Raw genomic sequence first — 67,500 nt, 5'->3', positions numbered from 1 at the left:
TAGTGGCAAACAGAGAATGAGCAACAACGAACACCTGTCACTCCTCCTCTGTCGAGGTTGTTGATGCGAGGATGAAAGGCCCAGTGTCCTCCCAGGAAGGAAGGAGACAGAATGGCAGGAAAGATAAGCTGGAGAAGCAAGACAGACTGACAGACAGTCGGGGAGGCCGAGGGAGGAGCCCGAGAATATGCATTAACAGACCCTCCCTCCTGGTCCATCCTGGTGCCTACTTCTCTATTCTCTCCATCGCAAAACGTAGTGAACTAACTTTGGGAGTATTTTTTTTAAAATGCGCGTAGCATTGTGATTTGATCACTTCCCCCCAAGGTATGTTCGGTGTGTGTGATTAATGATCATGCTCGATGCAGGCAGTAAAACACTTAGGGGATTCCTGCTCATAAGGAAATTGATTACCTTTAACAAGAGGAGAATGGGGAGTAAGAAGAGTGTTATTATTGAGCACCTGTTTTGTTCCACAACCATTATCAGGTCCAGGGAAGTAATCATTCTGTTTTTCTATCTCTAAAAATTCTGGTATTAATGGCTTTTATAAGTGAAAGTGAAACATCATAGAAAAACACTCTTCTGATCATTAGGGGACTCGTCTAAAGGAGGACGCACTGATTGCTTGCATCATCCCGCCAAATTAAGCCTAAATATAGCATCCACTCCTCTTCTTCCTCCAAAACAGCCTTAATTCTAACAGAGCCCCAGTGTTAGAATTCAGAGTGCATCACCTATGTCTCACTTCTATAGTTCCATAATATTGCAATGTCATCTGACGAAATATTCCTATATTCATGGGATGAAAAAAAATAACAGGATTGGAAAAATATGAAATTGGTTGAAATAACTGTGTTGTTGTTTGTATTAGGGGTCGAAGCCCATGGGGCGTAAACCCTATTGTTTTCCTGCTGGTTTAGGATTGTTTAAGGTTCTCCAACCGCATTTCAATTCCTGTGAGACGGGAAAGCCTAAAGCAATTATAATGTTTACAAGCATAGATATTCACTGTGAAACACTTCTCAAACATCACATAATTCTGGCTGGCCAGACCGTAAAACTATATAACTTTCTGCTGTGACACCAGAATCTCCTGGGTTTTTTTTGTGTGTGTTTTCCCTATATTAACAAAGTGGTCCCTTCCGGTTCAACTGGTAGTGCATGGCATTGATAATACCAAGGTCAGTGGTTTGGTTACTACTGCCTTCAGGACCAAATCTCATGTGTTACATTAATACTAAAGTAGGTTCGAAACCAAAACATGTACAAATAACAATACTACCATATACTGTATTTTTTTCCCCAGAAATCCTAAGCCTAGCAGAGGATACGTGAGTGGCTGATCAGTAAAATCCCCTGTATTAAGTCCCAATTGTACGCATACTGTGTGCAACAATCCGTACTTTGTAAGGGTAGCTGCAGTAAAACAAGTAAAAAGAAAAGGTATGCGATTTGGAACGCAGCCTTGGTCTCCAGGGTTGATAAACAAAAGATCGACCACGCTGTGCCCTGAGACGCCATCTTGGGCTTAAATAACAATACAAAATCACGTAACAATGTTTGTGACTTTTCAAAATGACAATGTTAAAGTTCCAGCAAAATAATTAAAATTTAACCTGTACGACCTTCTCTCGTTGACAAACAAGGCGGAACATGCTTTTGCCATAAAGGATTACACTGCCCCGTGCTGCATCCCCCACACTATTAAAGCCATGGCCCGTGTTAATGAGGCTTGTGATGAGCTATTGATCTGTCACAAAGCATCTTAAGAGCGGATCTACATCCAAAACCACAGCAACAACAACACAGAAGAAACACACACAAACATGTGCGACTGTAATATATGACCAAGGTTACCGAAGTCTAAAGAATTTATCTAGAGGGTGTTGACTACTTTCAACGACTTGTGAGAGCTGGCATGGGGAAATGTCTTCAATGGAGTTGTAATCGTGCTGACTAATCTTACTGCTGGAGATTAATTTGATGGCTTAGGTTTAAAGGGCATACGTCCATGAGTCTAAGCTGTGATTCAAGTTGAACTCATGGACTCACGAGGGGAAAAAGTGTCGGACTGCTCCAAAAATGGCTCAAGATGACTTTGGCCAAAAAAGTGCACAGCAGTGAGTAAGCAAGAACCGAAAAGGCTGTATATGCAAAAACCCCAAAGTGAACAATGTGATATGTTACTGCTGATAAAGTGATTCATTTTTCATATGATCTGAGAGTGTGAGCGAGGAGAATGAACGATTGGGGTAATTAGTGCAGAGGTGGGCTTATCTCAACCTTCTTTTTCTTCAATGTCCCTTCTCCGGACCTTTCCGGTCCGAGCGTAGTCGTCAAATGAAAGATTAATAACGGCCATTGATCGGTTCTCCTGTCCTTAATAATGAAGCAGCCACAAGGTCGGGTCTTCGTGAATTGAGTCGCTGTCCAAACGCGGGGCAAAAGCACAGAGCGGGAACATTGGCACACACGCACTGATGTAATTACTGAGGTGATTCCATACGCAGCTAAATGACCGATAGGGTAACATTTAAAAAAAATATTAAAATAACACGACGGTCGTTAGCATCGGGGGGGGGGGGGTCTGCATCAGACACCCCTTGTGTTTACGTTTATTATGAAGTACCCTCATAGTGCGATTTGCACCCTGTTTAGTAAGATTTGCAAGGTGGGTAGAATGTGATCCCCATCCGAACAAATGGAGATGTACTGTGTACACGCAGCGCACAGCAGTGGGGCCTACCCAGCAGTTTGGTAAAGCACTGGCATGCTGACTCGACATGACAACGCAACTGCAACACACCTACACAATGGGGTGTTGTGTGTCTTTTGTGTGGGTGTGTCCTTGCGTACAAGAGTGTGTGTGTGTGTGTGTGTGTCAATCCGTGTGTGTGTGTGTGTGTGTGTGTGTGTCCATCCGTGTGTGCGTCATCGTGTGTGCGTGAGTATGTGTGTGGGTGTGTTTTTGCATGCATTAACACAGTGTGACGCAACTTTAAAATGGCCTTGCATAGTAAGCCTGTGTTTACATTAGTGCTATTATTTGCTGCTGAAACCGTTTAATTTCCCTCAGGGGATCATTACGGCTTCAGCCAATCTATTTAATCTAATTTGCCCGTCCCTCCATACATCATAAGCAACATCCAGGGCCTCATTTAGCTATGTGGAGCATTATGAGATAAAATATGATGGTACACAACACAGCAGGTACTATTCTCTCTCTCTCTCTCTCTCTCTCTCTCTCTCTCTCTCTCTCTCTCTCTCTCTCTCTCTCTCTCTCTCTATATATACATATATATATATATATATATATATATATATATATATATATATATATATATATATATATATATATATATATATCGCTCGCTGTCAGTCAGTCATCCAGTCTATCTGTCTATTGCTCTATTTGCATGTCCTTCTGTCTGTCTCTTCATATCTACGTATCTCGCTCTGTATCTATCTATCTGCCTGCCGGCAGTATATCCCCACTACCACCACACACCCTCCCACTGTATAAGCATGGGCCCATAATCTGTCTCTGATCTGCCTTCCTCTCCTTCACTCTGCGGCGCACTCTCACTCACCTCCTCCCATGATTCGATTGAACGGCTTTGTGTTGGGCCTGCCAGTCTAGGACCAGCGGATCACTATAAGGCGAGCGGGAGGGGAATTGCCTGTAGCTCAAATGAAGTTTGTCTCAGTTGGCTGCCGGCTACTGTTTGAGGCAGGCTGTCTGGCATGAATTCAGTGTGTGGGCGCATTTGTGTGTATGTGTGTGTGTGCGTGTGTGTGCGTGGTGCAATGTCTTCTTCAGTTCAACAGAGACTGGCCCCTGGCCAAGACAATCAAATAGCTCCAATAAAGTTGACTGTTCGTGTTTTCCGTTTTCTTTTTTTTTAACCATCTTTCTTATAAATCGTCCTTTAAGGAAAACAAATCAAAAGACTTGAGCGGCGGCCCCTCAGAGGGGCCGATACCTCAAGCTCAACATGATATAATGACCGCATAACGTGACATCCTGCATTTACTTTAAACCGCCATTAAAATGAGCTGTGGTGTAAAGTTGCGCTGGTCATTAGCGAGCAGGATATATATTAGGCGGTTAGCGGTAGGGAATTTAAGAGCGTAGCTGAATCCATCGCTGGCGTTGGCGGTCTAGTTGTCCTCTAGAAGTTCTCCCTGTGTGACTGTTATGGGCATCATGATGAGGAATGGTTGCACTTATGGAAGCAACGCCACAGCTGTACATCACAGAATTTATGCTTACTCTCTCTCTCCTGCGAGGGGCGGCTGCCTCTCCCCCCGTCTTTCACCTTCCCTCTCCTCCTCCTCCTCGTCCTCCTCCTCCCCCTCCTCCCCCACCTCCTCCTCTCCTCCTTTCCTTGGGTTTCATTTCAATTTGTCCTCATTTTGCTCCCATCCGGTGTGAAAGCTGAGATGCAGACAAAGTGCGTGTGTACGAGTGCGTGTGTACGTGTCTGTGCGTACGTGTGTGTGTGTGCGTACTCGTGTGTGTGTGTGTGCATGCGTAGCCAACTTGTGTGTGCGTAGGTGTGTGCGTGTGTACGCGTGTGTGTGTATGTGCGTGCGTATGTGTACCTGTGTGTGTGCGTGCTTGCCTACATGGGTGTCTATATGTAGGGGGGTGGGATGAGTGTGTTGAGGGGTGTAGTCTGGCTTTCTATCCTGTCCGTGTGTCAGGACAGGGACAGTGGCTCGCCCGTAAACCAAAAAAGGCCCGGCAAATGAGGACGGATCTGGGGGGCCCGACGGAGCACAACTGAGGCCCCATTAGCGGGGAAAGGAAGACGAATGGGGATGATCTTCAGGAGAGGACGGAGGACACACACACACAGACTCACATGTATGTATACTAAGGCATACTATCTCATCATGAAGACACATGCACATACACAAACTGTACTCTCCCCCTCTCTTTTTGTCGCACACGTACACACAGACACATACACACACATACACACACAACCACACACACACACACACACACACACACACACAAACAAAGAGAAATACACACACACACCCACACACATTACACATTACGTCAGGTGTATTTTGTGAAACTCCACGCATAGAGACATTAAATACATGGTGACAAATTACACCCTTTTGGGGATCTCAAGGACACGATAACTAACCACAAACAATAGAAAACAGATGAGGTGGCACTCCACACACACATGATTTACTACAAGTACACAGCTTTGAAAGGATTATGATAGTAAGAATGATAATCATAATAATATATATAATCATAATCATAATAACTACAAATATTTTTGATGTTGTCTTTCCAAAAAGATAACTTTTATCTAAAATATCATTATTTTACATGATTATTACTTTCTAACTAACATTTCCACTCTGCACCAGTAACCCTCAAAATCCCATGTTAGTAAAAGTTCCAATTACAGTCGTAAAGACAATTTGACTCAAATAGGGGAAGTCATAATACTCCCTCTGTGTCCCTTAATGGCTGTGAAGTGTAACTTCATGAAGCAGGGCTAAAGCACTTCTCATTAATGTCTCTGGTCAATCGCCTCCATCAGCAGCCTCAGAAGCAGAGAGGATTAGTTGAAGAGAATCAGACGAATGAAAGAGATTTATGGCTGGATGAGACCCATATCAAGAGGCGCCGTGGCAATCTCTTTTTACAATTGCCAGAGTATAAGCAGTATGTCCCAGTGTGCTGCAGTGGTAATATGACCCCCGCACACGGAGAGAAGTGGGCTGAAGTGGCTCAGAGATGTTCAGCCGCTTATTCCCACGGCTGGAAACTGCTGCATCAATGTTTATTTTTCATAGATAGGCGAAGTGAAAAAATAATAAAAAGTAATTTCATAAGAAGAAAAATAACTGGTTCGGCACACAAGAAAATTTTAAGTTTGAGTTGGGTTTGAGGTGCCTTCAGTTGGTCAGGAGGAGTATTCGACTGCTGAATAAAAAAAGGATTGGTGTCCTTTTGTACAGAACCTAGTAGGGGTCCAGAGGAGCAGGGTTGTTTAAGAATAAGGACTGAGGGTGTTCTGTTGGTTGATTAGTTTACCTGAAATGGGGTAAACATGCCCAGCTCATGTTTACTAATGGGCTGGCTAGGTGGAGTTATGTAGATGTAAACAAATGGGGGCCAATAAATGACCCTTGAGGAATGCCACAGGTGTCTTGTGCTTGTTTTTTTTGCGGTTTTTTTCAGCTGGGTGCAATCACTCGGCTGCAGCACATCCATAACACTACTATATTGCAGACCCAAGTGCTGAAAAACGTCACGATGTAATACCGAAACCCCTCGTTTAATGAGAGCAATTATAGCCAGGGGATGAGTCCAGATTAGAGGCTGAGTTGTAGTAATTGTTATTAACTACCTGAGGGTTTAATTGAGTCATTGCATCTTTAATGCACTTTGAATTGGCCGTTTGATGTTTACAGTCTGACAGATTATGCACCATTAGAACCAAGGGTCTCAGGCTCTGCTCCAAGACCACCATATAACTGTCTTCGATCTCCACAGAAAACCATGGAGTTCACTGGAAAAAGCTGCGCCTCCTGGGTCTTGACAAGGACACACAGAAGAGTGGTACTGTTACCATAGACCTGTTTCTCAACCTTTCCATCCACCTGCCAGAGAGGTGCCATGTTGAAGGTTGATGATGTTTAGCCCCGACGCCCGAGGATAGGAACGTCAATGCCGTTAAGACAACAACATTCTTAACATTTGTAATGAGATATAGAAGGTGTCTTGCTCCACAGATGAAGGATGTAGCTGGGGTCGGTCGGGAGATATGGATGATAAACACGCTGATGGAGTCTGGTCAAAGGAGTCCAGGTGGAGGCACTTTACACCATTTGTCTTCAGCCTGAAGCTAAACCTCAATGCACAGGACCAGAATATATGTAGGTTCTGGTTTACTGAACCATACATGCCTGCTTCATTTCATTCCATTTGAAACATATCATTCCCAAATGGTTTTTCACCCCATGAATTTGCTAAATCGATCTCGACTGTCTGTATCCCCTGTCAAATTACCACCATATAAATCTCCAACACAACCGGTCTCTTCAGGTTTTGTTCATTCCCATTGTATATTGTGGAGTTTAATGTATAATTTTAAATGTCTAAGATTATCAGTCAGAAAACTGTAACACACCAGTGGCAGTGGTTAGCGCTAAAACTGGGGACGTTTCAAATGATGTGTGAGGTAATTCTCATAATAAATTTATAAAGGTTTAGGTTTCAACAAAGTGGTCCGTTATGCCCGGTAAGCGCTGGGAGCTAGATTGCAGCTCATCTGCGAGTGCATGTCGAAATATGTAAATGTAATAAAGGAGAAGGGAGAGTATGCGAGACACCCTGAAAGGGACGTGAAACTCAAGTAACCCCAAAGTCCTTCGTAATCTCGACCCAGTGGTCCGCTGTGGCCGGGGCCCTCGCTGGGTTTATGCTATAGATATGTTTCAATTAGTCCTCTAATCAAGCTCAGGAAAACAAACATGATGTGATTTGGGCCGCTCACACAGGGGCACAATCAAATCAGTTTTCCCCTTTCCAGGGAGGAGTTGGAGCAACGCCAGAGGACACACACATCACACACACACACACACATCACACACAAACATCACACACACACACACACATATCACACACACACACAAACACACCACACACACAAAAACACACACACACACATCACACACACAAAAACACACACACACACACACACACACACACACAGACCACCCGTCTCGCTCTCTCTCTAGTGGTCTTATCCTTCGAGACCTCCCACTGCGGTGTGACTTTTCCAGCGGGACTCCAGCTGTGTTGTGTACAGCCACTTCGTCACGGCTGTCGTCACGCACACAGGCACGCCTCTGTCAGCCCAGATGCAAGGGGAAGCGGCGCAGCGTTGTTATTCGACTTCGCAGCTTTTATTCACAGGTTTGGACCGACGGCACGTGGTGAGGACGGATGTGAAGAGAAGAAGGCTGTGTAATATCATAGGAGAGAGAGAGGGAGAGAGAGAGAGAGAGAGAGAGAGAGAGAGAGGAAGAGGGAGCGAGAGAGAGAGAGAGGGATTGGGAGAGGGAGAGACAGAGAGAGAGAGAGAGAGAGAGAGAGAGAGGGAGGGGGAGACAGAGAGCGAGAGAGAGAGAGAGAGAGAGAGGAAGAGGGAGAGAGAGAGAGAGGTATTGGGAGAGAGAGAGAGAGAGAGAGAGAGAGAGAGAGAGCGAGAGAGAGAGAGAGAGAGAGAGAGAGAGAGAGAGAGAGAGAGAGAGAGGCAGACGAGAGAGGCAAAAATCTGCCCTGTAACTGGCGCCCACGTGAGAGGTGTCCGCTGTCGGCTGATACCGTGATATGGCGTGACACCTCACATCTGCTCGGCTAATGAGCCCGGATGCAGCGTCTTAACCGGGGGCATTCGCTGCCACCGCTTCCCGCTGGGGGACAACAGACGATGCCCCCGTAGCCTCAAGGCCAGGCTTCTGTTGCAATAAAGAATAACAAGCCACCAGCGCCGCGGCAAGGCACCCGGGCAACACTCAGATCAATCTATTAAGGGTGTACGTGAGGCACGGCTCGCAGCCAAAATAAAGGAAAGTGTAGCCGCTGGAGTGGGTTCGAAAAAAGGCAAACGAAAGCGAGGAGCACGTTTCTTGCAGTGGAGGAGGTCGAGTTCATGGGTCGTAGTCCTTGGATGGCATTTCTATCCCCGCATTTCTAGGACCCGTGTTTTTTGCGACACTGCCTTTAGGAGACATTGACGAGATGGATGACATGGTCAGAGTCTGAGTCGTAGGGATTTGGAGTCAGGCTTCGTTATTTATTTGTGCAATGTTTATTTAAGTGAGTGAGAAGTCTTAAAGGCATTGAAATCAATCATCTGATAACTGCTGGCTATTAACCTATTTGTTCATTTGTTTTACGAAACAGAAGTGTGGTTTTGGCAGTTCCAACTAGGTGTCTTATATTTATTGTTGACTTAACGACCAGGATAATTTATACTGTCCAGCAGATTAATTAAACTTCAAAAGATGACAAAAGCCTGCCGATATGTCTGTCAGCCACATTAAATCAGTAGTAGCTTACTGTCTTCAGTCTGAATGCTTGTTTAATACTTAAAACTAATATTGTTTTACCATATTAATTAAGTTTAAATAATCGTTGTGCTTACTGCCTGTTTACGCCAAGTGTTATCAGCCAGTCCCTCATTTTTTTTATTTGTTTTGTAATGTTTATTGAGACTGTTGTCATTTTAATTATTATGTTGGCCTACACTGCAGACCTACACCACGTATTGCCACATGCTCGATCCTGTCATGTAATGCATAGCCTATAGGAAGTGATGTCATGGACACAGATTAAGTTTAAATACGAATGAAGTATTACCACTAAGGGGTGGGTTGAAGGGATAGAGCTGCAGATATGGTGGAGGACTGGGGGATGGAGAGCTGGATGTCGTGGTGTGGTCGGATGAAAGGATGGATGTGGTGGTGAGGTTGGATGATGGGATGGATTAAGTGTTGAGGTGGGATGAAGGGGTGAAACCGCTATGTATCAAGCTGATGGGCAAAGGTGAGGTCATTCACTTTATTTATGTTTTATAAGATCATTATGCTAATAACACAAATTGCCAAACATGAAACTCCAAGCAACAAAGTTGAGTTGGATAGAAAGGAGGAATAAACCTTGAAAACTGCTTCATTATCATTTATTATTTTGATAGAAAGTAGTATTTTAATCCATAGAAAAAACACTAGGGGCCTATGACTGGACCTTAAACTGCAGCCTTCTCTATTGCAGGAACATGATGTTGGATTATGGGTTCCCCGATTTGCAAACTGATTCACAGATTTCCACAAATTAGGAAAACCAACCAAGTTCACGATATTTTGAAAATAACTAGAAATACTTTTTTACAGCTTCAAAAACCCATACCTAAAGTGAAATTTAACTCCACAACCGGCCACCAAAAACGACGATTGTCCCATGGCAGTCAGCTTTGCAAAATGAACCTTTAATTCTTTAATGTACCGCTTTGAGTATTTATAACTTTTGAAGAAATATTGAGGTGCAATGCACTATAGTGTACGAGTTAAAGAAGTCCTGCATAACATTGTTTTCACCTTACGTCTCCAGACACTCCCTATGCTACTCTATAACCACAGGTAAATCAAAAGTCTACCTTCACTTTCAGATTAAACTGATAAATGTTTCACTCCTGATATGACTTCAGTGGTGTGTCTCTTCAGAGCTCATTAATCACACATATACCCTTCTACTGTTGGTATCCCAAATACAAAAACGCTTCCAGACCTCTAGTACTCTATAGAAGAATAGTTCTGCCTTCACTGAAATGTTCCTCTATTTGTATGCACCTCAGTCCACACCCAGCTTGAGTGTTTCAATGCAGGGGTTTCTCTCCTTCCGTTTGACTCTTTTCTGAACGGGTCTGCATGGGTTTGAAAGGAACTGTCTTTGATCTCCTTATTTTTATCCTTCTTAGCTGAGAATTAAACTCTGCCCAGCGTTTAGACAACTTGGCCATTCCAAATGCTGAATCTATATTTGGGACTGCCAATCCTCCCCTTTCCCCAGCGGTGCACATTTCTTAAAAGTTTATCCTCTGCCTCTTTTTCAGTCCATAAGTAATCCTAAACTGTTTGATTATATTGTTTTAATATCTTATCTATTCAAATCAGTGGTAACATCATCAAGATATAGTTAAACTGTGGGATTACCATCACTTTAACAGTTTTTATCTCGCCCCAACATGTAATTGCTTTCCACTTCTCCAGATCGTTTTTTTGTTTTTTTTGTTTTAAGAAATGGTGTAAAATAACAATATGTTGGGAACATCGGTAGTGTTATCCTTTGTGAATCCTCCTCCGCATGGTGCTGTTCTCCTTCGTGGGCCTCCATGAGTTCCTGCATGATCTTCCAGCACTTGTCCATGCTCTGCTTCACCTCCGTCAGGTCCCTCTGGATGTCCTCCAGCATGTCCATCCTGGAGAGCTTCTTCTCCTCCGTGGCTCCGTGACATAATCAGCCGCTGTCGAGCCCACGGCCTGCTCCCACGGCCTGCTCCCACGCTCCCAAAGTGTATCCTGGAGGTGGCCTCCAGCCACCTCCAGGATACTGCTCCGCCGTTGGTCGATCATAGCATGCCGGTCTCCCGCCCGGAAGAGATTCTTCAGAAGGTTGTCTCTCGTGTTGCGACGGACGGCAGGGAGTCGTGAAATCAAGTATTATTATTTATAATGGGGGGGGCACTACAAAGCCGCGGGGTCTTTGTAGTGTGGAGGGATTTGTAGTGTTTGTATTTATAAATTTATAATCCATTGTTAAAGTCAGAGTGTTTGATTTGTGAATTCACAGTCTAACACAAGGTCCTTCTGAAGAATATGATTCTTAGTGCAAGGCAGTAACAATAGTAGGCATAGAAAACGATAACTTTTACAAAGAGTCATAAATAAGGGCCAAAATAGAAAAGGAAAATGCAAGATATAACAGAAATATTCATAACAATAAAAAGCCTTAACACTGACTGAAAGGATGGGGAAATATGGACATGGGAGTAAGAGTATAACATTTTATAAATATAAATGGTATGAGTGCCGAGGAATATGAACATTGCAATGTGGGGATGTACATCCAATGGGGTTGGTTGGTAAACCACTGTTTGTAAGTCTGGTATTCCATGCCCAGATGTTCTGGTAACGTCTGACCCACAGCAGCAATCGTGAATAGTCCATAGCTTGGGTGGCTGTCGTATTTCGTGATCTTTTCCTCTGATTTCCTGGCATCGCGTGTGGTAGATGCAGGGAGGGGGTGGGGGGGGGGGAGGGGGGGATTCGGCCATCTTCATCACCCTCTGGAGGGCCTTGGGATCAGCGAGGAGCAGCTGCCGGACCAGGCGGTAACGCATCTAGAGAGGAGGGTCTGAGTCTGGATAGTGCACCAATAAGAGCCAGGGATGGATTTGACAGACATGCTGAAGTTCTTGCGTCTCCTCAGGCAGAATAGGTGCTTTTGGGGCGGATTTTACTCCTGAGTCTGCTAGCCTGGACCAAGGTCATCGTTGATGAACACAGCAAGGAACTCGAATCAGGAGACACTCTCCACACTCCTGCAGAATCGATTTATATGGGGCGATCGGTGCAACTATAGATTTGACACTGTGAGGTATATCAGGTGTTTCAGTGCAATGTGCAACAGCGTAGCCCAGACTTCTCCATAATTGTCAAGCGACGAGGTGGCAAATGTGTTCATTCGAAATGCGATATTGCAAATCGTTTCTTCTTTTTACGAGCTAGTGAACAAACATGGGAACTTGACTAATAATCCTATATTAGCCTTCTGGATAATATTACCTATTAGGAATGGACAAAATGGCTTCTATATTGAACATGACACTAAATACTACATTGCCTGATATTACAAATATGTTAATATATGTAAATAATAAGGTAGCTGTAAGTTAATATTCTAATTATGTATTTGTCATACTGTTCCTTTGTATGTCAAAGTATCCTATTGTAATCAACGTTAACTGTCAATCATTTTATAATCATTACAATTTCATTATGAGATTCATTATAACATATGTTTAAATATGAATAAATCAGTAAGGCAAAGAACGTTTCTTTGTTAATTTGTATTGCAAAGCTACACTCAGGAGAGATTTTGAGCAGCCATGATGTCTTCCTCCATCTGTAGGCCTACTACAGATGGATGTGCATGGATTGGAGAGTACCTGTGGCATTATACTCCATATGCGTCATTGTGGATGAACATAGAAGTGCCATTGCCATACTTTCTGAATGCTTATCAGCAAGTAGTTGAAGTTCTGCAACGTTTTGCTCTGTTCATTTCTAATAGCAATTTACAATGATGACAATTTTAAATTAAGTCAATGAGAAAGTAAACAATAAACCAATAGATGAATTGGCGATGAAATAATTAGCACCTTCAAGACAATAACAGCAGGAGACAGAGGCAGAAGAAGCAATCAGTTTGATTAAATGGAATCAAATCAAATGGCAATAAGTGTGTTGCCCTCCATCTATTTTCAATGGCACCTAAAAATATAGACATAATGGTTAGGCGACGTAAGAAACATTTAAAACTAGAAGTTGTGAGACAGGAAATTGTATTTGGGTGGAATACACCCTTACCAATATTAGTATTAAAAATAAAGTAGTATTTGGGTGGAATACAATTACCTGAAGTACCTGAAAAACTATGAGTCCTTCGACAGAAAGTAGCCTAACATTTAAATAAAGAAAAGAATCCTAAAAAATGCTGTCCTGTACCTTCGGCCTTCCCTATCACGGGAAAATACTATTGACGAAAGCAGCAGATAATTGAGGCAAGGGGGTGAACATTGAAGTGTCATCCACCACAAGTGAAACGAGGTGAAAGTAAACCTGCGGTAAAACACACAGAGAAAGCAAGAGAAAGTAAAAGTTAAGGCTGTATTAGTTATGCATGCACGCAGCGTTGGCCTACTCTCCTGCTTGTGTCCTAGTTCATACGTGTGAATGAAAGGTTTGTCACTGAAGATTCTCCTTCGGTGAGCAAGGACAAGGAAAGGACAAAAGGAGGTGGTTTTAGCGTATAGCAATGGCAGAACTCAAAACAGACAATGTCTGTGTATGGTGTGTACGTGTGTGTATGTGTATGTGTGTGTGAGGGGAGGGGGGGGGGGGGGTCGTTGCCATGAAGAGCTGTGTGGTGAATGATGACGAGAAAGCTGGCGAGAGCCTGTGTCTCCTGTCTCGTAAATTATAATGACCCAGGGTTAATTTGGCAGCAGAGGGCCCCCTAGAGGTCAGTGCCGTATTTCAGCTGTATAATAACCCTGGCTCTGTGTTCAATTTACCTACTGTTTTAATTACTTTGTCCGGTATACCTGGGAGATATGTGGCCACACACTCCGTGGCAAAACATTATTATTTTTTCTATATTTTGACACCGTCGTGATTAAATACCCCCCACAGCCATGGAATAGAGTTAGATAGAAAATAAGGCAATTCTGTGCCTTTCTACGCAACGATAAGTGAAAAAAAAAAGACTCTCACTCATGCACAGACACACACACACACGAAAAGACCTCGACCACACATGCACACACACACCAAACGGCTGTTCATTATGTGTTATTATGGGTGGTGGTGCGCATCGGAGCGTAGTGCTCTTCTCGCACGGTGCTCGACAACACAACAGCCACTTCACTCCGACGCGCGGAGAGGGGTGTGCATATAAAAGAGAGACCACCTAATTTACTGACGCCGGTGGGCCGCTGGTGGGCAGGCATCATTGTCACCGGGCCAATTAACCAGAGGCCATGGCGACCACAACACCGCAGCCGATAGAAGAAGGCCGGCTTCAAAATAAGAGTTGCTGCACCGCAAAGCTTCTTTAAGCCACGGTTAAGTTGTGCAGAACATGTCAATCTGCTAGTGGATCGAGGAGCCATGCTTGTCCTAATACCTACTCGCCGTCTTGATAGGTTGTTGGCAATCAATCAATATATTTCTTATCTTGTAAAGACTGCTTTTTTAAGTGTAGGCTTCTGTGCAGAGTGCATGATAAACACATCATTTTTGTGTGGTGTTTGGCCTCGCTTGTGTTGTGAGAGTCGACTGTTCATCCATATAGTGAGTGCTTTGATCACCATGTGTTCCAAGGCCAGGCCGGTGGGCCCGGCGCAACAGGTCAATAGCTGTTTTATAGTCCATGTATACTCTGATACAGCTGTCTTACGCCTCGTTCCCACTGCATCTGTTCGTTGACTGATCCCCATTGACGTTGAATGTGGATGGAGGCGCAATGCATCGTGGATCCGTGCGCTCCGTTGGAGCCTTCGGCGCCGTCAAAAAGTTGAAAAATGTTCCAACTTTTTCGGCAGCAACATATCCGTCATCCAATCAAATTGAGTATGCAAATGTAAGCACTGTGACACTACTCGGGCTCTGACGACCCTGGAAAGCTCTCCCATCCGTCAGCCACGCCTTCCGACGTCCTTTGACGGACGGTGCAGTGGGCACGAGGCGTTACTATGTTATGCCAGAACTTCTAGGGGCCGAAACTGTAAGGAGCGGAAAACAGCTTGTTTCCTGCTTTGTTATGGAGGTATTCATTCATGCTAGTGGATGAATGTTTCAGAGGGGGATTTAAACAAGTGTACTTCTGTACCATGTACAGTTCTGTCGAAACCATTACTGACACATTTAGTTCTTAACTGTTTACTGCTGGCCGAGTTTCTGTTTGTCAATTACACGCGTACAGATCTCCGCCTCTGGCAACGTATTTGGTTGAATCAGATATGAAATGAAAGAAAGTGATCCAGATTTGGATTCTGCCATCAGACATTTGATATTAATGAAAGGTCTGAATTCTGAGATTCTATCACATTTGTGACGGTAGGGGCACGTGACGGCAGGGGACACGTGTCCCCTCCCATTGCCCATCTCAATGGGAGCATCAGAAGAAGAAAACGCACTTGGAACGACAGCCAACCGGGTACGCAGCCGAGGAAGAGATTCTCTTAAATTGTTCTTAACCACTGCGCATTAGGAATAGTGGTGTTCTGGTTTAACTAGCAAGAGTCCATGAGAGTTTAAATCCTCCATGTTTATTGATGCTTCACCAGCAGTGCTGGAAACATGAATATGTAAACTCATGACCGCCAATAAATTATAATAACAGCCTTGTACAAAACTTTAGTTTAATGTCTTATTTGCCGAAGACAAGCTTCCTGCCTTGCACTATTATTTTAGTATTTCAAGCACGGTGAAAAACGGTAAATAGAAACCTGTAAAGGGGCACATGCAACTCTGTTGTGACTCAGGTGTCCAGGTGTTGTGATCGAAACAGCGAGCAGAGAAAAACAAAGGGAAACTTTTTAGTGTCTTTCCCTTTTCATGCTCACCAGATGTACTTTCTATTCAGAGGCTGGGATTACATAAGTCTTTACTCTGTTTGTGTTTCGGAGAACCATCTGCCGAGTTTCATAATGAAGATGGTGTTCGCGGCCACGCAGGTTAAAGGCCTTTTTCCGCAGAAACATATTTAAAAGAGTACAATACTCGAGTTTAATGCAAAGAGAGCCATAACATGGCTGTTTCTTTCATCTTCTCTCTATGATCCACGACTTTGCCTACTCACCCTTATTTACACATACTCAGTGCCAAAGGAGACATCTCCATACACGGCCCTTTACACATAAATCACGAAGAATACAGCGATCGATCAAGACCAAGAGACAAATTAAATTGCCCTCCACATCCATAACTTCTCTCACACACACACACACACACAAACTTGGTGAGCCTTGTTCCTTGTTCCTCATTCAAGACACATGACCAACACTAGAATACATTAGTGGTCACACTGTGTGTGTGTGTGTGTGTGTGTGTGTGTGTGTGTGTGTTTGTGTTTGTGTGTTTGTGTGTGTGTGTGTTCGCCTGTGCATGCACATGCACTGTTTGCCTGTTATGTTTGGGTGTGATTGAGCTGCTTGTGCTGCAGGTCAAGGTGGTGCATATTGGTCTGCCCCCCCCCCCCCCCCCCCCCCACCCACCCACCCACCCCCACCCGCCGGAGGAATGGTCTTTGATTAAGGGCCGCTGTACCCTTTAATGAGCCACTCGCTCAGTCCCTTCACCCGGGGGGGTGCGTTGACACCATCAACCCCACCCACCCACCAACCCACCCGTACCCCAGGTGGGGACGAAGTGAGGTCTTCCTCTGTGGTAGGGCCTGACACGCGTCAGCATGCCAAACACACCTCCAGAGCTGAAGTACCCTGGTGCGCACGGTGGAAGGTGCTCCGCTCCACGCAACAATTCATCGGGACACAATGTGACAAAAAAAATAGCCGGCCGATGGCGCCCTCAGTTTCCCCCCCCCGCTGGGAAACTGTATTGCTGCATCGCTTTGTTTCGTCCTCTTTTGTGTCTTCTTTTTTTTTCGTGGGGTGTTATTGTTTTCGTAGAAATGTCATGATGTCACCATCTCTTGATGCTTTGTATATTTTTCTCTCGATATTTTTTTTTTCTCGCTCTTTTGTCCAAGCGTAACACATGAAAAGGTGCACACACACACACACGCACACACACACACACACACAGATAAATACACACTGACACACATAAACACACACACACACGGTCACATCAAAGTGGCGTGGAAATTACAAAGTGCACTATGAGGATGCAAGAAAATGACATCCGAGTTTAAAAGGCATGTAAAACATGAAGCTCTCTCACGCAGAGGGACGCTGGCTGGCTGCAGGGACGGATTAGGTAAGGGGGACGCTTTTAAGTTGAAGTACCTTTAGAAAAACGCACATGTTGCGCTCGCTGTGAAGATAAAGCTCATTACCTTAAACCTCTCTGGAGCAATGAGCCAACGCTGCCTTGACAGGGGACACTTAATAGTGGCCTGGACAAAGAGGCATGGAAAAGCAAAGAAAAATAGCTTCTTCAAGCTAAATTATGGATGCAGCCCTGCCCCTGGATGTGTACAGTCCACTAATGAGTTTTGTAGCTTTAAATAGCTGCGAGCTGCGCCTGGATTCCATGAGGGTTCTGAAATAGTCATTATTCATTTCCACACACACCTGCATTTATTCCTGCATCGTTGCTCTGCACGTCTTTGTCGAGTTAAGCTGAGCTTCCCTTACCAGGTCACGGACGGTTTAGGCTCTGTCTTTCTAACCTCAAACCCCACCTCGACCTTCCCCACATCTTCACCCAAACATGCACATACACAAACAAGCATCCACACAAACATAGAGAGGTGATTCGGGGGTCAGGTATTGTTCCCGGTGGGATATCCGAGTGTTGATAAGAGTAGCTGCATACGTTATCGATTTCCCTAATCAAATCAGCCAGCGTTTGTACTTCAACAGTGCAGTGACTGACAGTGTGGGTATTTTATCAGTTGGCACGGATAAGGGCTCATAGCTACTTAAGAGCAGTGTTCTGCTGTGTGTATGTGTGTGTGTGTGTGCGCGTGTGTGTGTGTGAGTATTGTGTTTGCCGTTGACTCAGTACTAGCCAGTAAGAATGTGCTGCGGTCGATAAGTCTGTTTAAAATGAAGTGGGCTTCATCTGGGGATAAGGGAATAAGAAAAAGAAAACCACTTTGTTTTTTTATCCTTCGGCTTATGCGATAGATTTGGTGCCACTGTTGTCGAGATGGTGAAACTGTTATATTAATACGGCGTAGGGCAAATAATGGCTTGCTGTATTCTACGTGTAGGCCTTTGACTTGATTCAAGATACAGGATAGCTGATGAAGAAAAAAACATTGTTTGTATAATTAAGCTCCATGTCAAAAAAACACGTCAATAACAGCTTTTAGGCGTTATTAATAAACTTTTAAACAGAAGCAGCGGAATACAGTAACTTTAAAATTCCCGGAGGAGAGACGGCGATTCTTCGGGGAACCGCGTTTGCCAATCGAATCACCCGTCCACGGTGTCTTTTTCATCCCCTAGTCGCGTCCCGTCTTTGATACACGATAAAGGAAGGGAAAAAACAGCTTCTCATGTCCTATGTGTTTAGTTACTCACACACGGGTCATCTCGTCGCTCAGCCGCATGAGACGACTTGTTAAACAGCCCCGAAAGGCTGACGGGGAACAATGTCGTTCATTATGAACAAAAAAAAAAACAGGTCTAATGAGATTCTCGCAAAACATCTGCTCGTGCTGTGATTAGGCATCCCCCTTACCACTGCAATTTTAATGGCGCTGTAAAATATTGACGCTTTCGGATGAAGTTGCGAGTTTACGAAGCAATTAGATATTGAACACATCTCCGAGGGTGGGTGCATTTGGTATTCTTCATCGCTCCCACCTCTCCCCTGAGACTCATTTTTCACAGGTGGAGCCGAGGGGACGATATGAGGGGTGGGAGTTCAGATCCATCTGAATCAATGGGTGCTTGATGAGAGTTACGACAAGTAGTTCTCGAGAAAAAAGTTTGCATCGTTTCCAGCGGGTCACCCAAAGTGCGAGACGGAGCCGTTGTTATTCCCCTTAAAAATACATTTAAGGGGAATGTTCTCTGTCAAAGCCCATCAAAGCGACGCACCAGGAGACGACTAGCCTGCGTGCAGATTGAGGACGTGCGTTTCAACACCAATGCGTTTCACGGCGTTGCTTGAACGGGCCCGGCGGCATTTGAAGCTCATTGAGGGGGCGCCCCTGCGAAAGGTCAAAACGAAAGTGACACGCAAACCGTATCGGAGACGACTGGTGTGTGAGCTGGCGTGCCTCAAGAGCTTACTCTGTAACTAGAAATAAATAAAAAGAAACGACGAGGGGAAAATGAGCACCTTTGTTAAACTATTTAACGCAGCGCCTCAAAGAATGTCTCGTATAACTTTTAGATTTTTTGGTATAGTGTATAACTTATAACTCTGAGACGTTTGTAGATAACACAATGACACAAATGCATCCAAAGAATTGTGTTTTAATTGCTTTAGTGCTGGCAGATTCGAATTCATTCAACGTCTGAAAGTGCACTCAGCCGTTAGAACGCCACAGAGAGGGAACACACAGAGACAAGGCTCCCCTTGCACTTCTTTAATTCCGTCCACACTTTTATGTATGCGCCAGACAAACCCTGACTCTCCACAAGGCCACATCAGTTCACCGTCGGTCAATGATACCGACATCCTTTCCAAGGAAGATGAATGATGTCGGGGTGGGGGGGGAAGCAATTAACTTGGCTGCACTCCAAATTTCGGCTCTCTCTGGAAATTACAGTGAAGTGTCATCCCCTTCATCACCCTGGCGATAAGGAGCCCGAAGGGGGGGGGGGGGGGGGGGGGGGGGGGGGGGGAGAAATAGCATGGGAGCGACGGGAAGACGATCCGGGCGGCTATTCTCCGTCCCTCTCCCCTCTCGCCGCGGAGCTCCGAGGAGAAGAAAGACAGACACGGCCCGACAATGGGGGGCGTTTAACCCCGGCTCTGCTGCAGACGAGAAGGGATCAGGATGAGGAAGCCAGCTCAGGGCGGCTCCATTACAGACCTATTACACATGGGTTCTACAATTTTCTTCTTTTTAATGAATACAATGATTCCTTACTTGGGAAAGGGGAGGAGGTGGGGGGGAGGGGGGCTCGACTAGACCTTTCAAAAAAGTTTCCTTTGTCTGTTGAACCCATGCAAGCATGTGGTTTTGGCTCAGCAATAGCTTGAAAGAGTTTTCCCTTTTTGCCTTTGAATTGTTGCAGCCAACCCTACACCTTTTACACTGTAGCCGGCGACAACGGGCCGCATGATCTATATCTAGGTGACCACTCTTATTTACGTTCCCCACTATGACACTCACGTGAGCTCGCTAGGCAACAGCGGAAAAGGCCAGTGACACCGGTGGCTAATTAGTAGCTCGCCTCATTACCCGCTTGCTCTCCATATCTGGCCCTTGCAATTATCCTTCTGCCTCCTTCACCCTCCGCATCCTGCCCCCCTCCCCCCCACATCACCTAACCACCTCAACCGCCCACACACTACAACAGCCACTATCATAACCACATTCAATTCTGATCCGTTGCCCTTTTATTCTGAATCTTTCTCACTCGTTCTCCTTCGTTCTCTCTCTCTCTCTCTCTCTCTCTCTCTCCCTCTCTCTCTCTCTCTGCCATTCATCCACACTGATATCTCTCTTTCTCTCTCTATCTCTCTATCAAACGTAGCACAGATATTTAGGTGGATTTATTGTGGATTTGTTTATTTTGGTTTTTCTCTGAGTCAAACATGTTTGTTATTCTTAAATAAATGGTTATTTTACTGTATTTAATCAATTTTACACCTCTGCACAGCTATGGATAATAGTGGATTTGGTTAAATCTGTGTGAGAGGGTGGTAGAGCCATCGATTTATTTGTTCTTTTTACTGCTTTATGTTGAGCCTTTAATCAAACTCCAAATTCCGATAAATCGTTCTTTGAACACGGCTTGTCTGGTGGGTTTTAATATTTACTGTCTACGATAAGACCTGACTAACAAGTGAATTTGCAGCACTCAAACTATTGCATTAGCAGTAAAACTAACGCAGCAGCAGCTGCTATAATATGCATACTGTCTTTACACATTGATTGACAGCAAGCTCAGTGTCTGCATTAAAGTTGTCAATTCATATTTGATGTTGCTACTCTTTTTCTGTTGATCTACTTCATATGCAGATCAATATCTGTGCAATGCTTTTTTGTTTTGTTTTGTTTAATACAGTTTCATGTTGTATTGACACATATGATATTCCCTCCATACAGTCCATACCAGTCCATGTGTGTGTGTGTCTGGTGTGTGCCTGCGTGCATGCGTGCTTGTGGGTTTGTGTTCTGATTAGTTGAACATATGCATCCAAGCATAAATCCAATCATTCATATGGATTATTACATGTTTAGAGGTTTTCTTTAGAGTGAACATACACACTCGCCCGCGGTGGTCTGACTCACTCTCATCATTTCTCTGCAGTTCACAAGCCCTTTGCATGCATGTCAGAGCAACTGATTTATCACAGATACACCAAAACCACCCCACACATCAGGAAATATCTGGAAGCCTTAGCCAGGTTGCGTGCATGTGTGGCTGCCTGTGTGAGTGTGTGTGTGTGTGTCTGTGGGTATGTACATATGTGTGTTAGTGTGTGTGTTCACTGAGTTTTTAAAGGCTCTGTGGAGTCCATCTCAAAGAAATTTGACGGAAAACTCTTGCCTAGGTTTCTACAAAGGTTTTAGGTTTTTAGTTGTATTTTTTAACTGCCATTTTATCTGCCATTTCTATCTGCCTCCCTTCAGTTAAGATGCGTCAACACGACAAAACTGTTAAAATAGAATGCACATCATCACACATCATCATAAGTGGGTGGCAAAAAAATGCAATCCAATTCAAGGAAATAAAAACAAACACGTTAGATGTACAATGTTGCGTGAGATTGAGGAAATACAACGCAAAGCGACGCCGCAGATACGTGGGTAATTGCTATTTTGTAGGAAGAGATTTCCCAATAAGATAGTGATCACTGGGAGGAATCCCAGCTGTGCCATTACATATGTGGGCTGTCACTTTATAGGAAGATGATTAATCGCTCCAACAGTTCACTCGCTTTTAAATGCATCCCTAAAGCCTTATTCTCCCTCTGAGGCTATTCATCAACTAACTATGTTTCTCATGCTTGTTGATAAAATAAACTTTCTTTTCACACGCCCCCCCCCCACGAACACACACACACACACACACACACACACACACACACACACACACACACACACCACTACAACAAGCCCAGCTAGTGGATCAAGAAACAAGAGTCTGGGGGTCCGGGGGTGTGCATGTCAGGGTGATGGGGGGTCCGACTAAGGGGCCAGATGATGATCAAGAGGTCAGTGTTGGACCTGTAGATCACCGCCCAGCATGCAGTCAACGCCGACGCGCAGTGTGTGTCGGTCATCAAGCCCCCCCCAACCCCCCCCCCCACCCCCCCCCCCCCCCCCCCCCCCCCCACACGCACACACACACACACACACACACACACACACACACGCACACATCCCTAACTCTGACTTCTCTATTCTCTTTCATAATTCAGAGACAACTTTGCACTCCTTTCCTGTTCCTCTTTAGTTCTTGGAAGGTGGAGGACGTACTATTTCCTGCCATTGCCTTTCACTCCCTTGCCTTGGTGAGCTGTGTATTACTCTCTCTGCAGCTCATAGCGGTCAGTCAACCCCCCCCCTACCAAAAAAACGATATCATCCCATTTGCCTCTCAAGCTCTCTCCATCTCTCTCTCTATGGCAAGGTGAATTAAGGTGAACACTAAGCTTGCACACACACATACACCCACTCACACTTTGATGTACACACACAAACACGCAGACGCACACACGCAGGCGTGCACGCACACACACAGACGCACACATGCAGGCGCGCACACACACACACACACACACACGCACTATGAAACACACACACACACATCCGCACACACACACACACACACACACACACACGCACTATGACACACACACACACACACACACACACACACTTCATAAGCAGGGATCACGGCTGCTTATGTGGGCTTGTTGGAGATTAGGGGAAGTCCTGGTGCCATCCTCGGTCTCCGACACGGAGGAAATGAGAAAAGCGTCCGAGCCGCAGGCGATGTCAGCCCGTGTTTACACAGGCTGCAGCCCGTCTGGGCCGCACCTGCTGGCAGTGCGATGCAAGCTCGGCCCACTTGTTATCCCAATGATCTCCAGTTCAGGCACATCAGTGAAGTGGCTCGCGGAAAGAAAGTTTGGGTGTCAGGGTTATTCAATATGCCTGCATCCCTTCTCAATTTGTGGTTATAAATGTCTGCGTATGTACGAAGTGACCGCATTAGCAGCATGCATTTGGCGTACGAATGCATCATTCAATATATATATATATATATATATATATATATATATATATATATATATTTGCAATCCATCCATCAATGAATCAATCCTTTTTGTCTTACATCCATCTGCGTGTGCAAGTGCATCACTTACATTCCTCAGTGGACACATCCCATCATTGAACTCTCATTTGCATAAACCATTACTCCATGCCTACGCCGAGCGGCCGATAAATCCTGGAAAGTATTCATGCATGGCTGCAAGTTTGCCAATGCTCAGGCAATTTATCCGAGGGGAGGGGGGAAGAGGGAGGGTTTATATGTTTGACAAATGCAGATTGAGCGAACGTCCACTGCGTCCTCCATCAGCGGGACTTCTGATTTGTTAAACCCAATACTGCAAAGCCGCAAGGCTTTTTTGTTTTTGATAAGTCGCCGTGTCAGAGAGTATGCTTTTTGGAGAGTGCCCCTCGCCTGCACCTTATTCATCTCGACAAGCCAACATTTAATATTGATGACTTGTTACGTCATCGTTTGCACCATTGTTTTCCTCTTTCTTGTTTATTTTTTTTGCGAGTGAGTATACTGCGTTAAATGTTGAACTATATAATTGACATCCTCCATGTCGTCCCGCCGAACAATGGTGTGTTATTGAACACATCCTCCCATCTGCCAGTTCCAATTACAGCCAAATGTTTGCTCTGTAGAATCACATGGGCATCGCAGGCCTCATCAATAAACACAAAGCAGTACACCGCATCCTCGGTGGGGACACAAACACCAACTCAATAGATGTGCCTCTGCACCTCTTTTTTTGGGTGGTGTGGGGGGGGAGGGAACATAGATTTTCTTACACTGCTGCTGACACTTGCTGAAGTTTGTGTTCCCACACAGCTGGGACTCTGGAGCTGGGCCATGCTAATTTACACTTTGTGTGCGTGTGTGTGCGTGTTTGCATGCCGCATCAGGCAGCTGAGTTGACATTCTCAGGTGATAGATTCCGAGGAAAGGACAACACAGGCGGGGGAGTGAAAGCGTCCGGTTCCTCTCAGAATAAAACACAGGTGAGACAAATAAAAACCGAAGCCGGCTGCCATTTGCAGAGCAGCACCTTGACGACATCCAGGATAGGAACAATGCCAATTCCTCGCCCGTAATGAAACGAGGACACATTCTGCCCCCCTCCTTAGGATTGTAACATGACCATTTGTCTTTACGGCCATGAGTAATATCACTGACTAGAGTCGTAAATCTTTTAAAAACTCCCATCTCGCTTGTATGCCTATTTAATGATGTCGCCTGACAAATCAAGCTCCCCAGGTGGCTCTCCTTACCGCCAAAGGTCACGCGATGTTATCAAAGCCGTCCCCCCGTACACCAGCCCCGGGTTATTTGCCATTTCAACCCCCTCTTGTCACGAAGAAGGGAATTTGCCTCGCAATCCAAGTTTGGATTTAGCTTCTTCACCACAGGGGCTCTCTATCTGTAACTGGCAGCTTTGTTTCAATAGTGGGGCAAATCCTGCCAGAGCTGAGCCAAACGAATTGCATAAATCGTCAAGCCGTCTAATTAAGGAGCACTCGGTGCCGCATGCCGATGAGAAGGGGGAGCGGCGTGTACATGTCTGGATTTACAGTCATTATCGCTCCCGCTGCAGTGGAGGAGCGCACATAGGCACACGCACAGAGACAGACGCGGATGCGCACACTGACACATACGCATTAACACACAGACACGCACACTGACAGACAGACACAGACACATACACAGACACAGACGCGCACACTTACACAGATGCACATGCGCGCGCGCGCGCACACACACACACACACACACACACACACACATCTAACATGTAGAAGCAGGCCTTCTCTACTAAGGCTTTCACACCATCATGAGCAAACTTGATTGGGACTTAAAACAGCATCCCTCCATTTAGGAGACTAACCCCTCTCTCTGCTGATCCCTCTCTCAACACTTCCATAATGAAGGCCATTATCCCCAGCACAAATCTTTCTGCTTCATTTAAGACCACTCTCTCGGTATCCATCACGGAGCCAACTCCTCTGTGGTCCTCTTGGTGAAACCCAGCCCCCCTCCCCTCTTGCGCCTTGTACACACCGGTGATTTATTCCAATACCGAGTCCCCTATAGTCCGCGACTCCCGCTGTAGCTGCAGGATAAGAAGGCACCTTGAACATTTTCCTTCCCCCACCTTTTCATTTTAATTAAGGCGCCAGTGTTTGAAAGTTCATCAGTCCAGACTGCCTGTCAGCCGGGGTGATTGGACAGAAGTTGAAGGGGGTTGTGAAAGGGCGGGGGCTCTGTGGTTAGAGGGACTGGAGGGGATGGTGGGGTTCATTATTTAGATTTCATGTGGGCATGTTAATAGGCTAGATAAATAAGGTCAACGCGGTGTGTGTGTGTGTGTGTGTGTGTGTGTGTGTGTGTGTGTGTGTGTGTGTGTGTGTGAGTGAGTGTTTGAGAGAGTGGGTGTGTGATTCATTTCCTTCCACCGGTCTAAAGAATGAAAAATAACTCTTCGCCACTAATTGTGTTCAGCGGGGTCTGGTTGTCCTGACGACACTCATCGTTTGTGTTGCGACGCGCTTCCTAATTCCCATCATTCATCTCGTGGACACGAGCGACAAAGTGGAGCGGAGTAGTTCCCGGCTAAGTGGGAGCCATGCGTCTTGATGAGGTGACACGGGGCTAACAACATCCACCCATCTTTATCACCTCTTGGGACCACTCTGGGGGCAACCTGCACTGTTTCCCCAAGACCTGGGGCGGGGCGGGGGGAAGCAAACGACAAAGAGAGATTGAGGGTAAAAGCAAGGGCAAAGGGTGCGAGAGAGCAGCCTGTGGTGGACTGACCCGCTTATTCATTCTCAGCTGGTATGAGGGCAGCGTTCAGTGGGACCACCGATAAGGTCAGGGCGATCGAGTCCCGTCCATGCTAAGAATAAACGTACCGTCGTGTTATTCACTGTACTCATATTGAGCCTTTTTTGAATAGAAGCGCTGAACAAATGCTGCCTGTTATATATTACATGTACTGCAGTGGATTGTTCTCTCTGACTTTACGAGGTTTAGTTATCCGTCAGGAACAGTGTATTGAGTGAAACATCATCCAGAGTGCTGTTGGGTGACAGGGTAAAACTTGTCTTTCTCTGACTCACTCTTACAAGACCTTCTAAATGCTGAATGAGATGCCGGGAAGCGGCTGTCCAGGGCTCTGTGTACTGCGTCATAGAGAAAACAAGCCTGCCCCGGCTTTCTCTGGTGACCAAGGTCACCTCGAACAACACGATTATCTCCAAACCGAGTTAGGCTGCTAAAGTGATGCTCGATGGCAGTTTATTTATCCTTAATATCAGCCTTGTTGCTTTCAGCACGCTTTAGAGGGAATATAGTCTCAAGAATCCAACTTTTGATTAATTATTTAATAGCAGACATGTTGAAATCCAGGGGAACAGACCCTTTACTTTCTCTCAATTTATATTTTTAGACAAATCATGAGGCTGGCAGCAGGTAATTGGCTAACCGCTAACACAAACTTGGCCGGCAGTGGTTTACTTTAGTGGGTGGTTAGGCAAACTAAAACATTTTGTCAGGATTCCAACGTTTCGGAACAGGAAACAAGGCGGAACGCCACTGTGGCGTGTGGGCTGCGTTCCAAATCACAAACTTTATTTTTACCTGTAGTACGTACTGCATACTGTGTGCAACACAGTAGGTACTTTGTAAGGGTAGCTGCGGTATGAGTACCCACTGTTGCTACCCTTAGAAAGTATGTACTGTTGCACACAGTATGCATACAATTGGGACATTCAGGGGATTTCACTGCCCACCTGTATTGGCACCCATCGACCATCGTAGGCTCAATCGATGTGACCCATCTTCTGCTGTGCAGAGGATTGCGGGGAAAAATGGACAAAAAGAGCATGCTGGCTTGCACGATATGAATTGCCACGGGATCTGCAACCACCGGATGTATCACAACATCCTGGTATCTTACATTTAGGGCATTTAGCAGACGTTTTTATTATTTTTAAGCGATTCTAGCAGACTGAAGACTGGTAGTGTATGGGTACTGGAATGCAGGGTGCGTGTGGGTGATGGCTGGTTTAAGCAGCCTCACCTGGCCGAGTTTTGGACTCTGGGGCTGGTTGAGGATGCACACCTGTTGCTCATTGAGTCATCAGTGTGCACAGGTTATGTGTGTGGTATCATCCGTCACCACACACTCACTGAGAGAGAGAGAGAGAGCGAGTGAGAGCGAGAGCGAGAGCGAGAGAGAGAGAGAGAGAGATCTCCTGCATGGCAACATGAAGCACCAGCGTCGTGAATCATCATCTGCAAACCAAACAATAAACAGGCTTCCTACATCACCGGCCTGTTCCCTTTGTCAGGGGAAAGCCAATAAAAGCCAAGGAGATTGAGTGTAGCAACCGACAGCTATTCATCCACACCGTTTAGTTTTTAGTTTCCAAGTTCTGTGCTGTCTCCCCCCCAGAAGTTCTGCTATATAGTAGTACGGCTGGTTCTGAGATTTTTGGAGAAACACTTCACTTTTTTTCATATGATCATCATTCCATTTACAAAGACACAGCAGGGCACAGTTGCATTTCATTACACTGGTTTATTTGCTGGTGTGGAGTAGTTGGTTTAAGAAACCATTCATTGTTTCCATAGCAGCTCAGCACAGTAGCGGAACCTAAAGCAATAAACTGTTGTATTAACAGTCCTGATATCGCTACTGTCCATAATGACAATGTAATAATGTAATATTAAAACACATGCATTTCTTTTAAAGTGAGATAGTATTGGGAAATGTATCGTTGGTAATAAATGGACTTCACATCAAGTTCAATGTTATACCAAATACTGAGATGTAGCTTGCTGTTAGTTTGGCAGTGATGCATAAAAAAAAACAAAGTAAGGAGAAGAGACAACCTAAAAATATGATGTAATTCGATACCGGTAAGTAACAACTTACAACATTTTCTTTCGGCGGTGTTGGTAAAAGAGCCACAGATTGGGTGGGATGGGGGGGGGGGGGGGGGGGGCTGTTCACTATCCAAACCGCCCGCAAAATCCACTTTCAGTCTACTACTCACAATGGGAAGGCGAGATTGGGCTGGAGTAAATGCCTTTCCCCAGAACAGAGAAAAGTGCGGGGGCCTCATCATCCACACTAAAAGCCTTTTTTTTTAGCCCCAGCAGGGCCAAACCCGCAGCCAAGGTCATTCCTTCCTCTCAACGTACGGAGCGAGCCGGCCTGGTGGAGAGATGTCCCTGGGCCAGTACACAACATACTCCCATACGAGGAAAATGTGTTTTTTATTAGTTGGACAACTTTAAGTAACGGCACTTCTCTTTATTCTTCCCCCAGTTGCCAAGGTTACTGCTGGACCTAATTATCACAGCCTTTTGTATTAGGGTTGTCCTTGTGGGGGATAGAGGGGAAAGATGGGGATCCAAGCGCTCTATCCCCCAAACTCCCCTACCCCCACCACCTTAACCACCTCCTCCTCCACTTCTTCCTCCTCTTCTTCCTCCACCACCTCCTCCTCCTCTTCCTCCTCCTCAGCCCCAGATGTCATGCATGTAGTTTTTCTGCTCCCCCTCCTCCTCCTCCCCCACCTCCTGATCCGGATCCTCCTCCACCTCCTCCTCCTCTTCCTCCTCCTCAGCCCCAGATGTCATGCATGTAGTTTTTCTGCTCCCCCTCCTCCTCCTCCCCCACCTCCTGATCCAGATCCTCCTCCACCTCCTCCTCCTCAGCCCCAGATGTCCTGCAGGTAGCGTTTCTCCTCCCTCAGTGCGGCCAGTGTCTTCATGGCGTCCAGCTGGTCCAGCTGAAGCTCCGCCCTGATCATCTCCATCAGCGTGTCGTTCACGTCCTTCGCCATGTTCTTTGCATCGCTGATGATGAAGAACGGAGAGCTGAGGTTATCGTGGGTGAGGAAGTCTTATAGCACTCTATTAACTTTTTAGGTCAGGAAAAGCCAATGCTGCTTTTTTTTCTTTCCTTGTTTTCCTTGAAGTGGTACATTGGATCGTCCGCTATGCCACTCGCTTTCAGGCCCAAAAAAACATTGGCTTTTCCTGATCTAAAAAGGTAAGTGAGTGCGGTAAATGCACCCCTTGAGAAAAGAACTGGTCAAAATGTTCCCCGGTATCCAATCCATTTCCTCACCATGAACATCATCATTATCCAGATAATCAGAAGGTCGCCTTCACCCTCTTCCACCTCTTCATCATTATCTTCATCCTCCTCCATACATCTATCACCATCAACTTCATCTCCCTCCTCCACATCTGTACCACTATCTTCGTCCACATCCACATCTTTATAAATGAAATCATTCTCCTCCTCATCTTTTATCCTATCATCATCCTCATCCTCCTCCTCCACCACTTTATCACAATAATCACCATCATCATCATCATCATCCTCATCCTCCTCCTTATCACAATCATCAACATCCTCATCCTCCTCCTTATCACAATCATCAACATCATCATCCTCATCCTCCTCATTATCACAATCATCAACATCATCATCCTCATCCTCCTCATTATCACAATCATCAACATCATCATCCTCATCCTCCTCCTTATCACAATCATCAACATCATCATCCTCATCCTCCTCCTTATCACAATCATCAACATCATCATCATCATCATCCTCATCCTCCTCATTATCACAATCATCAACATCATCCTCCACCTCTTCATCACCGTCACCCCCATCCTCCTTCACAGCTTTATCACCATAGCATCCTACTCTTCTTCTTTATCACCATCATTATCATCATCCCTCTTCTCCACAGCTTTACCACCAACATCATCATCCTGCTCAACCCCTTTATCACTATCATCACCCTCCTCCTCCTCCTCCATGGCTTTATCACCATCTTCCTCCACCGTATCTTTATCACCACCATAACCATTCCCCCCCAGCGCTCTGGTGCGGCCGTGCTCACCCGCAGACGTAGAGACGGGCGTTGTGCCGCAGCAGGAGCCGGCTGACGCGCTGGCTGTGGAGCAGCAGGTTGTGTTGGACGTATCTGGGGCACGCCGGTGGCGGCTGCGAGACGGCGGGCACCGCCTCCTCCCCTGCCGCCGTGGCATCTCTGGAGAAGCACAGCTTGAGATGCGTCAGAGTCCCGCTGGACACAAAGCCCTCCAGCTCCTCTCTGGGGAACCGAGGGGAAGGGAAGGGAAACACAGCGAGACAAGCAGGGGAAGGGGTTCAGTGGTTAGGCGACAGCATCCACAACATGGATGTATTTTTTGTGACAAGGGTGAACATGAGGGGGTTTGAAGTGAGTGAACGTGGGGGAGCAGGTGCGTTAATTAACACCGGGACGTCGGTCTTAAGTGGCGCTCACTTCGTCTGGAGCGCTGCTTTGACGACGTCGTTACACATCAACACTCTCACACATGTACGCCCTATTTTCCTGGTGAGACGCGGTCTACGACGGAAGCATTCAGCTTTCCAGAGTGGTTCGTGGAGATGCCTCGCAGCGCGTTTGAAGGTACATAACCCCCCCACTCCTTATCTAGTTTCCTTAGCGAAAACAAAAAAGGTGAGAAAAATCACGCCTCGGTAGAACATTACTCTAGGCAACAAACAAAAAAAAAAAGGGTCAAAGCAAACTGCTCAACCACCCACCGACGTTTCGTAATAAAACAGGACGGAGGGTGGCAAGGTATCACTTAAATAAGAAAATACGAAATCAAACCAGGTTGAGTCACAGTAACATTTCTTCTTTTTTTCCTACTATTAATCCTTCCAGGCCTGTAACCTTTGGTCCCAAGCGGGGAGCTGGACTGCCAACATGAACTCCCCGGTGGGTTTTTCGCCAGCGCTTTGCTTGCTGCTGATTCGGAAGTGGGGAGGAAACGACCAAGGCAGATAGCGAGAGAGCAAAAGTTTGGGGAGCCTTAGTTAAAGAAGCAGCTGGGAACAGCTCACACACACACACACACACACACACACACACACACACACACACACACACACACACACACACACACACACACACACACACACACACACACACACAGCTCAATGTGCCCACCTCCTCCTACGCACACCCTCATCTCAGAGCGCAGACATACAGACAGACAGACACACAAACACACAGCAAGGATTTGCCTTAGGAGTGTGTTTTGAAGCAATCCTCAGACTCAGGTTTGTTTTAGCAACTTTTGGAGGCCACAGTCTAAACACCGGGTTGCGTTTGTTCTCCAACAGGTCTTTATGTCGGGAGAGAGAAACACTGCACAAGAGATAACCATGAAAATCTCAAGTTTTCAAGTCACCTCACGTTTCACTGCATGAAAAAAAACACACGAGATGAGTGTCGAACAAAGAGGATTAGGAGAGACGGAGCGACCTGAACCACTAGCCTGAGAGGTGTGGAGTGGGGTCGCACCCAACGATGCCAGCCTTCCCTGAGAGGGACACGTTGGACTAATGGCTCGCTTTTACAAAACCATAACAGTTTCGGGGGAGCTCTGGAAGGGAAGCCTGCCAGGTAGCCCGGTGATGTGTTTATACAGAGAACAGCACACGGCAATGTGGCTAGACTGCTAATGAAGGAGATCTCATGCCGTCGCATTTTCCTGGCAGCCTGAAGATACAGTCCATGGAGCGAGGGAGGAAAAACTGGAAATAAACCCTTCACAGGGGAGAGAGTCACAGAGAGACTGAGAGACATGGAGACTATTTTTGACGGGAGGGTAATATTTGAGCAAGCTTTCGACTACAGATGTTAAATACAGAGGGGGGGGGTGAATGGGGTTGATTTTAACTTGACACTTTTTTACTTTTGCTTTGGAAACACAAGAGGGTTCATTACATCCTGTCTCACGAGTCCGTTGTGGCGACCGCACGCTATTTATAACCTGGTTGAAATTCAACGGCCCACTTATTCCCCACTGGTGACTTTTTATTTTTAAGGATATGGATATGGGGACAATGAATAATGGCACAAAAGTATGCAGGAACACACACACACACACACACACACACACACAGTCTTCCTGGTTCCAGGAAGTGGAACGTCACACAGCATGGGCACTACCATGTCTTTGGTCAACACTGGGAAGGGGGTTTGCGTTTGATGGGACAACATTTGTGTGGTGGTGGGCGAGGCCCTAAAGAACAATTAACAGGAACCGTGCTGAACTGTTGGGGTTGTTTTGGATTTAAAGGTTGCTCACTCAATGCCATTTCAGCTCACTCCCCTTCAGCATTTCAGTTTAATTCGAGGTTCGATTTGATTGCAGCAAAAGTGGTGATTGGATTTGGGCGGCGCTCGCCGTGTGTCAAGCTTTTTCCTTCTTATTAATGCCAAATCACAATAATGGCATTTGATTGTGTCTCGTGCCCAACAATCAGGAATCTACTTTGCTCTACCAAGGTCATGCAAGGCGTATTAACATCCAGCCACACAAATACAAAGTAGTAACTTATTTGGAGGCCAAGCCGAGTGGCTTATGACCACATTGGCGATGCACTGCGTGAATTAAAAGATGTCCCTGAGCACACTTCAGGGCACAAACGTCACCGATATCATCTTCTGAATGTCCCTCCTCGCCATGGAAACGGCCAACACCACTCTGCCCAGCATATCCAACAATGACGCCTGTGTTTGTACAAAGCCTGAACCAAGCAATCCTTCATTCTGAAAGTAAAGTCACATTTGTACACGTCTGTGTTGATAAATGAGGCAATGTGTAACAATTTGGAGAACGCATTGTTGCATACACGGAGGGAAAAGTGCTGCGAGGCGTGCGGTGTCATTAAAAAGACAAGGTCTTGATGTAATCCCCATAATCACCACCAAACCCAATTTGTCACTACTTAACATCTTTACTCATGGAACCTTAAGCGTGCCTTGCGCATTTGAGGCAGGAGAACCACCATTTATTACTCATGTGGAAGTATCAATACCTTGATAAGAAAACAGCACCCCTTCAGTAAGATAAAGGCCAACCTACCCTGGAACCAGTGTGCCGGTGGTCCAGTTAGGATTGTCCCATTTCAAATCAGGTTTCCACTTCTAACTTAATGTATGCATGTCGTTCATAAACGACATACATTGCAACAAATGAATCTGTGAAGAAAAAATATTGGAAAAAACTCATTGCATAAATCTTTAGAGGAATGCTGCGGGAAAGTTGAAAATGTCCATCAACGAACGTATAAAACAATAATAATAAAAAAAGGTATCGAAGCAGGATTCTCCCCCTGCATCCTTTTCCCTGGCAGTCTGGGAGGAATTCCACTCCGCCAAACACACATCGTTTTTTTTCGGCATTTCATCAAAAACGGAAAGAAAAGGGAAAAGACCAAAACTCTTTGCCCGCTTTACGAGGGCTGCCACAATGAATATATCCATAAAGAGACGGAGCATTACGGCTTTGTCAATCCGCACCCCCCCCAAACACTCTCATCGGTATGTGTATGGTGGCTCTATGCAAATGAGTGTGTGTCCCGAACAGCCCGTTAAAAACACAGCGGCAATCAATCTCACCTGAATAGGTAATCCCCGTCTTTGTGGCGGCAGCCAAAGAAGAGCCAGGTCTCGCCGAACGCCACGTCGAGGCTGTCTCGCCTCTCAATTTCCCTAGGAAAAAGATACGTAGAACTATAAAGAACAATGGGTTCCAGGGGATAATCAATGCAGACAGAGGGCTGCAGAGAGTAAACGGCAGCAGCGCTGCCATTAATTGTCTGTAATAAGAATGAAGGGAACGCTGGCAATTAGCGGATGAATCATCTCAGTGTGTGTGTGTGGGGCGATGAGGACATTAACACCAAGTCGTTAACTCGCACCCAAACAACAACAACACGGGAGGCCGTCCCCCGCCAGCGGCTTGAGGGAGGTGGCACTTGGGAGGCCAGTCCACAGTGTGTGCGTGCGTACACGTGTCTTTGTGTGTGTGCACGTGTTTGTGCGCGCACGTGTATGTGCACGTGTGAAGCCGCACACTTGAAAAAAAATAGAAATAAAGGACGACTCAAATGTCGAATGGAAACGTGATTCCTCCCATTTGTGTGCGAAGGTGCGTGTGTGAATTTGGCAACTCTCCCAGAGTCCTTTGCAGCAAGTAATGCTGGCGCGATGACACAGTGGAGCCGTGGCGCTTTTTATGAAGCAATCAGTCACATGACCCTTTAATGGTGGGAAGGCTTTATCTGATACCCCCATCTGGGGAGGAGGAAGGAGGGGGGAGGGAGGTAGTTGATGGGAGGAAAGGGGGAGGAGAGAGGAGGGCGCGCGGGGGAAAGATCTGCCTCCCCGGAGAGACATGGAGATTAGGCTCCGTATGTTGGGCCGCTGCGTCTGCAGGATAGGCTACGGCGCCCTCTGTCGGGGGGGGGGGGGGGGGGCAGGCCCGCTCACCCGGAGATAGAGCACCACTTTGTTTGCCTTTTTACTTCCACAGCGCTTTCTTTGCGCTCGTAAAAACACCCAAACGGATATTGTTTAGGATGGAGCTGTATGCACCCCAACCTTCACTCCTCCACCTATTAACACTGCGCGGTAAATAAAACAAACACCGCTGATCCACTGGGAGGGAGAGACACCAAAGAGTGAAGAGTAGAAGAGACTAATTCATCCGATTAGTAGGAATGTTAAGGCAGAGGAAGTTTGTTATTCACCTACGGAGGGGGAAAGGTGAGAAGAGGGTGGGAGGGGGAACGAGAGGAATGGGGGGCAGAGCTCCCTTCAGTCCAGACCCCTCCAACCATTAGCATCAGGGAAGAGTTGCCTCTGATCTACAAACAGCCTGGAGTAAACTCATTTCGGTTAGGCACCTCTGCCCCATCACCCCCCTCCCCCCCCCCCCCCTCTCTCTACCTGACTCCCTCTCTTCAACTCTCTCGCCTGCCCTGGAGGGATCAATACCAATATGAAAAACCTGGATCCCATTCTGAGCAGACCACTCTGGCCTCCCTCCCTGCATACAAATCAGATCGCAATGCATACCCACGGTGGAAATACAAAACACACACACATAGACACACACACATATATAAATTAGAATGTAGCACCGACGCCAGGGGAAGAACAGAATGTGCGAATGTGGAACTCTATTTGGTGTCCTGGGGGACGTTTGCCTCTCAGCGGCGTTCAGATGAGCGCCGGGTGGTAGAGGAAGGGAGAGCGGGAAGCACGCTGGGCCCCGAGGACCAGACAAACACAGTGATTATCGCTCGTGGTCTCGCGTCCACCATCAGTGGCATGAATGACGTTGGCAGCTCAGCGGGAAAAGGATTCACTCTTCCAAGGCCCAGCGGAAGCAGAAACAACAACAACGACTAAACCGAAGACAAACAAAAACAACGCAAGTTGCTAAACAACGCTACTCCGGGCTTAATCAGCGGCTTGTGTTGCCGCAAAATGATTACTCCCATTTACAAGCTTTCTCCTCTACCCTCCCGCATGTTGAATTTAAATCACATTCAGGCAAATACAGGAGCAGCAACACAGGCTATAATTGTAATCAGCTGTCTGGTTGGAATGATAAATGGAGACCTGTTGTTTGTTTATGCTCGTTCACACTGCGATATTGAATGTGCTAAGCCCTTCGCCTGAGCTGACTTAAACAATGTTACGCGAGAGACAAGTTTCTTAGGAAGCTTGTTAGTGAGGCAGCGCAACGCCTTCCCCCACTTTTTTTATCTGTTCCCAGATTTCTACATCTGGACCTTTAGGGAATTATTTTCCGCACGTTCCATTCCTCAGCCTCGATAGAGGCTAGACCAAAGTAATCGATGCCAGACGCTCCCAGAGTGCACTAAAAGCATCACAGGTGCCACCATGGGTGGCTTTGATCACATGCCAGGCCTTCTATTGCACCTGATGCCGGCGGTACGACAGAGTTTTGAAAGCAGTGGCATCGATTAACAGAGGAAGGTGGTGAAGGCCGCGCTACGGATTTATCCTACGGAGGACAGGATCGAAACCGTGCCGCGTGTTGTTGTCATGCCGACCGGCCTTGGGTCGGCGCATGTACAGCATCCCGCTGACAAGATGGGGATTGTTATCTCTTATCGCACAGCGGAATCAGAGGCTTTGTTTGGAAGCTCAAGTTCTCTCAGGTTCTGTTGCATGCTGGTCCCCCAGTGACAGGTCCTCACTGACAGCCGTCGCTACGATACGCAGCTGGCCGAGAGAGAGAGAGAGAGAGAGAGAGAGACAGAGACAGAGACAGAGACAGAGACAGAGACAGAGACAGACAGACAGGGAGCGGGCGAGCAACAGACCGACAAAGAGAGAGACACAGACAGAGAGAAATAGAGACATAGTGGGTGGGCCCATATAGCAAAGCGTTGAACCCTTATTACATTGCCTGCATGTGCATATTCAAGCTTGATGCACATCTCTCCATCAGGCCTACCTGTTGTTCAGCATGCGCCAACTTTGTAGCAGCTTGCATTTTATGACCAAGAAATTTCTTTCTGATTTCTTGCCCGTATAATACCTTCTGTTAGACGCCAATATAGATCGGCAGCTGCAAGCATTAAATGCCACATGTCATTTGGTTTATTTAAACACAACTCATCTTTATGTTTGTACCCAACTGAAAAACATCCCTCCCCTCCCTTCAGGCATACCCCATATGCTTTCATATATGCAGTCGCTGCCACAGGAATATTGTCGTACCAGGGTATGTCGGCATGATGGTGGGGCCCTGCGATCGGCCTTTACGAGTTTCTTTATTTGTTATTGTTGAGCCTGCACTGTAATTTAGAGGAGTACTAGCATTATGTTGTCTAGCAACAACTAGTCACGTTAGAAAAACTACAACACCATACCGGATCTAGCTACACCGGAAACAAAACCACAAGCACGCCGCACAAACTTGTTGGGGCAAGCAAGGATACGGAGCGGGTGAAAAACTCCTTAAAAGTGTGTAAGTGTGCGTTTGTTTCTGTGTCACTCTGTTCGAGCCTGCACGAGAGATCAATGTTGTTATTAGCTGTTACGTCTTTCTGACCAATCGCAGTTCAAGGCCCACCTGGGCTGTACCACTCCGGGAGGGGCCGCTCAGTTACTCCCCTGAAGACAAAATCGACTTGGTTGCGACGTTGACAGTTTGTGAGATTTGCGTCTGCTGAGTGATTGAGAGTTGCGGACGCACAGCTCAGGCTGCCGGAGGGTGCTGCAAGGAACTTTTATAAACGCAATATTGTTATCCCGCAGTAATCAGCCCCAAAACGTTAACGGCCCACCGGGAATTCCTCAGACTCTCCCGATTATCACTCCGCCACCGTGTGTGTGTGTGTGTGTGTGTGTGTGTATGTTATTCGATAGCCTGGTAATGTGTATAGGCCTACGTACGGTAGGAATATTCATACTGGTTTAATAATAAATGTTATTTCCCATCTTTGTTGAGCAAGAGTTTTGTTCGAAAGTTCAGTGATTGAAACAAATAAAAGCCTGGGCTATTGAGGTTTTACGGTAGGCCTGCCATTGTCATCCACCTACCCAATGTCAAGTGGACCGGGTTAAATTCACTGCGGGTCTCTCTTCTTATATCCCTCTTACCAAATATATTTTATAACTGTCCTTCTCAACACTCTCGGATCTCACTAAAAGGCTAGCAGCACAAAATCAAGGGATATTTAGAATAGAAAAAAATGTGTGATTAATCGCGAGTTAACTATGACATTAATGCGATTAATCGCGATTAAATATTTTAATCGCTTGACAGCACTAGTCGTAATGCAAAGCCTATTTACCTCTGACTAATTTGTTCTGTTCCTGACCTTTCAGGAACTGTTCCTGACCTTTCAGGAACAGAACACCTGTGCGTAAACACACACCTGTGTTCATACGTATTCAAATGCCACAGGTTCCCTGTGTTGCACCACTGAAGATGTCATTGTGAATCAAATCAATCAATGTAGATTACGAGCAAACTGAATCAAACCGTTTCATCACGACCAAAGTCAACAGCACGTCTATCACAAGCCGCCCGTCAAGTCGGATTGTGTTATTGCTACGCCATGGCTTCTTCAAGAGACTTCTACTAGAGAGGACCAAACCATAAAATACAATTCAATGAAAATACAAAGTACTAATGAAAACAAAAATAGACGCTAAATGCACATGTTATGTACATCATTATGTGATTACAGGCGTGTCGGACGATGTTTCAGTACACAATGTGTTTGTTTATCGCAGTCTGTGCATGTATGTGTACATGTGTATGGGTGACCACCTGTGTATGTACTGTATGTACACAATGTTATTAGTTTTAACAGAAGATACTTTAAGGCAAAGGCAAACCTCCTTTGGAAAAACAAAGTCCATCTTATTTTATTCACCGCCACCATGATATCATCATTCAGCAATGGATCCCTCAGACTACAACCCACCGGTACACTTTCCTCAGGTTGTCGACACCATCAAAGCGCTGAGCCAAGCATCACCACCGACAGAAGGGGTAGGAGGGAGGCCTGCATTATGCAGGTCACCAACCAATTGACGGAGCTCCACATTGACACAGAGAGTGTTAAATGAAATACCTCTTCAACTAGATATTCTGCTCAACTACCTCCCTCCAGTGCGTTCCACCGCCCATATTATCCACCAACCTTTACTTCAATCTCCCCATCATCCCTCGTGCTAACCAACAAGGCAGAGCACCTGCATTGCTGTGGGCATCCAGTACAGCTGCCCCCCCCCCCCCGCCCTGCCGGCTCAGCCTGCCAGACCGGCTTCACCATAGGAGCCACCTGCACACTGCACCAGATGCCCTCGCCTACAGTCAAGCTCCGGTAGACAGCGACCACTTCCACCACTCCACCTCTGCTTGACAGACACCAGCATCACGCCAGCTGCACTCTGCTCAGCTCCGGCCGTTATTCCCCCTGACCAGGCCACAGCCACTTCTAGCTCCAGCTGCGAGCTACGGTCCACCCGTTCGGCCATCTTGGCCACAGCCAGCTCTCCCTCTTGCCCGGTTTAACCACCAAGTAAAGGCGACAGCCTCCATTTCTGCTCCCCGAGAGGGGTTTGCTAGCAAGGCAACAGCCAGCCAGTGAAGTGTCTCCTGCTCGACAGCAAATCTATTCTATGATCCTGCATCAGCTCTCCCCCCCAGTCTGCACCTTGCTACCCTCAGGTCGGACCGGCAAATCGTACACTGACCCTATCATTCGCAGAATCATGGAAATGGCTTTTGACATCAGCCTACAGTAATCCTAACACAACGCCTCAGCTCCAGGAGGAAGATGAGGAAGACGCTTAAGACAGGACTTTAAAGCCTTCTTGGCCCACATGGGGATTTATCTGAGGACCTCAAATACCAGTTATTGGTTGATCACCTTAGGCCAGGCCTATTCAACTGGCGGCCTGCAGATGATTTATCAGAACAATCAGAATACATTTTCCCCTTGCTGGGTTCTAAGCAAGATGGAGAGCCTGTTAAATCTCCTCCAATAGGAAAGTTTTTTAACTGCTTTATCCCTCCCCTACGACCTAGCCTCTCTGTGCGTGCGCCAACAAGTGTCTCTGCTTTTGCTACACGTTTGAGGACTTAAATCTTGCTATCCACATTGAGGAGGTGCAAGGCAGGCGGTGTGGCGGTATGGACTCAACTGTAAAATATATGTTTTTTGTAAATTGGGTCCAAAGACCAAACGTTTGATCTGCAACGAGGCAATCGCAGTAACACAATAATACAATCTGAGGAGCACAGCATCACTCAGCCTCAAGGGAACTTATCCAAAGGGCTCGGATGCTCTTTGAATCAAAGCGCAGAGGCTCACTCTGAATTATCAACAGAGGGTACAGGTCGTGTTCGCAACAAGAGAGGAGTACCATAGCCTCACTCCATGGTGCATGGATTCTTGGTAAGAAAAATATAACTTTTGTCCCATTCTTAAACAGTGAAAGACTGCAAGCCAGCTGTCCTTGAAGATGTAGTGACTGATAAAGTGAACAACATAAATTTGTCTTAGAAATACAAATGTCTGATCACCTGATCACTTGTTGCTGAATTGATTTATGGCAGATGCCATTTATTTTTCTTGTTAAATCGAATAATATGAATTGAATTAACAATATGTTTTTGTTTCTTTTTAAATACATTTACAATACATTAAGAACACAGGTCTATCTAGAAATGTTTGACTTAACATTTTGAATAAACAGTATTCACAGTTATTTATGTTAACATAAATAACTGCTTAAATGCAATAAATATTTTTTTTATATACATTTAAAATTATAAATTTCAATAATATGGCCCCTTTAAAAAAGCAGTTGAATAACCTTGCCTCAGGCTGCCTACTGCTTATCACTTAGCCAAGAGGCACATATTACACATTAGTGTAATGTAATGATTTACCCCCTGGCTAATTTCTTCTGTTTCTGACCTTCCAGGAACCGCACATACAGACGTGCACACACCTGCACACACCTATGCTTACACACACACACACACACACACACACACACGTGTTCATTCATACTAAAATGTCCCACCTACCATCTGATGCACTACTGAAGACTTCCCATGTCATTGGGAATTAAATTAATAATAAATAAATTGAATCTGCATCCTTTCTCTGACCGGAAATTAGGCCTGTTTCATCGTGACCAGGGTGTCATACATAGCACGTCTATTCCAGTTACTAAATAAATAGTTGACTTTGTTCAACATGGCATCTTCCTCTCTACTAGTATTTATTTTTTATTGTTAATAAAGCCAAAAAATAGTATTCAATGTTATTTCACCACCAAGGACATGCATAATTACTGGCCTTTGTTAAGAAAAAAGTTACACTTGGCTAGGTTTGGAATATATTTATCCATGCTAAAATGAGAAAAATTCGAAAAACTTTTAATGAGAAAAGTCGGTCTATCAGATTTGGACAGTAATATATGGGTACCGGTGTGATGACCAAGAGCTGTACCGGTATCAGTCCGCGCCACTCCCACGTCCACCCAGGTACGGGTGTCCCTGTGGCACGTCTTTGATCTCTGCCGCTGATTGCGGCTGATAGGTACTCCGGCAGCATGACCGGGTCACTTCCTGATCGTGTCAGCGGTGGCACGGGATATTGCCCGGGAGCCACGGTTCCAAGCGCTCCCTTCTGACCCGGAGATGACCAGACAGCTCCTTCTGGTAAGTGAGTAAGTGAGTGGAGAGCTCTCCGAAGACGTGCAATTCCCTTCTGGCGTCACGTTGTCACCAGTGAGCCGTGATCACACTCTCGATGACACGGGCAACGAGTGTCAAGAGCTTCTCAACGGGGTCACGGGAATTTACTTTTAGAAGCTAAGAGGATTTTTTTGGGGTCTCCAAACTCACTCACTCGAGAGGGAAAAAAATTGGTCGAGCTACCTGACCTCATGTGATCCTGGCCAGTATCAGTCTCCTACGCGGTGTGTGGTTAAGTTGTAAACCATCGTGCACGTTTAAGATGTACACGTTTTTATCGAACAAAGTAATCCAATGTACTTGAAAACATATCTAGTCATCCAACATTCCACGTCTCAGTCAGATGAGGCCACGACCTGGTCAAATAGGAGGAGGAGGGTGGGTGGGTCGGGGGGATCGGGGTTGTGGGCGGGTCGCGGCCCACAGTCGATACGCCCGCTCAAACTCCTCCACAATTACTGGTAATGATTTACATTAACCGCTTGCCTCGTCGCCCGCTGAAGTCTTTACGTTAGAATCAATATTCATCCGTGCTCGAGTTTGACCCGCGCTCCGACCACTGCGCTCTGAAGCCCCGACACGGGAATTGATGGAGGGGGTGATCCTGGGTTTATTCCCATAGAGGAGACGCGGCGCTTCTGAAACGATCCCTGATGTGATCGCAGCCGCGCCGGGCAGATAAACCGTTGGAACCTACTTGACCTAGACGTGCCGTTATGCAAGACCGCCTGTGATGGGAGGAGGCTTAAGAACAACAAGCTGCACTTAAGGGCCCTGCTTCAGTGTTTGGATGTTCAAGCTGTCATCCAATGATATTGGATTTCACGCTGGAATAATTCTCTTTGGTTCTGGTGCTGGTGCTTGCTTACCGTCCACCCTCGCGCGGTGAACTTTTCAACGCCCGCGTTGTCTACTGCGTCGCTACATTATAAAGAAAACAGCACCTGCCAGATCGGCAGCCAACTATCGTATCCTTTTGTTAATTAAGTGGACAACTTTTCATGCATTTAATGTGGAACTAAAATAAGCCCACACAAAAAAATAAAAAAGGATAGTCAGAAATTAACAAACATAACAACCCCCACCACAGGAATGGTACCGTGCAACTACTGCTATCTTCTGGGACAGCATTATTTTTCTCTGAATTAGCCATTTTATCTGATGGTTTTGTTAATTTGCACATTGCCCATGTGCTTATGTGTGCTACCGTTACGCCTTCATTACCACTGGGGGATAAATAAAGAACCTATTTCCATCGATCGGGTGTGTAGTGTGGAGACTGTAGTGTGGGGTATGAGTTGAGGTACCTTTGCTGCAGGAAGCCGATGAAGGGGGCTACCCCTGTGCCCGGTCCCACCATGATCAGGGGCGTGGTGGGGTCCGTGGGGGCGTGGAAGGTCCCGCTCGCTCGCATTCTCACGTGGATCTACGGTCGGAGATCATTGCAGAGCGTTTAGACTAATGAGACCCATTACCGTGATCATCCAGAATCCATACTATTCCATTAATGCAAAAGCCTTTACTAATGGCTTACCTGACCAACACTGATGGCAAACCTAGAGCCAGAACGTTTGGTTCACACTGCTGTTTATTATTCAACCATGCACACAACAGCTTAGATTTCCCTTTGGAGTGATGTGCGAGAAGGAAATCTTGAGGTTTTTTTCTTCACAAAGAAAGTTAAGAAGCTGAAATGAAGGCAAAGACAAAAGCGATGGCATTTTCCTTATTCTAATGCCATTTGCCTAGGCATTTCAGTACACGTTTTCTTTTTTTTTGGTTCACTAGAAATACCACTGAATACACAATGTCTGGCATTCTCCAGACATAATTCACCAGAGGGCCTCTTAAGAATGTCATTAACGGAAGACAATACAAACTAAAAACTGCTTGTGTCTGTATTTTTCTGACCTGGTTGAGAGACTAGCGCGTTGGCTGAAGAGTAGGTAAGAGAGAGCGAGCACGGAGAAAACAACAATGTCCAGAATCTGCAAGCCTAGTCTGCAGTAAAAGCAACGAAGCGTCTGGTTTTAGATTGCATGGGTTCTTAAGCCAAAAGCACCGCTGACGTAACAACCTCTCTGGGCCCTCTGCATCCACCCAATCTGCCTACATGGAAATAAGGTCCTGGGCCAGTGATCCGGCACGCATCGAATGCCGATGAACACTCTCAGTCCTACACGCTTCTGCCTCTGTCGTTTCAATTCTTACCTGTGGCAGCTGGGCTTGCCCGCATGATGACTCGTCGGTCCCGGGACACACCAGGATGGGGGTGACCAGGTCCGCCAGCCAGCCGCTGCACAGACCCCGCCGGCCCTTGGGTCGCCCGGGGCATGCTGGGAGCTCCACCACGGTGAAGATGAAACGCAGCCTCCCGGGGTGCCTGAGAGTGGAGCTAAATCAGAGAGAGAAGGATGTCACCAGGTGTGTGTTATGGGTGACATGTATATATATATATAAAGCACAAAAATAGAGGATGAAATGAAGAGGTCAATTCGGAAAACAACCTCCTGAAGGCTTGTGTAAATAGTTTAAAAGAAATCACACACACACGCACGTGCCGTACACTTCTGAGCCGTACAGAAGGTAGCCAAGAGATGATGTCGTCCAGGGACGACGACGGCGGCCGACACACCAGACGATACTTCCAAAACAAACGCCTGTCAATTTGTTCCCACTTAAGAGATACAACTGGTCCGGCCCTCCCACCTTCTTCCTCTGTCTCTCCCACCGTCTCCTGCCTCTCTCGCCCGGGTTCTCATTACAAGAGGAAGCACTCTCATCCCTCACTCTCAGAGTTCCACTGGGGGCATCCATTGACCACAGCATCAATAATGCAGGCTCAGTGTCTCACCACCTGATCTGATAAACCACGAGTCACCACCATCCCTCCCCTTGAATCTCTGCTACCGCTCTCTAAAATACGAGCGCAAGAGAGGAGATCGAGCTAATGAGGGGCGCTGGGAGAATTCTGACAGTGCTTTGGATGCACTTAAGATCCGTGTGACGCAAGACTTTTTTCAAAGCCAACGTAATGGTGGAACCTGCTATACCACAACCGCTGTGCTGCAATTCAAAGCAGACCTCCTCGTATTCATAGGGCTTTCCATCGTGCTTAATTATGGATAGCCTAAAATCTAAAAAAGAAAAGACGCTATTACAAATGGATGCCCATCATCAACTTACCTGGCTGCTGAATACGGCCTAGGCTGCAGTTTCGGCAGATGCTCTGAAATATGAAGCACAAGCCCCGGCATACATCATCATGAGTCGTTAGGCAACATCGAAGAATTAATAACAGACAGGAGAGCACCAAGAACAAATTCCTAATATCAACCTCACTCCCGACCAGCAGCCATCACCCTGAGGTGCATTTGGAGGACACCCTTCTATATTTACATCAGGGCGACTGAATCCCAAGTGTTCATATGTCTGTCCCGTGGGCAATGGACCTTTTTGCAATGTCGAACCGTGTAGGTGGCCTGTTTCTCAGCAGCATTCAGTCGCTGCTGCATACCTATAGAAATGGCAGCACATGAGAAATATGTATAATCCTCGCACCGCCCTCTCCCCTGCATTAAAGCCCCATTTCAAGGGAGTCAAAGTCAAGTGCAAGAAAAACAGTCTTATCCAATTTGTTATGCTCCGTCTGCTAATAATTACTCAATGATAAACAAAACTGTTTATAGTATAGTCATGCCATATGTATAAAGCTGGGTCTTTTTCGGTTCACTAAGGCTTTTAGGAAGACTGCCAGCTGTATTAAATCCCTTCTCTCCTTCACTGACACCTAAACAGTTCAGGGCGTTACAGGGGTAGATACCCACTTTGACACGTGAATCATACATTCTTTCTCGCCCTCTTGCAGATGTGTTTAATAAATTATGGATTTGGGCAACATTTTACGGGAAGGATTTAAACGAATGGTTAGCCAGATAAAAATTCCCAGGGGGTCGGTTTTTAAAAGGATAAAGGATAGTTCATTTAAAGCTACAGAAGAAAATGTCAGCAGTTCACAGCACGTTGTGATGTTACACGGTTGGGATGACTGTATTTTTACTTGAACTTCCATTCACTAATTGAACAAGTTCCCTGGTGAGTGACTAACCCATACATCTCACACTTTTGAAAAGGGAGGGCTTCAACTGTTTATACCGAGATCCAAGGTAAGATAAGAGTGTAGAAAAACACACAGAAGGTTGTCTGCTCAGAAGGCCCGCAAGGTATGGATCAACACCAAGGGAAATTCCTTTTTTTGTATTTCTAATCCAACTTCCAAGACCACTCATTTATTTATAATGAGTAGTCGATGTTTTGTTATAAAACCACAAACAAGGCACCAAGGCATCTTGAAAGTAACGAAATCTCTCTGGACAACCAATCCCACCATCTTCCAGAATAGTGCTCAAAAACAGACAATTTTGCACAGCAGTTGGCCACGTGGCGTGCTTGTTAACTTCAGGCAGAATGTAGAGCAGCAACTCGTTCGCACTGAGCAACCCAAAGTAATGGAGAGCCATCCATCACCAGTCTGCATCAGCGCACCGGTGATCAGTAGGATGAAACCGCCGGTAAGTGTGACGCATGCCCCCCGAAGAACACTAGTTATAGACTCTGGTCACAGAGTCAGACTATATTCAAAGACAAGTGGCAATCATTTGAAACAGCCTTTGAAATGACCCATTTGGGACATCCACAGACGTGGTATTCATTTTGACTGCAAAACATGAGAACTTAGGTTCTTCGTTCTACATCTGAATACGATTCAGTAATAACTTTATCTGACGAATCTACACATCCATCTATATATATATATATATATATATATATATATATATATATATATATACATACACACATATCTCTATCGATATATAGATATCTATATAGCTATATATCTTTATTTATATATAAAGACACACACACCTTTTCCAGAAGGTGTAATATTCCTTCATCTATAAAGAAGGATACTATAAAGGATGGAACTAGTCCAAAGGCAGTGTCATCCAAGCGTCTGTTGGGAGTAGAAATGAAAAGCGTGAGCTTGAAAAAAGACTCTGTTCCCCAGTGATGGTACGTGAACACTGACCACATTTTTATGCGACAAAACTCCATGAAACATGACAACGCGGCGGTGGCTGCAGATCCCGTCCAAAGCAGATATTTAATCCCCATCTCACACCTAACGCTTTTCCCGTTCACACCTGACTGGCATCTGGCCATGGACATCTGGATGTGCACGCCTCCTCGCCCTCACTATTTACGGTTGGGTTGGGGGCATATACCTGAGTGAACACTGGTCAACAAAAATACCCCGTGCCTTACGGCTCAGGCTAATGAAGCACAAACGCGCCCGGTGACGCGCTAATGTACCGCAGTGGTGACACGCAGGGTCAGCCCTGGCCATTAACCCACGGCTCCTGGACGACCCTCCGTACTCGGCGTCCTTGGAGAAAGTGAGCCTGCCCCCCCCCCCCGATGAAAAGTCACCCCAGCTCCGGCGCCCCCCTGCTACACCCCGACGTCAGCCTTGCCGCCAACAGCTGTTGCCCTGCGGAGCCCTGCAGCAGAGGATGAGGAGGTCCTGAACGCGACTTCTGCATCGGTTCACCTCTGCGATAGGACAATGGAAAGGGGGGAGAGGGAGGGTGGGGGGTGGGGGTTGGAGGAAGGTGCTGCAGTGTGCAAGTGAGGTGACAGAGGTTATCCAACATCAGGAAGGCCTAGTAGTGTGACACAGCTCTTTTTTAGTTTTCTTTATAATTGAACTTCTACATAATAGCATCCAGCTAATTTCACTGTCGAGTAGTTCTCGGCCTGAGCGTATTAGATCCATACTCGATGACTATCTAATGAAGTGATGGAAACCTTTATCGCCACGTATATAAATATTTGAGTTGGAGGGTTGAAGTAGCGATGAGACTAATGATGCACGGTACCGAGGTAAGCCCAAGAGTCCAACCATATGTACAAGCTTGCAGCGGCGACAAGAACTAACTGCAAACTCTCTTCGTACTATACAGCGCTTTTCAAACCACCAGGTCACGGAGAGTGCTTTGCCAGCTCTACTTTACAATACCACTATACATACTCAACCACGCAACAAGGTGCCAATAGACACTAACAGCATTGTCGGGAGATAGTGGAGTATAGAACGAGCAATCGTGTTGCTGGTTCAAGGGTTTCAACCGCATTCTGCAGTCTGTGATCAAACTTTACATGGGGAGGGGTTTAAGCACTGAATACAATGTTTTAGCCCTTTATTACAACTATCTCATTATAGATCCCTAATAAAAGATAGGCCCAAGAGTCAAACAAACATAAAACTCTTAAGTCCAGCACTAAAACCGGCATTGATCTGCAAGTGACATTTCTTTGAAACCACTGACATAAAAATGGTCCATGAATTTTATGTAACATAATGGCCACACACACGCGCGCACACACACACACACACACACACACACACACACACACACACGTAAACTAGAGATAGGCTGACCCCTAGTGGACACTGACAGTATTTTCAAGTGGAAGAAAAAAATATGGAAAAGAACGTGTGCTAGGACTTAATTGACATAACCTGGGGGATATGTGAGGTACATGATAATGTGTAACTAACACCAATGTCCTACACCCAGGCGTCCTCCTGGCCAAAAGCCATAATTTGCAACACCTTCCACCTATGTCAATCATAATTATCACTGAAGACACTTGCGTTGTCAAGCTCAGTGTTATTAGCTTAAGGCAGGAACCCGGACTATAAATAAGAATGATCACTAAATAATTCAAGAACTTCCTGATGCTGTGCGGTGCTGGATCCTCCTTCCCACATCCACTGCCAGCGCCGTAAAGCCTGAACTGAGATGTTTTCCAGAGCAAGGTCTTCGGGAAAGGCCCTCTGTGTTGCTTTCATTTGTTCCGGCTGCTGCTGTACAACAGCGGAGGTGGAACAGCTGTGACCACGTCGGATGAAGACAAAGAGCGGGTAGGCGAGAGAACACCGCCGAAAAAGTTTAATTCAAAACTGACTGAGTATTAACCCATCAAAAAAAAATTCTTAAGAAACTATCACAATTTCATCCACATGGAGTCTACTTTCTTGTTGTCATCATCTCAGTGGGTGGGTTGGGCTAATTTAATGAACTCACCAGTATCACATCTTTCCCCGTCAACATGCATCATGTATTATGTATGCACCCCACACACACACACACACACACACACACACACACACACACACACACACACACACCTTAAATCCATATTGGGAGACTAACAAACATGACAATGTTTAATATGGTATGAGGGGATAAATGGTGGGCTTTCTCACCTATGAGGAGGCTCAGAGGAGGCGTGCAGGAGGAGAACTCTGTCAGCAGCTCCGGCAGACAGAGGGACGAGTCTCTGATGAACCTGTTGTAGTCTGCAGAGCCCTGCTTGCTGCATAGCTCCTGTAGCCTCCTCTTCTGCGCACTGTCCCCTGCGCAGTCCACCATGGCCCGCAGAAAGGCCTATTCATAGGAAATTGAATATATTTAGATGGAGATGTGTTTTAGATTACAAATATATTCTGTTTACTAATGATAAACTGACATTCGGCACATAGAACAAAAAAGCAATGAAAGAAGATGAAAGATGGATAAACATACAAACCACTACATACAAATAGAAAATGTGCATAAAATGAGCTATAGCATTCAGTAAGGTCTAAAAGTTACAATATTTTGGCTATTGAAATCCTATCCCAAAATCAAGCTCCTGCTTGATTAAAGCAAGCACGCAATTTCTCCCAATTCATTGGGATATAAGATATTTTACTACAGCAGACCAATCTTTCAATTTGTGAGTTTCAGCCTTAACCACTTCAGAGCAAAATAATATTGTATATCATGATCAGTTTTGAACATGAAGGCTGGATGAATATTTACTTAAATTGTTAAGTAACATAACGTAACATAATCGTTGAACTTGGAAGTAGCCAAGTAGTCCCAAAGAAGGGAGCAAAGCTTAACTAACCTTCTTGGGAACACTTCTGATTTCCAGGCACCACGTGAGCAGATATTGCACACTACAGTTATCAGGAACGTGTGGTGGTAGCTGAGCACCTGGAGCCAAGGTATGAAGAAGTAAAAAAGATTCAGCACAAGATAGAAGCTAAGCAAGGTCGGACATTCATTTGAATGCAGTATGAATTTCAAAATGTGGTCGGTTGGAGGAAGGCATGCATTAAAAAGTTAGCAACACCCAGCGGCTGGCGCATGAGATGGGGATGAGAGATTTGGGGCAGGACAAGATAAGCGTCAGAGGACACATGGAATGGAACCCAGGGCCCATTTCGCCTCCTTAATAGGCCACAGTTCCAAGAACTGGACATTGGGGCTGGGGAAAATGATTTAATTGGATGGCTGGTGGGAGTTGCTTACTGCCTAGTGTCAAAATAGATCAGGCCCCAGCAGTTTAACGTTGGTCATAATGTTAGGCTGGCACACTTTCACTGAGTTATACAATCACTTTCATTAAATAGATGGGAAAAGCAAATAACAAACAACAAAAATATGACATTTCATTTTGTTGTTTTCTTAAACCACAGAACAGGAGGTGTTACTTCTGTGCGACATGATTGGCACTATTCCCGAAGAGAATAACCCAGACCCAGATTATACTGTCAGACAGAAAATATTAAACCAAAAGCGTTATTTTGACAAGATATTAAATTGCTGGCTGGGGGGGGAAGGAAGCTGTGTGACATTTTATGAATCATGTAAATGCATTCTTCCACCAATTTTCAAATTGCATACACTATAATAAAAAAGGCTGTATTTAACCTCTTTTCTGGGTGTCTCTCCGCACAGCCAGCTGAACGCGTTGGTGTCTCTGGTCCTGCAGGCCCAACCGTAGGAGGACAGCGTCCACCTCAGACACTCTGTTCGGACATAGGACGTCAAACGAGTCCCCCGGCATGTAGGTCATCGTCGGATGGGCCTTAAGAAAGGATTTCGTTTTTTACTATGAATGAACACACGCTTTGCCTTTATTCTTGTATAGATCCACTCTATTTTTAAGGGAATCATCTTTTTGATGCAAGTGACAAAAAAAAAAAAAAAAGAATACACATTTGTTCAGAGTGCACTTCCTTCATTATACAACTTGAACAATATCTGAGTTGACTCAAGTTGACGAAATAAACTAAACTTCATGACGGGGGTGGAGGAGGTGCCGCAGTTGCCATGCAACAGCTGCAGATCGTCGGCTTCACAGTTCAAAAGGAAAACGTACTAACACTTATTAGTAATAGGAATATGATTGAATATGACTGAGTAGGTACAGGCAATCATTCTTTGTCTCAAACCACTGCAGCGTTTTCTAATTACCTCCAAAAATCGAAGTCACTTTACTTTAATGAAGCCGCGCTATAATAACAAAAATAACATCTGCCCGCAATAAAAGGAGCGAGATACATGATTTGCATATATCTAGCACTACTTTAAGAACAAAAGGGCCACCGTTTTTCATTTGAAGTGAAACAGAGTTATACTTACAGAGATGTCCAACTCTAACAATAGAGCCTTCTTAACTGAATCTCCTCTGGTCATCTGAACGGCGTTGGTTACAGGCACTTCATAAAACGTCTCGGAATGCAATGATGAATTAAACTGAAAGGTTTTACAGAAAAAAGGACAGGTAAGCGACAAAAACAGGACAGTCATTGCTTGTACAAGGCCTTGTGAAATGCCTAAAAGACTGATGGAAAGAACAATCTGATGGACAGAACACCTGTCAATCTGACTGTTGAACAGAACCACTTACCGTCTCTTCCTTGTCCCCCAGCTGCAGTGTGACCTCCAGGTAGGGAGGTGGCAAAGCGGGAACGTTGAGGGAGGACTGCGAGAGCGGCGGCAGGGAATATGTCAATGAGGGTTCAGCCACCAAACACTCCTCTCCGAGGTGGCTGGTCTGTGCTTCCCGCGCCGATTTAGCAGCAGCAGCCACGTCCAACTCAGAGCTCAATGAGTCGGACTTCAAACCGCCTAACGTCAATTTAGAGTCCGAGTCCAATGGCGCATTGATTGAGTCGGGGGTCTGGTTGTCGGCAAGACTCAGGCGATTCAGTTCCACATGTGGTGGAGATGTGGGGGCGGGGTTTTCCTTTGCCATGTCACTGAGACTTTCTTTGAGTGGCGGATGACTGCTGGATGACATCTTTGATAAGGCTGCTTTGATCGCGTCCCACACTCCTTCTATCCAGGGATCCAACACGACCTCCAGCCTTTAAAACAACAGACGCAGCCACAAGCAGCGACAATCAATCATAACACGCAGAGGCCGGCTTGGCTCAGGAGGTACAGTGGGTGGAATTGTAACTCGGAAGGTTACTAGTTCGATCCCCAGCCACCTAACCCCAATTTCTTCCGCTGTCGCCTTGCATGGTTTGACTCCGCTTACTTACCCTGTTCCGTCGTCTGCGTGTCCTGTTGCATAGAAATGATTGGCTCCGAGTTCCTGTAGCCGCTTGTCAATGGTTTTCCCACAGTTGCAGAAATTTGCATAGTTTGTGTCTCCTAAAGCTACAGTGGGCCGGGGCAAAAAATAGGACACTTAAACATGGAGAGGGGTACACCTACCTGCATGAAGGGAATATACTCGTACAATTGTTCCAGGAGATGCTCTATCTTTGGATCACCCATTAGAGTGGTTTTGGATCTATAGGTGTTAACAGCATTTGCCACATACATTTGAGGGAACACTATTTTATAACCTAATCTGATGAAACCTATATACACATATGTAAGTATATATTTGCTCATTAAAGACAGGGATAATCTCTGGTAATGGCAATAACTCACAATTACACTTGTGGTCCTGAAGCCAAATATTAGATGAAAGTATATATGTATTGAATAGCATATATATATATATATATGTGTGTGTGTGTAAGTACAAACCCACACATACAGTTTAATTGGAAATAAAGATCAACTGAACATAGACTTAGCCCTGCATGAAGTTGTCTTTACCCAAGAGTGCATAGTGAAGGTTCTTAAGGTAGTCACTGGGCAGGGTCTTCGCCCTGATGGTCTTCACAAATTTAAGTGTGGTGTCGGGTGGCTCTCCATCTCCTGTAGTAGACACTATGAAGACCACAGGAGCACTCTCCCTCTCCAAACTGTACTGTCAAAAGGATGTATCTGATCAGTGATCAGGTGAACTTGCAATGCAGCTGTATTTTCATACACCATGTTTGGCTCAGTAGGGCAGATTGTGAACGATTATATAATAACCATTTATATATATATATATATATATATATTTTTTTTTTCTCTTTGGATGGTATGCTTACACACTCTAAGGTCATTGCATCTTTCAACACAAACCATGTCAATGTCCAATATGTTAGTTGTTGTTGTTCTTTCCTTTCATGTGTGTGCTTACAAAAATGTTGCACATGAATTTCATTGCATTGTATTTACATATTCAAGATAAACTAGTAACATTAAGGATTGCTTGCAAGCAGAGTGATGCAGGCAGTGGCAACTTACCTCTTCATGCCGACTTAAGCAGCTGATTTCCGCCACCAGCCCATGCTCGGCTGCCTCATCGGCTATCCCCTCAGCAATGGACTGAGCTTGCCCCTTCTGAGAACCGTAAAGAATCAAGAACCGGGGCTGCTTTTCACATGGCATTCTGGGAGAAAGATCAATGTAATACTTGTTAGCCTTTTTTTAAAGGTTTGCTTCGCATTTTAGCCTATGGTCCCATTCTTTGTAGGGTTAACGTGTGGTCCGTTGGAATGCGTTCCGTTGGTACGTTTGACTCACAAAATATTCTCAAATGAAAATGCTACAATACTATTTACACTACTAAAGCTACTATTATCATCTCCTAATCGATTCGAGCTGTTAACCACATCAGTTTAGTTTTATTTACAAAGGGGTTGTACTTAACAGATAGATATATACAAATAATTTATACCAACACAACGATATTAATGTGTGGCTTTTTGAAATTATAATGAATGAATGTATTCAATCTTCACAGAGTTCAAAGTCGATGTTAACGTTACGCAACCAGTGCTTCTTAGGCTAATCAGCATAAAAGCATACACGTCGAATAAAATGTAGACACACACGTATTTATTAAAAGTCCCCTCACCAAAATAATGCTGAAACCGGAGATTAATCAAAAAAGAAAAAAGGGATTAAGAGTTGATATTGATAACGTTTCAAAGCATCCTCGTTTGACATCAACACAGCCACTCTCCGGATGTTACATCAGTCACAGAACACGTGGGCTCGGAGAGCCAAGCAACTTGTCTACATTAATGAGAAAGCGAGGACTTAATAAAAGACACATTTTCTAGACTATAATGATTAAACTGCCCTAATAAAAAATGTATAGCTTATAAAAGCAAATGGAAGTGTCGAAGACATTATCTTCCAATGGGATCATCATTGATCTGAGGCCATATGTAAACATCGATTACAATACGACGTGTTGATCCACAGGAGGTTCAAAACAAATAGGAAAATGTGACAATGTACCTGTCAAAAGATACTGCCGGTTTTCAGTAACTTTCAGTCAATCCCAGAATTCCCAGGGAGATGTTTAGATGCCGATAGGACTGCGAGACTCTGATTAAAGATCGCGATAGCACGATATTGGATGCAACCACATTGTATAAACAAAATATCACAATATAATTACAGAACGGGTTTACAAATATACACATACTCAATTAATATCCGGACATACATAACATACAATTTTAATTCAGACATATTATTCTAAAAGTCCAACCGTTTTACATGTCTCAGGGATTTGTCTCCCGGAATCCAGTTGGTCTCGCCCTCCCCGCCCCTAGATCCTTCCAGAAGTCGCCGGCAGACCCGTGTGACTTGCAGCCAAGCCACGCTCTACTTGTTCCTCAAAAAAATAATAATCTGTACTTTCCACGACTCCATCGGGGTCTCAGTCCTTCAGCAACATGTCGAGTTTAGGGACTCTGGCGTTTGATGACTATGGAAGGCCATTTATCATCATCAAGGACCAGGACAAGAAGACCCGGCTCTCGGGCCTTGACGCGTTGAAGGTACAATGGGCTAGCTAGCTTTACACACAGCGCGACATAGATCTCTGCTTCTCCGGATTATTTGTGAAAAGTAACCTATTTCGTTTCATGCCATATCCATTTATATGATGCATCTTAAGTAACACGCAAACCCCGGCCATCTACATCGTTTCAGCCAGCTCCAGAGGAATGCGCATGTTAGTTCGGAGCTTAACGGATGCTAACCCATCCGCCCATGTGCTTTTCAAGATGTTTTCCCTCACGTCTGGACCGTGCTTGTCTGCGGCGTTGCGGGTTTCTTTGTATTGAAATGCATATTAAATTCACCTGCTGACTTGATTCAGTCAATGCATTCCGACTTTGTTGGTACCCAACCACAAACTGCCATGACCATGCAGGATGTCAAGTCTTGGGGTACCGCTAATGCTAATTGACACATTGGTGTTGTTTTGCAGTCTCACATCATGGCAGCCAAGGCTGTGGCTTCCACCCTCAAGACGTCCCTTGGCCCCAACGGTGAGTACAACTTAAGGCCTATTCATATTAAGAAAGGGATACTTATCCCTGTGGATATTTGCAAGAAACCAGGCCCGTTATAATGGCTGCGCCTGATTCAATTGAATGCTGACGCATTGACATTATTTTTTTCTCTACCGAACATGAAATTAATGCCTGACACAATTTACACGTGATTAAACTATCGTCTTCGAATAGGCCTTGACAAGATGATGGTCGACCGTGATGGAGAAGTGACGGTGACCAACGATGGCGCCACCATTCTCGGCATGATGGATGTAGACCACCAGATTGCCAAGCTCATGGTTGAGCTATCCAAATCACAGGATGATGAGATTGGTGATGGAACAACTGGAGTTGTTGGTAAGGGGAAATAATGTGTTCAAATGCAGGCCCCTCGAATTTCTAAAATCATGTGAATTAATAGTCAAGTGATCCTTGGGATTTCTTGGGCTTGAAAAAGCTGGTGTTTACGTTAAAGGGCTACTTATCAATTTAAACAATTTATACTTGAGATGTTTTCAAAAGTTACAAGTTATCGTATTTATATGAAGGCCCAAAAAAGACTTTACCATCGCCCTGAGAATGCCATTTCTACTTTATGGAGAGGACTTTCATGTTCAAATGTGTATTGCATAATATGTTACCATTTGCAGATTTTGTATTTTATTTTACAAAAGAATGCAATAGAACACCTCCAATATGTACAAAGCATTTGACATTAGTACGACAATTCCACATTTTTTATGGAGATGCTTGAAACAAAATGTTTCATTGAGTGAATAAAAAAAAATTCTTCAGCTAACTAGCCAGTAGCAATTAATGGTGTCATAATACCACCACCAGCATGACTAGCTGATGGCGATATATTCAGGGGCCTGCCATCTGCTCTCAGCCAATGCGGGAGCCAGTAGTCCTCAATACTGGGGTATTGATTCAGATATGTCCCCGACCTACAGTGCTGGCTGGGGCTCTCCTTGAGCAGGCTGAGCTTCTCCTGGACCGGGGGATCCACCCCATTCGTATCTCCGATGGGTACGATCAGGCAGCAGCCATTGCAATTAAGCAGCTGGACAAGATTGGCGAGACCTTCCCCTTTGATCCCAACAACAGAGAACCACTCATCCAGACTGCCATGACCACTCTGGGATCCAAAGTGTGAGTTCCCTCTACATGGTGGATTTTGTCATTTGCTTTATTAAAAAAAGATATAATTTGCGGCAACTTCTTTCTCAATAATATGAAAGTGAAGAGAAAGACAGGATAATGCTCCGCTGTTGTATTCCAGGATCAACCGGTGCCACAGACAGATGGCTGAGATTGCAGTGAACGCCGTCCTCACCGTGGCCAGCATGGACAGAAAGGATGTAGACTTTGAGCTCATTAAGATGGAGGGCAAAGTGGGAGGCAAACTAGAGGACACGCAGCTCATTAAGGGAGTCATCATGGACAAAGAGTTCAGCCATCCGCAGATGCCGAAGGTACAAAGATTCACCCATGCTCACTGAGATGCAGTTTCCAACGTGTGACCAAAATGTTAATTGCTGGTCATCTCTGCTTTCAGGTTCTGAAAGACACAAAGATCGCTATCCTCACCTGCCCGTTTGAGCCCCCAAAGCCCAAGACCAAGCATAAGTTGGATGTGACCTCTGTTGAGGACTACAGAGCACTTCAGAAGTACGAGAAGGAAAAGTTCTTGGAGATGATCAAGCAGGTCAGTGTGGCTACATCGACGCCCTCCCAACATAAGTGTTGAATGGAGTGACGTTGGCCACGTTTGGCCGAGTGTCTCACCATCTGAACTGGCTTTTAATGTTTTGGTGTTGTATAGGTGAAGGATAATGGCGCCACCTTGGCTATCTGTCAGTGGGGCTTTGATGATGAGGCGAACCATCTGCTACTGCAGAATGAGCTGCCTGCAGTGCGCTGGGTCGGAGGGCCTGAGATTGAGGTACAGGAAAAGTGCAAACATGTTGTTTCAGGGCTGTCACTGAGCACCCGTATTGTGCCCAGTCTTAACTTGTATCGAGTCGCTAACCTTACATTATTTTATTTTTTTTCGCAGCTCATTGCCATCGCCACCGGAGGGCGTATCGTTCCGCGTTTCAGCGAGCTGACCCCCGAGAAGCTAGGCGCGGCCGGTGTGGTGAAGGAGATCTGCTTCGGCACCACCAAGGACCGCATGCTGGTCATCGAGGAGTGCAAGAACTCCCGGGCCGTGACCATCTTCATTCGCGGGGGCAACAAGATGGTGGGCGTGTTTTTCCCTTTGTTCCTTATTTGTTTACTTGGATAGTGAAACAAAGCATTTATATATTTATTTATTTATTTATTTATTTATTTTGCTCCAATCAGATCATCGAGGAAGCCAAGCGCGCACTCCACGATGCTCTGTGCGTCATCCGCAACTTGGTCAGAGACAACCGCATCGTGTATGGAGGTGGAGCATCTGAGATTGCATGTGCCCTGGCCGTCAACAAGGCTGCAGATAAGGTATTGCATCGTGTTGCACATTAATTGTATCGTGATGCTGTTTTGGTATATTGTAATCAAGTGTTAAAAGTTCAGTTTGGATTATCCGGAGGCACCACACCCTCTAACTTGGGTGCCAACCCTTTGCCCCTCAGTGTCCGTCTCTGGAGCAGTATGCCATGAGGGCCTTCGCCGATGCCCTCGAGGTCATCCCTATGGCCTTGGCAGAGAACAGTGGAATGAACCCCATCCAGACCATGACAGAGGTCCGAGCCAAGCAGGTCTCCGAGAACAAGCCCCACCTTGGCATCGACTGCATGCACGCTAACACCAACGGTAAGATAGCCGGTTCATCTTCATTTTTTTCACAATTGTGCCAATTATAGATGAGACAAACTGAAACTAAATCCAAACTTGTTCCTCCACAGACATGAAGCAGCAACACGTGATTGAGACACTGATTGGCAAAAAGCAGCAGATCTCTCTGGCCACTCAGGTGGTTAAGATGATCTTGAAGATCGACGACATCCGAAGCCCAGGCGAGGTTGAAGAATAAAGGCCAGGCCCAGGAGTGCGAGAAGACTTGGCAGGTTTCTAGATCCCCCACCACCACTCCCCTGTTCTAAAATGCTCTAGAACTGTCTCTGGCACTTCCCGAGCACTATGTTCAAACCGTACTGCGTACCGCTATTTATCATTTGATATGAAATACTGTTGTCGCTCTGAAGTCACCATTAAAGTTTGTTTCCAAAATCTTAGTGATGATTGTGATTCTCCCTTGATTTTAAAAGAAAGCTTTCATTATGCCCAGGTCGCTAAATACAAGGGCATATGGCACACAATTAAACCAGTCTAGCAAAGTGAATTTTAAATGTGCTTATATTATTGAGTTCATCTGCCATGCATCACAAATCCTGGAACAAAAACAATCATTTGTCTTTAGATTGTTGATATAATTAGGAAATCTCTTATATGAGCCAATTGTGCTTTTAAGCCTGATCATGTAGCATGTATTTTCAGCATCCCTACTTTCAGTCTCAAAGCATGCATTAGCCATTTGCCGTTATCTTAAAAATTGCCAGTTGCATAGCTCATTTTAATTCGGATTTACTTTGGGAATCTGACCTGGGATGGTCAAGGGAATTTAACCACATTGTGCAGCGAGAAATATTGCTGGCCAACAGTGGGATTTAACAGATATTGATGGCAAAACAAACCAATATATGTTCAAGTGGTGACTGGCGAGCCCAATATATGGGGAATTGCCCTTAACTGCCACCACTTTGCGGCACTAGGACCAAGAGTTACACCAAGCCTGGCCTGACGAGCGATTGATATACTGACGCCTGCAAGCTATTTATGCAGTGATATCTTATTTTTGGTGCTAAAAGAAAATCTTGGTTTAATGCTTATTTGGTTCAGCTGTGACCGTGGATTTTTTTTGTTTGAAATCTTCAGTTAGCTTTATATAAATGAGCTGAGATGAAGAGTCAAATCAAAATGAACCCACTAGGGAGCCTTTTATTGCAGCAGCCAGGTAAAAACACATTAAATCCATCAATACTACATATCAGACAGGATACCGTACAATGCAGGATCAATTCATGTAAAGAAAAGCAAATTACTGAGTGCAGAAAGGGTGTAGTGCAGACATTTGTGCCAATTCCAAGGGAGTCCTGGCCAAGAAGGTAGCATAAAAACTTAAGTTTAACATTTAAACAAAATTTCTTATTTATAATAAAATCCAAGACAAAAAACAAGACATCACTTTGGGGTGGTCCACAGTACACTAGTCTCAGGGCAGAAGCTGCCTTTAGGGTGGTCCACACTAGTGGTTACTTTCGGTGCTGTGAGCCTTTCCCTTAAACTGGGAACGAGCATAACTTAAAACAACTTGAATATTCAGAATACAAACTACATTCCACACCCTCCATCTGCTTTACCGGAGGAGCTGCTCCGTACATCGGTGCCTGCCTGGATAACGAGCCGAAGCAGCAAGCGGGACAGACTGAGGCGGGAGAGGAAGAAAAAGCAGGGCAAGCGGGACGGCATCCAAGCTAGACTAAGGTGCTCCCCAGATCGACCAGCTTTGCCCAGCCTGTTTATAGCGAACGCCCAGTCCATTGTCAACAAGATCGACAAACTCAGACTGAGGCTTCACTCAAACAGGATAAGTGGCTGTGCTTTGTCTTCACTGAAACCTGGCTGAATCCGAACATCCCTGACGCTGCTATTGAGCTAGCAGGTCGGACTGTTTACCGAGCGGATTAAACAGCTGACTCCAGTAAGGATAAAGGCGGCGGTGTGTGCACATATGTGTGTAACTCATGGTGCACCACCACTGACATTGTTGAGATATTTTGCTTCCCGGACATGGAGTTTAATACAGTTAAATGCAGACTGTTTTATCTGCCAAGGGAGTTTACAGTGGTGTTCTGCACTGCTGTTTACATATCACCAAAAGCTAACGCTAAGCTAGCACTGGCTAGTCTGCATGACGCTATCCACCAGCTGAAAAACAACCACCCAGTCGGTGTGTTTGTAATAGCAGGAGACCATCATTTCACCAGTTAATGGATTTTCCGACCAGAGGAAATAATATCTTGGAATATCCTGCAACATTGCTAAAGCATCCCCAAATCTTGGCCGATCCGATCACATCAGTCTGCACTTAACACCTGCATATAGACCCTCATTGCAAGGACAAAACCAACAGTTCGCACCATCATGGTCTGGCCAGGCGGAGCCATGGACAGGCTACAGAACTGCTTGGAGACATTTTTAAACAGGCTGCCAAGCACAACAACCACACAGACCTTAACACCTACACCTCAGCAGTATTGGACTACATCACCTTCTGTATGAATAGTGTCACAACACAGAGGACAATACTGACACTCCCCAACCATAAGCCATGGATGAATGCCGCTGTAACTGGTCTGCTGAAGGCCGGGGATGCAGCTTTCCACTCAGGCAATGTAGAGGCCTACAGAACAGCAAGGTCCATTCTGAGGAAGGGCATCAGAGAAGCAAATACGGCTACACAAAGCGCATCAAGGAGCATTTTACCAGCTCACACTCTCGACGCATGTGGCAGGGCATCAGAACTGTCACCGGTTACAACAGCAACAGCTCCACACACGCATAAGGTTCGTTCCTCCCTGGCGACCTGAACTGCTTTTTTGCCAGGTTTGACTGTGCTGGCAGTGACAAAACACAGGCACAGCAGGGACGCTCACCACCGGTGCTGACTCTGAGCCCCCACGACCTGAGACGGACCCTGCAGCAAATCAACCCCAACAAAGCCACCAGACCTGATGGAGTACCAGGGCAGGTTGAAGCACTGCTCAGGGGAGCTGACTGCAGTGCTCACGGACCTGTTTAACATCTCCCTGCTGCAGGCCTTCGTCCCCACATGCCTCAAGACAGCCACAATCATCCCTGTCCCAAAATAATCAGCCATCAGGACCCTCAATGACTATCGGCCAGTGGCACTGACACCGGGGGTGATGAAGTGCTTCGAACGTCTGGTACTGGGACACTTGAAGAACAGCCTCCCCCCCTCCTTAGACCACCCCCAATTTGCCTACAGGGCAAACAAGTCGACCGAGGACGCAGTGTCACTAGCCCTCCACTCCATCCTGACACACCATCTTCTACACCATCACCCCCCCCCCATAAACTTGCCACCACTTGGGCCTCAACACACACCTGAGCAGCTGGGTCCTGGACCTTCTCACTGGCCGACCAAAGTCTGTGCGCATTGGGAGACAGGTCTCCCCCAGCATCACCCTGAACATCGGTGCACCTCAGGGTTGTGTGTTGAGCCCCTTCCTCTTCTCTCTACACTCTCAACTGAAAACCAAGCCATGAGGCCATATTAACACCATATTCAATTTTGCAGATGACACCATCGTGGTAGGCAGGATGATGAGTAACAACGAGGCTGCCTACAAGATAGAAGTAGAGAACCTGGTGAGCTGGAGCCAAGAGAACAACCTGATCCTCAACAAAGCAAAAACCAAGAAGATGATCCTGGACTTCAGGAGGAGACAGAAGCCCTTCGTCCATCTCCCCATCACCATCGACTGCGATACAGTGGAGGTTGTGCAAAACATCTGGTACCTCAGGATCAGCCACGACCTGGACCGTCAACATCAGGGCGACAGCCAAAAATGGACTTCAAAGGCTTCACTTTCTGAGGTGCTTGAAGTGGGCACGTCTCCTAACAGCTGCTGGTGAGCTTCTACAGGTCATCCAGCTAGTCAGTTCTCATATACTGCATCACAGTATGGTACTCTGGCTGTACCGCAGAGAACAGGAAATCTCTCCAGCGCACCATCAAGACTGCTGAGAGGATCACCGGCACTCAGCTCCCCAGACTGGAGGACATCTAATAATAATAATAATAAATCATTCTTATATAGCGCATTTCTAGGACCCAATGTGCTTCACAAAAAAAGGATAAATAAAGTAAAAGGGCTCCAAATTTTTTTACAAATGTAATAGTGGACTACCCAAGGGACCCTGCAGACCCTGGTAGTTCACAGTGGGCTCAGGGCAGCAGCTGCCTTTGGGGTAGTCCACAGTGGGCTAAGGGCAGGAAGTAGTCCACAGAGGGCTCAGGGCAGTAGCCTTTGGGGCAGTCCACAGTGGTCTCAGGGGTAGTCCACAGTGGGCTCAGGGCAGCAGCCTTTGGGGTAGTCCACAGTGGGCTCAGGGCAGCAGCCTTTGGGGTAGTCCACAGTGGGCTCAGGGCGGCAGTCCTTGGGGTAGTCCATAGTGGGCTTAGGGCAGCAGGTCGTCCACAGTGGGCTCAGGGCAATAGCCTTAGGGGTAGTCCACAGTGAGCTCAGTGCAGCAGGTAGTATATAGTGGGCTCAGGGCAGTAGCCTTTGGGGTAATCCACAGTGGGCTCAGGGCAGTAGCCTTAGGGGTAGTACACAGTGGGCTCAGTGCAACAGGTAGTCCACAGTGGGCTCAGGGCAGCAGCTCTTGGGGTAGTCCACAGGGAGCTCAGGGCGGCAGTCCTTGGGGTAGTCCACAGTGGGCTAAGGGCAGCAGGTAGTCCAAAGTGGGCTCAGGGCAGCAAGTAGTCCAAAGTGGGCTTGGGGTAGCGGGCTCAGGGTGGCAGTCCTTTGGGTAGTCCACAGTGGGCTCAGGGCAGCAAGTAGTTCACAGTGGGCTCAGGGCAGCAGCCCTTGGGGTAGTCCACAGTGGGCTCAGGGCAGCAGGTAGTCCACAGTGGGCTCAGGGCAGCAGCTTTAGGGGGTAGTCCACAGTGGGCTCAGGGCGGCAGCCCTTGGGGTAGTCCACAGTGGGCTCAGGGCGGCAGCCCTTGGGGTAGTCCACAGTGGGTTGAGGGCAGCTGCCTTTGGGGTAGTCCACAGTGGGCTCAGGGCAGCAGGTAGTTCACAGTGGACTCAGGGCAGTAGCCTTTGGGGTAGTCCACAGTGGGCTCAGGGAAGCAGCTGCCTTTGAGGTAGTCCACAGTGGGCTCAGGGAAGCAGCTGCCTTTGAGGTAGTCCACAGTGGGCTCAGGGCAGTAGCCTTTGGGGTAGTCCACAGTGGGTTCAGAGCAGTAGTCCAAATTGGGCTCAGGGCATTAGTCTGCACTGGGGTCAGGGCAGTAGTCCACAGTGGGCTCAGGGCAGTAGTCTACACTGGGCTCAGCGCAGAAGTCCACAGTGGGCTCAGGGCAGTAGTCCATAGTGGGCTCAGGGCAGCTGCTGGTCCAGGCTGCTTACAGGGCAGCAACTGTTGGGCTGGTCCACACGGGGCTCAGGCCAGCAGCTGCTGTTGGGCTGGTCCATGTGTGAATCTGTTAGTCCAGGTCCCCATGGGCAAAGCAGCAACAGCAGAAGAAAGATCCCAACACCGACTTGAACAACCGTTTTACTCTGTCCTGTTTCCTCTTTTTCTTTTGGGTGACATCTAAAAATTACACCAAAACAGGAAATTTATGTTTTAGTTTAAAATACAAACATGAGTAGACTAAGGCTTTAGACTTCTGACAAACCTAGTGGGATGTCTGCTACCGCTGGCTTGACCTCCACAGTCTCCGCCGCAACCCCAAAGGAAGCAGTGGATGCAGTGCTGTCAAATAAAAAAAATCAAGAGAAAAGATTTTAATATATTGTAATTCCATCAACAAATCCTGATAAAAAGACAATAAAGCAGTGCATGAGCCCAGGACCAAATGAATGTTGAAAGCATAATATTAGGAAGAAAATCAATAGGATCTAGGAAGCATTGAAGAGCAAATGGCCGACCTACCCTTTGCCACTGTCTGTATTGTCTAATGGGGCCTACCTCTGTTCCTCTGACACAGAAGGTGTGTGGCTCCCAGGTAGGCTGCAGGGTTGGTCCACAATGGGCTCATTGCAGCTTCTGCAGGGCTGGACCACACTGGGCTCAGGGAAGCTGCTGTGAGGCTGGACCACAATCGGCTCAGTGCAGCTGCTGCAGGGCTGGACCACAATGGGCTCAGGGAAGCTGCTGTGAGGCTGGACCACAATGGGCTCAGGACAGCTGCTGTGAGGCTGGACCACAATGGGATCAGTGCAGCTCCTGCAGGGGACCACAATTGGCTCAGAACAGCTGCTGTGAGGCTGGACCTCAATGGGCTCAGGACAGCTGCAGTGAGGCTGGACCTCAATGGGCTCAGTGCAGCTGCTGTGAGGCTGGACCCCAATGGGCTCAGAGCAGCTTCTGCAGAGCTGGACCTCAATGGGCTCAGAGCAGCTTCTGCAGGGCTGGACCATCATGGGCTCACTGAAGCTGCTGTTGGGCTGGTCCACACTGGGCTCAGTGCAGCTGCTGTGAGGCTGGACCACAATGGGCTCAGAGTAGCTTCTGCAGGGCTGGACCTCAATGGGCTCAGTGCAGCTTCTGCAGGGCTGGACCTCAATGGGCTCAGTGTAGCTGCTGTGAGGCTGGACAAAAATGGGCTCAGTGCAGATGCTGCTGTGAGGCTGGACCTCAATGGCCTCAGTGCAGCTTCTGCAGGGCTGGACCATCATGGGCTTACTGAAGCTGCTGTTGGGCTGGTCCACACTGGGCTCAGTGCAGCTGCTGTGAGGCTGGACCACAATGGGCTCAGGGCAGCTGTTGTTGGGCTCGACCACACTCGACTCAGGACAGCTGCTGCAGGGCTGGACCATAGTGGGCTCAGGGAAGCTGAAGAGGGGATGCTTCAGCAGTGCGCGTGGTGTGATGCGCTGGTCACAATCCAGATGGAGCAGCCTCTTCAACAGGTCCTTGAAGCTGGGCGGGATAGGTTGGCCTGGCTGATATCCTGACTTCAGGTTAAAAGTGAAATGATTAAGAAGATGGGGCACAAATGGCCAATGCATTTACGTCTACAACGTGACTGGATCAACACCTACCTCGACAACCTCCTCCAGGGAGGTGTAAAAGAACGATCTGGGCCGGTCCTTCTTGGGCACCTTGATCATCGTACTCTTCCTAAACTCCCTTTTTGTCTGGAAAATAGCCTCTGTTTTGGTTTACTTCTATTGACCCGTAGATACTGTTAGACAGGTGGACAGACAGACACGTATAGTGATACCTTGAGTCTCCAGAGCGATCCTTTGGTGAAGCACAAAGGAGTTTTGATGCCTTGTTCCAGCATAGTATCAGAAACCTCACCATGGGTCTGTATGATGTATGCCCACTGAAACGCAAGTGAACACATCCTTCCTGTTAGCAATCAACCATTGGATTATGTGGGAGAATATTATTATTGTTCAGGGATTCAAAAATATTTTCAATGATCCCCACAGACTCAGACTTGTAATTTGGAAACTGTCTTAGTGTAAAAGGTTTTTGGTATTTTGACTTTGAAACACACTGTTAGAGTTACCATATCATACTCTGTGTAGCCGGGATAAATGGGGTCGCCAATTAACAATTCGGCTGTCAGGCAACCCAGGGACCACATATCAATCATGCCTGTATATGGTAGACCCAGCATGACCTCTGGAGATCTGAAATGAAAGAAAGATAGGAAATTGGAGCAACCATTCTAATTAGTAACCAATAGGAACCAACCAAGTCAGGATGGCTGTCAGTTACTAACCTGTACCAGAGGGTCCCGAAATCGTGGCCAATTTTAGCCTGGGACACATGGATCGATAAGCCGAAGTCAATGATTTTGACTTGAGTCTCCTTTCCTGTCATCATGACGTTTTCCGGCTTCAGGTCGCAATGAATGACCCCACGGGTGCCAAGGTGGTAAAGGGCTGAGGCCAGCTGAAAATCAATATTTTATGACAGTTACCACTCCGTCCTCCCTAGTACAGCTACAGTATGCTACCCTTATGGCTGCCAAGAACCGAGGTGAAGGAGTGCGTCCTGCCGATGGAGCAGCTTGAAATGTTTATTGTGTGTTGCTAATATGTTCCATATATGGTGAGATACAGTCTGGGAGCCGAGAGGAGGACTAGGGAGCACTGGTTAGCAGTTTAAGAGCGTACTGTAATACTTCAGACTTCCCCAACTCTCTTATTTTGTAAGTGTTAAATTCGGTTTACGGGGGTGCAAACTTGTGATGGCCCAAAGAAAAAGGTGACGGCAATGTGTAGCTCCACCTTTTCGGGAACCTTTCAGACCGCTTGGTATCCCAACGGAGGAGTACTGAAAATAGGAGCGTCTCAGCTCATTTCCACCGAACGGTTTGGTGCGATCGGTGTGGCTCGGACCAGGACGGCTCGGTTACGCGCCTTGTTCACACTACCTCTGTTCGTCGACGGCAGTGTTGGGAACGTTACTTTAAAAGTAATTAGTTATAGTTACTCACTACTTGTTCCAAAAAGTAACTGAGATAGTAACTGAATTACTCGATAATAAAAATAACTATTTACCAGGGAAAGTAACTATTTACGTTCCTGTAAAAAAAGAAAGTTGCTATATGTCGAAGAATTTGGATTTTTCTAAGCAGTTTTCTATTGGCCTTATCAATTGACAAGCTCACCTTATCACCACCCGCATAATTTCTTTATTAGGCCTACTTGTATAAAAAATGCTGCTTACAGTGAGGGAGTTCTCCACGCTGCCTGGAGGCGGAGCTAGCAGTCTGCGTCTATCAACAGTAAACGGAGGGCTGCCCTATTTGAGTTAAAAACTGCGGATTTCGCCGAAAGCTGACAAGTTTGCACCCTTCCACCACAGTACCAAAGACCAAAGTTTGATGATTAAATCCAAAGTCTTTGCCGCAATAAGACGCACGCAAGAAAACACAGAATACTACAATGTATTTTGTTTCGAGAGCAACGACGACAGTACAATTGTGTTGAGGTCGAGGTCCAACCTTACCTGTGCCACTATATGCTTGATCTGCATCAGAGGCAGAATGTTGTCTGCTGTCTTCTCGACGAAGTCCATGAGAGACTGTTCCAGGAGCTCAAACACCAGACAGATGTGGGGACCGTGCTTGAAGACCCCCATCCATCTCACAATCCCACCCCTGTCCGGGTCCAGAAATCGGAGCAACCTCAGCATGATAAACTGAGAATAAAGAGCGGGTTAAAGATATATTTTACAATGCGATATCACATGAAGAAATCGTACAAAAAAGAAACAAACACAATTAGAAAATGGGCATATTATTTTTAGCAATATATATTTAAAAAACTATATATTTATGTTTTTTGTTTTACCTCTTGCTTTTTTATGATCTTAACAGCCACCTTTTCATTGGTGGTTGTTCGGACACATCTGACCACCTTCCCAAAGCTTCCTTCCCCCAGGATGTCTTCCACCAGGTAGGAGGAAGACTCGGTGGTAAGCAGGTCGCCT

General features: G+C 46.1%; 2 protein-coding genes across 3 annotated transcripts; one reads left to right on the top strand and one right to left on the bottom strand.

The window, feature by feature from the left end:
• Positions 1–29,218: 29,218 nt before the first annotated feature.
• On the bottom strand, positions 29,219–53,909 carry mtrr (5-methyltetrahydrofolate-homocysteine methyltransferase reductase; the record flags this gene model as incomplete). 2 transcript variants are annotated; one of them, XM_079754490.1, is made up of 15 exons in its annotated part: positions 53,799–53,909; positions 53,186–53,330; positions 52,664–52,817; positions 52,096–52,213; positions 51,456–51,915; positions 51,188–51,301; positions 50,474–50,630; positions 49,665–49,753; positions 48,979–49,159; positions 44,832–44,874; positions 43,857–44,040; positions 42,953–43,071; positions 33,995–34,087; positions 30,431–30,643; positions 29,219–29,363 (listed from the first exon to the last, which is right to left on the bottom strand). In XM_079754490.1, exons 2-15 carry the CDS (start codon positions 53,327–53,329, stop codon positions 29,219–29,221), a joined length of 2,214 nt encoding a protein of 737 aa, XP_079610616.1. In that variant the 5' UTR covers position 53,330; positions 53,799–53,909. The 2 variants fall into 2 exon arrangements, with proteins under 2 accessions (XP_079610616.1, XP_079610617.1); XM_079754491.1 differs by lacking the exon at positions 53,799–53,909 and having other exon boundaries at positions 52,664–52,812; positions 53,186–53,304.
• Positions 53,910–54,518: 609 nt separating this feature from the next.
• On the top strand, positions 54,519–58,460 carry cct5 (chaperonin containing TCP1, subunit 5 (epsilon)). Its single transcript, XM_079755261.1, has 11 exons — positions 54,519–54,735; positions 55,170–55,230; positions 55,429–55,593; positions 56,190–56,388; positions 56,519–56,711; positions 56,795–56,944; positions 57,062–57,181; positions 57,296–57,481; positions 57,586–57,723; positions 57,858–58,038; positions 58,131–58,460. Exons 1-11 carry the CDS (start codon positions 54,631–54,633, stop codon positions 58,256–58,258), a joined length of 1,626 nt encoding a protein of 541 aa, XP_079611387.1. The 5' UTR covers positions 54,519–54,630; the 3' UTR covers positions 58,259–58,460.
• The last annotated feature ends 9,040 nt before the right edge of the window (positions 58,461–67,500 follow it).

The sequence above is a fragment of the Pollachius pollachius genome, assembly GCF_949987615.1.
Source record: "Pollachius pollachius genome assembly, chromosome: 17".
Taxonomy (NCBI): Eukaryota; Metazoa; Chordata; class Actinopteri; order Gadiformes; family Gadidae; genus Pollachius; species Pollachius pollachius.
Note: the sequence above shows the minus strand (reverse complement) of the source record. Positions and strands in the feature narration are given on the sequence as shown.

Coding starts and splice junctions, on each gene's coding strand:
- cct5 (XM_079755261.1), top strand. CDS start 54,631: ATGTCGAGTTTAGGGACTCTGGCGTTTGATGACTATGGAAGGCCATTT. Junction 54,736..55,169: donor CGGGCCTTGACGCGTTGAAG/GTACAATGGGCT, acceptor GTTGTTTTGCAG/TCTCACATCATGGCAGCCAA. Junction 58,039..58,130: donor CATGCACGCTAACACCAACG/GTAAGATAGCCG, acceptor GTTCCTCCACAG/ACATGAAGCAGCAACACGTG.